Here is a 67,608-nt window from a genome sequence, read left to right as displayed (position 1 = left end):
TCTTGCCCTCTCTCCCTCTCTCCCTCTCCCTCTCTCCCACTCTAGCCATCTAGCCCTCTCTCCCTCTCCCGCCCTTTTCCCTGTTGTTCTCTCTCCCTCTCTCGCCCTCTCTCCCTCTCTCGCCCTCTCATCCTCTCTCACCGTCTCTCACCCTCACTCCCTCTCTCTCGCCCTCTCTCTCCCTCTCACCCTCACTCCCTCTCTTGCCCTCTCTCCCTCTCTCCTCCTCTCTCAATCTTTCGCACTCTCGCCCTCTGTCCCTCTCTCACCGTCTCTCACAATCTCTCCCTCTTTCGCACTCTCTCCCTAATCCGCCCTCTCTCCCTCTCTCGCCCTCTCTCCCTCTCTCACCCTCTCTCTCTATTGCCCTCTCTCCCTCTTCACCCTCTTGCCCTGTCTCACCCTCTCTCGCCCTATCTCCCTCTCTCGCACTCTATCCCTCTCTCCCTCTCTCGCCCTCACAGCCTCCTTCGCCCTCTCTCCCCCTTACACCCTCTCTCCCTCGCTTGCTTTCTCTCCGTCTTTCGTACTCTCTCCCTCTCCCCCTCTCTTGCTCTCTCTCGCTCTCCCACTCTTTCTCCCTCTCTCTCCCTTTCTCCCTCACTCACCCTCTCTCCCTCTCTCGCGCTCTCTCCCCCTCTCTCCCTCTCTCTCACACTCTCGGCCTCTCTCCCTCTCTCGCCCTCTCTCCCTCTTTTGCCCTCTCTCACTCTATCACCCTCTCTCCCTCTCTGACCCACACCCACTCTCTCGCTCTCACTCGCTCCCTCTCTCTCCCTCTCTCTCCCTCTCTCCCTCATTCACCCTCTCTCCCTCTTTTGCCCTCTCTCCCTCTATCACCCTCTCTCCCTCTCTGACCCACCCACACTCTCTCGCTCTCACTCTCTCCCACACTCGCCCAACCCCTTTCTCTCGCCCTCTCTCCCTCTTTTGCCCTCTCTCCCTCTATTACCCTCTCTCCCTCTCTGACCCACTCCCACTCTCTCGCTCTCACTCTCTGCATCTCTCGCCCTACCCCTTTCTCTCACCCTCTCTCCCACTCTCCCCCTCTCTCCCTCTCTCCCTCTCTCACCCTCTCTCGCCCTCTCTCCCTCTCTCCCTCTCTCACCCTATCTCGCCCTCTTGCCTTCTCTCCCTCTCTCGCCCACGCCCCGTCTCTCGCCCTCTATTCCTCTCTCACCCTATCGCACTCACTCTCCCTCTCTCACCCGCACTCCCTCTCTCTCTCATCCTCTCGCACTCTCTCCCTCTCCCGCCCTCTCTCCCTCTCTCTCCCTCTCATCCTCTCTCGCCCTCTCTCACCCTCTCTCTCCCTCTTTCGCCTACTCTCCCTCTCTCATTCTCTTGCCCTCTCTTGCCGTCTCTCACCCTTTCTCTCCCTCTTTTCCGCTCTTGCCCTCTCTCCCTCTCTCGCCCTCATGCCCTCTCTCGCCCACTCTCCCTCTCACCCTCTCTCTGACTCCCTCACCATCTCAACCACTCTCGGCCTTTCGTTATCTCTCGCGCTCATGGCCTCTCTCACCTTCTCTCTCTCTCGCCCTCATTAACTCTCTCTCTCGTCCTCTCTCCTTCTCGCCCTCTCTCCCTCTCTTGCCCTCTCTTCCTCTCTCGACATCTCTCACCCTATCGCACTCACTCTCCCTCTCTCGCCCTCACTCCCTCTCTCTCTTGCCCTCTCTCCCTCTCTCCCTCTCCCTCTCTCCCACTCTAGCCATCTAGCCCTCTCTCCCTCTCCCGCCCTTTTCCCTGTTGTTCTCTCTCCCTCTCTCGCCCTCTCTCCCTCTCTCGCCCTCTCATCCTCTCTCACCGTCTCTCACCCTCACTCCCCCTCTCTCGCCCTCTCTCTCCCTCTCACCCTCACTCCCTCTCTTGACCTCTCTCCCTCTCTCCTCCTCTCTCAATCTTTCGCACTCTCGCCCTCTGTCCCTCTCTCACCGTCTCTCACAATCTCTCCCTCTTTCGCACTCTCTCCCTAATCCGCCCTCTCTCCCTCTCTCGCCCTCTCTCCCTCTCTCACCCTCTCTCTCTATTGCCCTCTCTCCCTCTTCACCCTCTTGCCCTGTCTCACCCTCTCTCGCCCTATCTCCCTCTCTCGCACTCTATCCCTCTCTCCCTCTCTCGCCCTCACAGCCTCCTTCGCCCTCTCTCCCCCTTACACCCTCTCTCCCTCGCTTGCTTTCTCTCCGTCTTTCGTACTCTCTCCCTCTCCCCCTCTCTTGCTCTCTCTCGCTCTCCCACTCTTTCTCCCTCTCTCTCCCTTTCTACCTCACTCACCCTCTCTCCCTCTCTCGCGCTCTCTCCCCCTCTCTCCCTCTCTCTCACACTCTCGGCCTCTCTCCCTCTCTCGCCCTCTCTCCCTCTTTTGCCCTCTCTCACTCTATCACCCTCTCTCCCTCTCTGACCCACACCCACTCTCTCGCTCTCACTCGCTCCCTCTCTCTCCCTCTCTCTCCCTCTCTCCCTCATTCACCCTCTCTCCCTCTTTTGCCCTCTCTCCCTCTATCACCCTCTCTCCCTCTCTGACCCACCCACACTCTCTCGCTCTCACTCTCTCCCACACTCGCCCAACCCCTTTCTCTCGCCCTCTCTCCCTCTTTTGCCCTCTCTCCCTCTATTACCCTCTCTCCCTCTCTGACCCACTCCCACTCTCTCGCTCTCACTCTCTGCATCTCTCGCCCTACCCCTTTCTCTCACCCTCTCTCACACTCTCCCCCTCTCTCCCTCTCTCCCTCTCTCACCCTCTCTCGCCCTCTTGCCTTCTCTCCCTCTCTCACCCTCGCCTCCTCTCTCACCCTCTCTTCCTCTGTCACCCTCTCTCGCCTCACGCCTGCTCGCCCTCGCTCCCTCCCTCGCCCTGTCTCTCCCTCTCTCACCCTCTCTTCCGCTCTCACCCTCTCTAACTTTCACTCTCGCCTTCTCTCCCTCTCTCGTCCTCTCTCCCTCTCTCACCCTCTCTCCCTCTCTGACCCACCCACACTCTCTCGCTCTCACTCTCTCCCACACTCGCCCAACCCCTTTCTCTCGCCCTCTCTCCCTCTTTTGCCCTCTCTCCCTCTATTACCCTCTCTCCCTCTCTGACCCACTCCCACTCTCTCGCTCTCACTCTCTGCATCTCTCGCCCTACCCCTTTCTCTCACCCTCTCTCCCACTCTCCCCCTCTCACCCTCTCTTCCTCTGTCACCCTCTCTCGCCTCACGCCTGCTCGCCCTCGCTCCCTCCCTCGCCCTGTCTCTCCCTCTCTCACCCTCTCTTCCGCTCTCACCCTCTCTAACTTTCACTCTCGCCTTCTCTCCCTCTCTCGTCCTCTCTCCCTCTCTCGCCCTCTCTCCCTCTCTCACCCTATCGCACTCACTCTCCCTCTCTCAACCTCACTCCCTCTCTGTCTTGCGCTCTCGCACTCTTTCCCTCTCCCGCCCTCTCTCCATCTCGCCCCCTCTCTCCGTCTCTCGCACTCTCTCCCGTTCTCACCCTCATTCGCCCTCTCTCCCTCGCTTGTCCTCTTGCACTCTCTCGCCGTCTCTCGCTCTTTCTTCCCTTCTCTTCCTCTCTCGCCCTCTCTCCCTCTCTCACCCTCTTGCTTTCTCTTGCCCTCTCTCCCTCTTTCGCTTTCTCAGCCTCTCACCCTCTCTCATCCTCTCTCCCTCTCTCTCCTTCTCTCCCCCTCTCTCTCTCGCCCTCTCTCCCTCTCTTTCACCCTCTCTCCCTCTCCCTCTCTCTCGCACTTGCTCGCCCTCTCTCTCTCTCGCCCTCTTGTCCTCGCCCTCTTTCTTTCTCTCTCCCTCACTCCCTCTTTCGCTTTATCAGCCTCCCACCCTCTCTCACCCTCTCTCCCTCTCTCGCCTTCTCATGCCCTCTCTCTCTCTCTCACACCCTCTCTCCCACTCTTTCACCCTCACTCCCTCTCTCGCCCTCGCTCCCTTTCTCTTGTCACTTCTCCCTCTTTTGCACTCTCGCCCTCTCTTGCCCTCTCTCCCTCTCTCGCCCTGTCTCGCCCTCTCACCCTCTTTCGTACTCTCTCCCTTTAGCATCGTCTCTCCCTCTCTCGTCCTCGCTTCCTCTCTTGCCCTCTCTCAAACTCTCTGACTCTTTCGCCCTCTTTCCCTCCTACGCCCTCTCTCCCCCTCTCACCCTCTCTCCCAGTCTTGCCCTCTCACCCTCTCGCCCTTTTTCGCCTCTCTCATTCTCTCGCCCTCTCTCCTTCTCTTTCACCCTCTCTCCCTCTATCGGCCTCTCTCCCTCTCGCCCTCTCTCGCACTTGCTCGCCCTCTCTCCCTCTCTCACCCTCTCTCCCTCTCTTGCCCTCTGTCACTCTCTCTCGCCCTCTCTCCCACTTTAGCCCTCTCTCGCCCCCCTCTCCCGCTCTCGCCCTCTCTTCCTCTCTCGTCCTCTCTCACCCTCTCTCCCTCTTTTGCACTCTCGCCCACTTTCGCCCTCTCTCCCTTCTTGCCCTGTCTCGCCCTCTCTCCCTCTCTCGCCCTGTCTCGCCCTATTTCCCTCTCTCGCCCTCTGTCGCACTCTCGCCCACTCTCGCTCTCTCGCCATCTCTCCCTCTCTTGACCTCTCTCCCTCTCAAGCCCTCATTTCCTCCTTTGCCCTCTCTCCCCTTCATGCCCTCACTCCCTCTCTCGCTTTCTCTCCCTCTTTCGTACTCTCCCCCTTTCTCTTGTCACTTCTCCCTCTCTCCCTGTCTCGCTCTCTCTCGCTGTCTCTCCCTCTCTTGCCCACACTTCCTCTTTCACCTTCTCTCCCTCTCTCGCTCTCTTGCCCTCTCTCCCTCTCTCTCCTTCTCTCCCTCTCTCGACCTCTTTCCCGCTCTCGCCCTCTCTCCCTCTCTCACCCTCTCTCCCCCCTCGTCCTCTCTCCCTCTCTCCCTATTTTGCCCTCATTCCCTCTCTTGCCGACCCCCACTCTCTCGCTCTCACTCTCTCCCTCTCTTGCCCAACCCCTTTCTCTTGCTTTCTCTCTCCCTCTCTACCCCTCTCTCCCTCTCTTCCTCTCTCACCCTCTCTTGCCCTCTTGCCTTCTCTCCAATCTCGCCCATGCCCCCTCTCTCACCAACTCTTCCACTATCACCCTCTCTCGCCCTCTCGCCTGCTCTCCCTCTCTCCCTCTCCCTCCCTCTCGCCCTCTCTCCCTTTCGCCCCTTCTCCCTCTCTCACCCTCTCTCTCTACCCCACTTTCTCTCTCTCTCTCACACCCAGTCTCGCCCTTTCGCCCTCTCTCCCTCTCTCGCCCTCTCTCGCTAACTAGCTCTCTCTCGCTCTCTCGCCCTCTCTCACACTCTCTGCCTCTTTCCCCCTCTCTCCCTCCAACGCCCTCTCTCCCTCGCTCGCCCTCACTCCCTCTTTTGCCCGCTCTCCCCCTCTCACCCTCTCTCACTCTCTCGCCCTCTCTCCTTCTTTCGTACTCTCTCCCTCTCACGCCCGCTCACCCTCTCTCCCTCTCCTGCTCTCTCTTGCCATCTCCCCCTCTCTCGCTCCCTCCCTCTCGCGCCCTCTTTTCCGCTCTCCCTCTATCACCCTCTCTCCATCTCTGGCCTACCCCCACTCACTCGCTCTCACTCTCTCTCTCTCTCGTCCAACCCCTTTCTCTCGCCCTGTCTCCCTATCTCACCCTCTCTCCCTCTCTCCCTCTCTCACCCTATCTCGCCCTCTTGCCTTCTCTCCCTCTCTCGCCCACGCCCCGTCTCTCGCCCTCTATTCCTCTCTTACCCTATCGCACTCACTCTCCCTCTCTCACCCTCACTCCCTCTCTCTCATCCTCTCGCACTCTCTCCCTCTCCCACCCTCTCTCCCTCTCTCTCCCTCTCATCCTCTCTCGTCCTCTCTCTCCCTCTTTCGCCTACTCTCCCTCTCTCATCCTCTTGCCCTCTCTTGCCGTCTCTCACCCTTTCCCTCCCTCTCTTCCTCTCTTGCCCTCTCTCCCTCTCTCGCCCTCACGCCCTCTTTCACCCTCTCGCCCTCTTTCGTCCTCTCTCCATCTCTCGCCCTCTCTGGCCCTCTCTCCCTCTTTTGCCTTCTCTCCCTCTCTCGCCCTCACTTCCTCCTTCGCCCTCTCTCCCCCATCTCCCTCTCTCCCTCTCTCGCACTCTCTCCCTCTCTCGCACTCTCTCTCCCTCTCACGCCCTCTATACCTCTCTCCCTCTCTTGCCCTTTCCCGTCCACTCTCCCTCTGTTGCCCTCTCTCCCTCATTCGCCCTCTCGCCCTCTCTCTCCCTCTCTTGCTCTCTCTTGCCCTCTCTCCCTCTCTCATCCACTCTCCCTCTCTCGCCCTCTCTTCCTCTCTAACTCTCTCTTGCTCTCTCTCTCTCGCCCGCTCTCCCACTCTCGCCCTCTCTCCCTCTCTCGCCCTCTCACCCTCATTCGCTCTCTATCCCTCTCTACCTCTCTTGCCCTTTTTCGTCCACTCTCCCTCTCTTGCCCTCTCTCCCTCATTTGCCCTCTATCCCTCTCTCCCTCTCTTGACCTTTCTCGTCCACTCTCCCTCTGTTGCCCTCTCTCCCTCATTCGCCCTCTCGCCCTCTCTCACACTCTCTGCCTCTTTCACCCTCTCAACTACTTTCGCCCTCTCTCCCTCTCTCTCTCCCTCTCTCATCCACTCTCCCTCTCTCGCCCTCTCTCCCTCTCTCGCCCTCTTTCTCTCTGGCCCTCTCGCCCACACTCCCTCTCTCGCCCTCGCTCCATCACTCGCCCTCTCGCCCTCCTTCGCCATCTATCCCTCTCTACCTCTCTTGCCCTTTCTCATCCACTCTCCCTCTCTTGCCCTCTCGCCCTCATTCGCCCTCTGTCCCTCTCTCCCTCTCTTGCCATTTCTCGTCCACTCTCCCTCTCTTGCCCTCTCTCCCTCATTCGCCATCTCTCCCTCTCTCACGCTCTCTCTTGCCCTCACTCCCTCTCTCGCCCACTCTCGCTCTCTCGCCCTCTCTCCCTCTCTCTCACTCTCTTTTGCCCTCTCTCCCTCTCCTGCCCACTCTAGCTCTCTCGCCCTCTCTCCCTCTCTCGCATTCTCGCACTCTCTCACACTCTTGCCTCTTTCGCCTTCTCTCCAACTCTCGCCCTCTCTCGCCCTCTCTCCCTCTTTTGCCCTCTCTCCCTCTCTCGCCCTCTCGCCCTCTTTCGCCTTCTCTCCCTCTTTTGCCCTCTCTCCCACTCTCGCCCTCACTCCCTCCTTTGACCTCTCTCCCCCATCGCCCTCTCTCCCTCTCTCGCTCTCAGTTCCTCTCTCCCCCTCTCTCCCTCTCTCGCACTCTCTCTCCCGTTATCGCACTCTCTTCTCCTCTATCCCTCTCTCCCTCTCTCTCCATCTCTCGCCCTCTCTCCCGCTCTCGCCCTCTCTCATCCTCTCTCCCTCCTTCGCCCTCTCTCCCTCACTTGCCCTCACTCCCTCATTTGCCCTGTCTCCCCCTCCTACCCTCTCTCACTCTCTCGCCCTCTCTCCCTCTCTCACTCTCTCCCTCTCACCCCCGCTCTCCCTCTCTCCTTCTGTACCACTCTCCCTCTCTCGCCCTCTCATCCTCTCTCACACTCTCTGCCTCTTTCACCCTCTCAAACACTTTCGCCCTCTCTCCCTCTCTCTCCATTTCTCACTCTCTCTTCACCTCTCTCCCTCTCTCGCCCTCTCTCCCTCTTTCGCCCTCTCTCCCTCTCTCACCCTCTCTCCCTCTCTCGCCCTCTCTCCCTCTCTCGCACTCTCTCTCCCGCTATCGCACTCTCTTCTCCTCTGCCCTGTCTCCCTCTCTCGCTCTCTATCCCTCTCTCCCTTTCTCTCCATCTCTTGCCCTCTCTCCCGCTCTCGCCCTCTCTCATCCTCTCTCCCTCCTTCGCCCTCACTTGCCCTCACTCCCTCATTTGCCCTCTCTCCCCCTCTCACCCTCTCTCACTCTCTCGCCCTCTCTCCCTCTCACCCCCGCTCTTCCTCTCTCCCTCTGTCCCACTCTCCCTCTCTCGTCCTCTCTCCCTCTCTCACCCTCTCTGCCCCTTTCACCCTCTCTCCCACTTTCACCCTCTCTCTCGCTCTCTCTTGCCCTCACTCCCTCTCTAGCCCACGCTCGCTCTCTCGCCCTCTCTCCCTCTCTCTCGCTCTCTCTTGTCCTCTCTCCCTCTCTCGCCCACTCTAGCTCTCTCGCCCTCTCGCATTCTCGCCCTCTCTCACACTCTCTGCCTCTTTCGCCTTCTCTCCAACTCTCGCCCTCTTTCGCCCTCTCTCCCTCTTTTGCACTCTCTCCCTCTCTCGCCCTTACTCCCTCCTTCGACCTCTCTCTCCCTATCCCACTCTCTCCCACCCTCTATGTCTTGCCCACTCTCCCTCTCTCGCACTCTCTCTCCCTCTCTCGCCCTCTCGCCCTCTCTCACACTCTCTGCCTATTTCACCCTCTCTCCAACTTTCGCCTTCACTCCCTCTCTCTATCCTCTCTCGCTCTCTCTCGCCCACTCTCCTCCTCTCGCCCTCTCTCCCTCTCTCCCTCTCACTCTCTGTCGCCCTCTCTCTCTCGCCCACTCGCCCTCTCTCCCTCTCTCCCTCTCTCACTCTCTGTCTCAATTTCTCTCTCGCCCACTCGCCCTTTCTCGCCCTCTCTCCCTCTCTCACCCTCTCGCCCTCTTTCGCCTTCTCTCCCTCTTTTGCCATCTCTCCCACTCTCGCCCTCACTTCCTCCTTCGCCCTCTCTTCCCCATCGCCCTCTCTCCCTCTCTCGCCCTCGGTCCCTCTCTCACCCTCTCTCCCTCTCTCGCACTCTCTCTCCCGCTATCGCTCTCTCTTCTCCTCTGCCCTGTCTCCCTCTCTCGCCCTCTATCCCTCTCTCCCTCTCTCTCCATCTCTCGCCCTCTCTCCCTCTCTCACTCTCTCCCTCTCACGCCCGCTCTCCCTCTCTCACTCTGTCCCACTCTCTCTCTCTCGCCCTCTCGTCCTCTCTCACACTCTCTGCCTCTTTCACCCTCTCACCCACTTTCGCACTCTCTCCCTCTCTCTCCCTCTCTCACTCTCTCTTGACCTCTCTCCCTCTCTCGCACACTCTCCCTCTCTCGCCCTCTCTCCCTCTCTCACACTCTCTGCCTCGTTCACCCTCTCTCCCTCTCTCCCTCTCTCTCTCTCTTGCCCTCTCTCCCTGTCTCGCCCACTCTCGCTCTCTCGCCCTGTCTCCCTCTTTTGCCTTCTCGCCCTCTCTCACACTCTCTGCCTCTTTCGCCTTCTCTCCATCTCTCTCCCTCTCTCGCCCTTTCTCCCTCCTTTGACCTCTCTCTCCCTATCGCCCTCTCTCACTCTCTCTCGCCCTCTCTCTCTTGCCCACTCTCCCTCTCCCTCGCTCTCTCTCCCTCTCCCTCTCTCACTCTCTCTCGCCCTCTCTCTCTTGCCCACTCTCCCTCTCTCGCCCTCTCTCCCTCTCTCGCCCTTTCGTCCACTCTCACACTCTCTGCCTCTTTCACACTCACTCCCACTTTTGCCCCTCTCCCTTTCTCTCCCTCTCTCGCTCTCTCTCTTGCCCTCTCTCCCTCTCTCGCCCTCTCTCCCTCTCTTGCCCTCTTTCCCTCTCTCTCCCCCTCTCAACCTCTCTCACTCTCTCGCCCTCTCTCCCTCTTTCGTACTCTCTCCCTCTCACGCCCGCTCTCCCTCTCTCCCTCTCTCCCTCACTCGCGCTCTCACCCACTCTCTGTCTCTCGCCCTCTCTCCCTCTCTCCCCCACTCTCGCTCTCTCCCTGTCTTGCCCTATTTCCCTCTCTCCCCCTCTCTCCCTCTCTAACCCTCTCTCACCCTCTTGTCCTCTCTCCCTCTCTCTCCCTCTCTCCCTCTTTTGACCTCACTCCCACTATCATGCTCTCTCCCTCTCTGGCCCACACCCACTCATTCGCTCTCACTCTCATCCTCTCTCGCCCAACCGCTTTCCCTCGCCCTCTCTCTCTCTCACTCACCCTCTGTCGCCCTCTTGCCTTTCGCCTTCTCTCTATCTCTCGCCCTCTCTCCCTCTTTTGCCCTCTCTCCCTCTCTCGCCCTCACTCCCACCTTCGACCTCTCTCTCCCTATTGCCCTCTCTCACTCTCTCTCGCCATCTCTCTTGCCCACTCTCCCTCTTCCTCGCTTTCTCTCCCCCTCTCCCTCTCTCACTCTCTCTCGCCTCTCACTCTTGCCCACTCTCCCTCTCTCGCCCTCTCTCCCTCTCTCGCCCTCTCGCCCACTCTCACACTCTCTGCCTCTTTCACCCTCACTCCCACTTTTGTCCCTCTCCCTCTCTCTCCCTCTCTCTCCCCGCTCACCCTCTCTCACTCTCTCGCCCTCTCTTGCCCTCTCACCCACTCTAGCCCTCTCACCCTCTCTCGTCCTCTCTCCCTCTCTCACCCCCTTGACCTCTCTTGCCCTCTCTCCATCTCTCGCCCTCTCTCGCCCTCACTTACTCCTTCACCCTCTCTGCCCTATCACCCTCTCTCCCTCTCTTGCCCTCTATCCCTCTCACCCTCTCTCCCTCTCTCGCCCTCTATCCCTCTCTCACCCTCTCTCTCGCCCTCTCTCGCCCTATCTCCCTCTTTCGCCCTCTCCCACCCTCTCTCGTCCACTCTCCCTCTCACCCTCTCTTGCCCTCGCTCCCTCTCTAGCCCTCTCACCCTCTCTCGCCCTCTCTCCCTCTCTCCCTCTCTCACCCTCTAGACCTCTCTTGCCCTCTCTCCCTCACTCGCCCTCTTTCTCTCTGGCCCTCTCGCCCACACTCTCTCTCTCGCCCTCGCTCCATCTCTCTCCCTCTCACCCACTCTCACCCTCTCTCCCTCTCTCTTCCTCACTCCCTCTCTCTCCCTCTCTCCTTGTCTCTCCCTCTCCCTCTCTCACTCTCTCTCGCCCTCTCTCTCTTGCCCACTCTCCCTCTCTCGCCCTCTCTCCCTCTCTCTTCCTCACTCCCTCTCTCTCTCTCCTTGTCACCCCCACTCGCCCTCTCTCCCTCTGTCGCACTCTTGCCCTCTCTCACCATCTCTTGCCCTCTTTCTTCCTCTCTCCCTCTCTCACCCTCTCTCCCTCTCTCTTCCTCACTCCCTCTCTCTCCCTCTCTCGTTGTCTCACCCTCTCGTTCTCACTCACCCTCTCGCTCTCTCTTGCCCTCTCTCCCTCTGTCGCACTCTTGCCCTCTCTCACTGTCTCTTGCTCTCGCTCTGCCTCTCTCCCTTTCTCACCCTCTCTCCCTCTCTCGCCCTCTCTCACCCTTCATCCCTCTTTCGTTCTCTCTCCCTCTTTCACCCTCACGCCCTCTCTTGCCCTCTCTCCCTCTCTCTCCGTCTCTCGCCCTCTCTCCCTCTCTTGCACTCTCTCTCCCGCTCTCGCACTCTCTCCTCCTCCGCCCTCTCTCCCTCTCTCGCCCTTTCTCCTTGTCTCACACTCTCTCTCTCTTTCTCGCCCTCTCACCCTCTCTTTCCCTCTCTCCCTGTCTCGCCCTCTCACCCTCTCTGGCCCGCTCTCCCTCTCTCGCATTCTCTCTTTCTCCCACCCTCTCTCCCTTTCTCGCCTTCTCTCCCCCTCTCTGTCTCTTGTCCTCTGTAGCTCTGTTTCACCCTCTCTTCCTCTCTCTCCCTCACTCCCTCTCGCACTTTCTCACCCTCTCTCCCTCTCTCTCTCTCCCTCTCTTCGTCTCTTTCCCTTTCTCCCTCTCTCGCCCTCTCTCGTCCTCACTCCCTATTTCGCCATCTCTCCCTCTCTCGTCCTCTCTCCCTCTTTCGTACTCTCTCCCTCCCTCCATCTCTCCCTCTCTCGCCCTCGCGCCCTCTCTCGCACTCTCTCCCTCTCTCACCCTCTCTCCATCTCTCGCCCTCTCTCGCCCTCACTCCCTCCTTCACCCTCTCTGCCCTATCACCCTCTCTCCCTCTCTTGCCCTCTCTGCCTCTCTCGCACTCTCTCTCCCGCTATCGCACTCTCTTCTCCTCTCACCCTGTCTCCCTCTCTCAACCTCTATCCCTCTCACCCTCTCTCCCTCTCTCGCCCTCTCGCCCTCTCTCACACTCTCTGCCTTTTTCACCCTCTCTCCCACTTTCGCCTTCACTCCCTCTCTCTATCCTCTCTCGCTCTCTCTCGCCCTCTCCCCCTCTCTCGCCCACTCTCCCCCTGTCGCCCTCTCTCCCTCTCTCCCTCTCTTCCTCTCACTCTCTGTCGCCCTCTCTCTCTCGCCCATTCGCCCTTTCTCACCCTCTCTCCCTCTCTCGCCCTCTCGCCCTCTTTCGCCTTCTCTCCCTCTTTTGCCCTCTCTCCCACTCTCGCCCTCACTCCCTCCTTTGACCTCTCTCCCCCATCGCCCTCTCTCCCTCTCTCGCTCTCTGTTCCTCTCTCCCCCTCTCTCCCTCTCTCGCACTCTCTCTCCCGTTATCGCACTCTCTTCTCCTCTATCCCTCTCTCCCTCTCTCTCCATCTCTCGCCCTCTCTCCCGCTCTCGCCCTCTCTCATCCTCTCTCCCTCCTTCGCCCTCTCTCCCTCACTTGCCCTCACTCCCTCATTTGCCCTGTCTCCCCCTCCTACCCTCTCTCACTCTCTCGCCCTCTCTCCCTCTCTCACTCTCTCCCTCTCACCCCCGCTCTCCCTCTCTCCTTCTGTACCACTCTCCCTCTCTCGCCCTCTCATCCTCTCTCACACTCTCTGCCTCTTTCACCCTCTCAAACACTTTCGCCCTCTCTCCCTCTCTCTCCATTTCTCACTCTCTCTTGACCTCTCTCCCTCTCTCGCCCAATCTCGCTCTCTCGCCCTCTCTCCCTCTTTCGCCCTCTCTCCCTCTCTCACCCTCTCTCCCTCTCTCGCCCTCTCTCCCTCTCTCGCACTCTCTCTCCCGCTATCGCACTCTCTTCTCCTCTGCCCTGTCTCCCTCTCTCGCTCTCTATCCCTCTCTCCCTTTCTCTCCATCTCTTGCCCTCTCTCCCGCTCTCGCCCTCTCTCATCCTCTCTCCCTCCTTCGCCCTCACTTGCCCTCACTCCCTCATTTGCCCTCTCTCCCTCTCTCACCCTCTCTCACTCTCTCGCCCTCTCTCCCTCTCACCCCCGCTCTTCCTCTCTCCCTCTGTCCCACTCTCCCTCTCTCGTCCTCTCTCCCTCTCTCACCCTCTCTGCCCCTTTCACCCTCTCTCCCACTTTCACCCTCTCTCTCGCTCTCTCTTGCCCTCACTCCCTCTCTAGCCCACGCTCGCTCTCTCGCCCTCTCTCCCTCTCTCTCGCTCTCTCTTGTCCTCTCTCCCTCTCTCGCCCACTCTAGCTCTCTCGCCCTCTCGCATTCTCGCCCTCTCTCACACTCTCTGCCTCTTTCGCCTTCTCTCCAACTCTCGCCCTCTTTCGCCCTCTCTCCCTCTTTTGCACTCTCTCCCTCTCTCGCCCTTACTCCCTCCTTCGACCTCTCTCTCCCTATCTCACTCTCTCCCACCCTCTATGTCTTGCCCACTCTCCCTCTCTCGCACTCTCTCTCCCTCTCTCGCCCTCTCGCCCTCTCTCACGCTCTCTGCCTATTTCACCCTCTCTCCAACTTTCGCCTTCACTCCCTCTCTCTATCCTCTCTCGCTCTCTCTCGCCCACTCTCCTCCTCTCGCCCTCTCTCCCTCTCTCCCTCTCACTCTCTGTCGCCCTCTCTCTCTCGCCCACTCGCCCTCTCTCCCTCTCTCCCTCTCTCACTCTCTGTCTCAATTTCTCTCTCGCCCACTCGCCCTTTCTCGCCCTCTCTCCCTCTCTCACCCTCTCGCCCTCTTTCGCCTTCTCTCCCTCTTTTGCCATCTCTCCCACTCTCGCCCTCACTTCCTCCTTCGCCCTCTCTTCCCCATCGCCCTCTCTCCCTCTCTCGCCCTCGGTCCCTCTCTCACCCTCTCTCCCTCTCTCGCACTCTCTCTCCCGCTATCGCTCTCTCTTCTCCTCTGCCCTGTCTCCCTCTCTCGCCCTCTATCCCTCTCTCCCTCTCTCTCCATCTCTCGCCCTCTCTCCCTCTCTCACTCTCTCCCTCTCACGCCCGCTCTCCCTCTCTCACTCTGTCCCACTCTCTCTCTCTCGCCCTCTCGTCCTCTCTCACACTCTCTGCCTCTTTCACCCTCTCACCCACTTTCGCACTCTCTCCCTCTCTCTCCCTCTCTCACTCTCTCTTGACCTCTCTCCCTCTCTCGCACACTCTCCCTCTCTCGCCCTCTCTCCTTCTCTCACACTCTCTGCCTCGTTCACCCTCTCTCCCTCTCTCCCTCTCTCTCTCTCTTGCCCTCTCTCCCTGTCTCGCCCACTCTCGCTCTCTCGCCCTGTCTCCCTCTTTTGCCTTCTCGCCCTCTCTCACACTCTCTGCCTCTTTCGCCTTCTCTCCATCTCTCTCCCTCTCTCGCCCTTTCTCCCTCCTTTGACCTCTCTCTCCCTATCGCCCTCTCTCACTCTCTCTCGCCCTCTCTCTCTTGCCCACTCTCCCTCTCCCTCGCTCTCTCTCCCTCTCCCTCTCTCACTCTCTCTCGCCCTCTCTCTCTTGCCCACTCTCCCTCTCTCGCCCTCTCTCCCTCTCTCGCCCTTTCGTCCACTCTCACACTCTCTGCCTCTTTCACACTCACTCCCACTTTTGCCCCTCTCCCTTTCTCTCCCTCTCTCGCTCTCTCTCTTGCCCTCTCTCCCTCTCTCGCCCTCTCTCCCTCTCTTGCCCTCTTTCCCTCTCTCTCCCCCTCTCAACCTCTCTCACTCTCTCGCCCTCTCTCCCTCTCTCGCCCTTTCGTCCACTCTCACACTCTCTGCCTCTTTCACACTCACTCCCACTTTTGCCCCTCTCCCTTTCTCTCCCTCTCTCGCTCTCTCTCTTGCCCTCTCTCCCTCTCTCGCCCTCTCTCCCTCTCTTGCCCTCTTTCCCTCTCTCTCCCCCTCTCAACCTCTCTCACTCTCTCGCCCTCTCTCCCTCTTTCGTACTCTCTCCCTCTCACGCCCGCTCTCCCTCTCTCCCTCTCTCCCTCACTCGCGCTCTCACCCACTCTCTGTCTCTCGCCCTCTCTCCCTCTCTCGCCCTCTCTCCCCCACTCTCGCTCTCTCCCTGTCTTGCCCTATTTCCCTCTCTCCCCCTCTCTCCCTCTCTAACCCTCTCTCCCCCTCTTGTCCTCTCTCCCTCTCTCTCCCTCTCTCCCTCTTTTGACCTCACTCCCACTATCATGCTCTCTCCCTCTCTGGCCCACACCCACTCACTCGCTCTCACTCTCTTCCTCTCTCGCCCAACCGCTTTCCCTCGCCCTCTCTCTCTCTCACTCACCCTCTGTCGCCCTCTTGCCTTTCGCCTTCTCTCTATCTCTCGCCCTCTCTCCCTCTTTTGCCCTCTCTCCCTCTCTCGCCCTCACTCCCACCTTCGACCTCTCTCTCCCTATTGCCCTCTCTCACTCTCTCTCGCCATCTCTCTTGCCCACTCTCCCTCTTCCTCGCTTTCTCTCCCCCTCTCCCTCTCTCACTCTCTCTCGCCTCTCACTCTTGCCCACTCTCCCTCTCTCGCCCTCTCTCCCTCTTTTGCCATCTCTCCCACTCTCGCCCTCACTTCCTCCTTCGCCCTCTCTTCCCCATCGCCCTCTCTCCCTCTCTCGCCCTCGGTCCCTCTCTCACCCTCTCTCCCTCTCTCGCACTCTCTCTCCCGCTATCGCTCTCTCTTCTCCTCTGCCCTGTCTCCCTCTCTCGCCCTCTATCCCTCTCTCCCTCTCTCTCCATCTCTCGCCCTCTCTCCCTCTCTCACTCTCTCCCTCTCACGCCCGCTCTCCCTCTCTCACTCTGTCCCACTCTCTCTCTCTCGCCCTCTCGTCCTCTCTCACACTCTCTGCCTCTTTCACCCTCTCACCCACTTTCGCACTCTCTCCCTCTCTCTCCCTCTCTCACTCTCTCTTGACCTCTCTCCCTCTCTCGCACACTCTCCCTCTCTCGCCCTCTCTCCCTCTCTCACACTCTCTGCCTCGTTCACCCTCTCTCCCTCTCTCCCTCTCTCTCTCTCTTGCCCTCTCTCCCTGTCTCGCCCACTCTCGCTCTCTCGCCCTGTCTCCCTCTTTTGCCTTCTCGCCCTCTCTCACACTCTCTGCCTCTTTCGCCTTCTCTCCATCTCTCTCCCTCTCTCGCCCTTTCTCCCTCCTTTGACCTCTCTCTCCCTATCGCCCTCTCTCACTCTCTCTCGCCCTCTCTCTCTTGCCCACTCTCCCTCTCCCTCGCTCTCTCTCCCTCTCCCTCTCTCACTCTCTCTCGCCCTCTCTCTCTTGCCCACTCTCCCTCTCTCGCCCTCTCTCCCTCTCTCGCCCTTTCGTCCACTCTCACACTCTCTGCCTCTTTCACCCTCTCACCCACTTTCGCACTCTCTCCCTCTCTCTCCCTCTCTCACTCTCTCTTGACCTCTCTCCCTCTCTCGCACACTCTCCCTCTCTCGCCCTCTCTCCCTCTCTCACACTCTCTGCCTCGTTCACCCTCTCTCCCTCTCTCCCTCTCTCTCTCTCTTGCCCTCTCTCCCTGTCTCGCCCACTCTCGCTCTCTCGCCCTGTCTCCCTCTTTTGCCTTCTCGCCCTCTCTCACACTCTCTGCCTCTTTCGCCTTCTCTCCATCTCTCTCCCTCTCTCGCCCTTTCTCCCTCCTTTGACCTCTCTCTCCCTATCGCCCTCTCTCACTCTCTCTCGCCCTCTCTCTCTTGCCCACTCTCCCTCTCCCTCGCTCTCTCTCCCTCTCCCTCTCTCACTCTCTCTCGCCCTCTCTCTCTTGCCCACTCTCCCTCTCTCGCCCTCTCTCCCTCTCTCGCCCTTTCGTCCACTCTCACACTCTCTGCCTCTTTCACACTCACTCCCACTTTTGCCCCTCTCCCTCTCTCTCCCTCTCTCGCTCTCTCTCTTGCCCTCTCTCCCTCTCTCGCCCTCTCTCCCTCTCTTGCCCTCTTTCCCTCTCTCTCCCCCTCTCAACCTCTCTCACTCTCTCGCCCTCTCTCCCTCTTTCGTACTCTCTCCCTCTCACGCCCGCTCTCCCTCTCTCCCTCTCTCCCTCACTCGCGCTCTCACCCACTCTCTGTCTCTCGCCCTCTCTCCCTCTCTCGCCCTCTCTCCCCCACTCTCGCTCTCTCCCTGTCTTGCCCTATTTCCCTCTCTCCCCCTCTCTCCCTCTCTAACCCTCTCTCCCCCTCTTGTCCTCTCTCCCTCTCTCTCCCTCTCTCCCTCTTTTGACCTCACTCCCACTATCATGCTCTCTCCCTCTCTGGCCCACACCCACTCACTCACTCTCACTCTCTTCCTCTCTCGCCCAACCGCTTTCCCTCGCCCTCTCTCTCTCTCACTCACCCTCTGTCGCCCTCTTGCCTTTCGCCTTCTCTCTATCTCTCGCCCTCTCTCCCTCTTTTGCCCTCTCTCCCTCTCTCGCCCTCACTCCCACCTTCGACCTCTCTCTCCCTATTGCCCTCTCTCACTCTCTCTCGCCATCTCTCTTGCCCACTCTCCCTCTTCCTCGCTTTCTCTCCCCCTCTCCCTCTCTCACTCTCTCTCGCCTCTCACTCTTGCCCACTCTCCCTCTCTCGCCCTCTCTCCCTCTCTCGCCCTCTCGCCCACTCTCACACTCTCTGCCTCTTTCACCCTCACTCCCACTTTTGTCCCTCTCCCTCTCTCTCCCTCTCTCTCCCCGCTCACCCTCTCTCACTCTCTCGCCCTCTCTTGCCCTCTCACCCACTCTAGCCCTCTCACCCTCTCTCGTCCTCTCTCCCTCTCTCACCCTCTTGACCTCTCTTGCCCTCTCTCCATCTCTCGCCCTCTCTCGCCCTCACTTACTCCTTCACCCTCTCTGCCCTATCACCCTCTCTCCCTCTCTTGCCCTCTATCCCTCTCACCCTCTCTCCCTCTCTCGCCCTCTATCCCTCTCTCACCCTCTCTCTCGCACTCTCTCGCCCTATCTCCCTCTTTCGCCCTCTCCCACCCTCTCTCGTCCACTCTCCCTCTCACCCTCTCTTGCCCTCGCTCCCTCTCTAGCCCTCTCACCCTCTCTCGCCCTCTCTCCCTCTCTCCCTCTCTCACCCTCTAGACCTCTCTTGCCCTCTCTCCCTCACTCGCCCTCTTTCTCTCTGGCCCTCTCGCCCACACTCTCTCTCTCGCCCTCGCTCCATCTCTCTCCCTCTCACCCACTCTCACCCTCTCTCCCTCTCTCTTCCTCACTCCCTCTCTCTCCCTCTCTCCTTGTCTCTCCCTCTCCCTCTCTCACTCTCTCTCGCCCTCTCTCTCTTGCCCACTCTCCCTCTCTCGCCCTCTATCCCTCTCTCCCTCTCTCTCCATCTCTCGCCCTCTCTCCCTCTCTCACTCTCTCCCTCTCACGCCCGCTCTCCCTCTCTCACTCTGTCCCACTCTCTCTCTCTCGCCCTCTCGTCCTCTCTCACACTCTCTGCCTCTTTCACCCTCTCACCCACTTTCGCACTCTCTCCCTCTCTCTCCCTCTCTCACTCTCTCTTGACCTCTCTCCCTCTCTCGCACACTCTCCCTCTCTCGCCCTCTCTCCTTCTCTCACACTCTCTGCCTCGTTCACCCTCTCTCCCTCTCTCTCTCTCTTGCCCTCTCTCCCTGTCTCGCCCACTCTCGCTCTCTCGCCCTGTCTCCCTCTTTTGCCTTCTCGCCCTCTCTCACACTCTCTGCCTCTTTCGCCTTCTCTCCATCTCTCTCCCTCTCTCGCCCTTTCTCCCTCCTTTGACCTCTCTCTCCCTATCGCCCTCTCTCACTCTCTCTCGCCCTCTCTCTCTTGCCCACTCTCCCTCTCCCTCGCTCTCTCTCCCTCTCTCGCCCTTTCGTCCACTCTCACACTCTCTGCCTCTTTCACACTCACTCCCACTTTTGCCCCTCTCCCTTTCTCTCCCTCTCTCGCTCTCTCTCTTGCCCTCTCTCCCTCTCTCGCCCTCTCTCCCTCTCTTGCCCTCTTTCCCTCTCTCTCCCCCTCTCAACCTCTCTCACTCTCTCGCCCTCTCTCCCTCTTTCGTACTCTCTCCCTCTCACGCCCGCTCTCCCTCTCTCCCTCTCTCCCTCACTCGCGCTCTCACCCACTCTCTGTCTCTCGCCCTCTCTCCCTCTCTCGCCCTCTCTCCCCCACTCTCGCTCTCTCCCTGTCTTGCCCTATTTCCCTCTCTCCCCCTCTCTCCCTCTCTAACCCTCTCTCCCCCTCTTGTCCTCTCTCCCTCTCTCTCCCTCTCTCCCTCTTTTGACCTCACTCCCACTATCATGCTCTCTCCCTCTCTGGCCCACACCCACTCACTCGCTCTCACTCTCTTCCTCTCTCGCCCAACCGCTTTCCCTCGCCCTCTCTCTCTCTCACTCACCCTCTGTCGCCCTCTTGCCTTTCGCCTTCTCTCTATCTCTCGCCCTCTCTCCCTCTTTTGCCCTCTCTCCCTCTCTCGCCCTCACTCCCACCTTCGACCTCTCTCTCCCTATTGCCCTCTCTCACTCTCTCTCGCCATCTCTCTTGCCCACTCTCCCTCTTCCTCGCTTTCTCTCCCCCTCTCTCTCTCTCACTCTCTCTCGCCTCTCACTCTTGCCCACTCTCCCTCTCTCGCCCTCTCTCCCTCTTTTGCCATCTCTCCCACTCTCGCCCTCACTTCCTCCTTCGCCCTCTCTTCCCCATCGCCCTCTCTCCCTCTCTCGCCCACGGTCCCTCTCTCACCCTCTCTCCCTCTCTCGCGCTCTCTCTCCCGCTATCGCTCTCTCTTCTCCTCTGCCCTGTCTCCCTCTCTCGCCCTCTATCCCTCTCTCCCTCTCTCTCCATCTCTCGCCCTCTCTCCCTCTCTCACTCTCTCCCTCTCACGCCCGCTCTCCCTCTCTCACTCTGTCCCACTCTCTCTCTCTCGCCCTCTCGTCCTCTCTCACACTCTCTGCCTCTTTCACCCTCTCACCCACTTTCGCACTCTCTCCCTCTCTCTCCCTCTCTCACTCTCTCTTGACCTCTCTCCCTCTCTCGCACACTCTCCCTCTCTCGCCCTCTCTCCCTCTCTCACACTCTCTGCCTCGTTCACCCTCTCTCCCTCTCTCCCTCTCTCTCTCTCTTGCCCTCTCTCCCTGTCTCGCCCACTCTCGCTCTCTCGCCCTGTCTCCCTCTTTTGCCTTCTCGCCCTCTCTCACACTCTCTGCCTCTTTCGCCTTCTCTCCATCTCTCTCCCTCTCTCGCCCTTTCTCCCTCCTTTGACCTCTCTCTCCCTATCGCCCTCTCTCACTCTCTCTCGCCCTCTCTCTCTTGCCCACTCTCCCTCTCCCTCGCTCTCTCTCCCTCTCCCTCTCTCACTCTCTCTCGCCCTCTCTCTCTTGCCCACTCTCCCTCTCTCGCCCTCTCTCCCTCTCTCGCCCTTTCGTCCACTCTCACACTCTCTGCCTCTTTCACCCTCTCACCCACTTTCGCACTCTCTCCCTCTCTCTCCCTCTCTCACTCTCTCTTGACCTCTCTCCCTCTCTCGCACACTCTCCCTCTCTCGCCCTCTCTCCCTCTCTCACACTCTCTGCCTCGTTCACCCTCTCTCCCTCTCTCCCTCTCTCTCTCTCTTGCCCTCTCTCCCTGTCTCGCCCACTCTCGCTCTCTCGCCCTGTCTCCCTCTTTTGCCTTCTCGCCCTCTCTCACACTCTCTGCCTCTTTCGCCTTCTCTCCATCTCTCTCCCTCTCTCGCCCTTTCTCCCTCCTTTGACCTCTCTCTCCCTATCGCCCTCTCTCACTCTCTCTCGCCCTCTCTCTCTTGCCCACTCTCCCTCTCCCTCGCTCTCTCTCCCTCTCCCTCTCTCACTCTCTCTCGCCCTCTCTCTCTTGCCCACTCTCCCTCTCTCGCCCTCTCTCCCTCTCTCGCCCTTTCGTCCACTCTCACACTCTCTGCCTCTTTCACACTCACTCCCACTTTTGCCCCTCTCCCTCTCTCTCCCTCTCTCGCTCTCTCTCTTGCCCTCTCTCCCTCTCTCGCCCTCTCTCCCTCTCTTGCCCTCTTTCCCTCTCTCTCCCCCTCTCAACCTCTCTCACTCTCTCGCCCTCTCTCCCTCTTTCGTACTCTCTCCCTCTCACGCCCGCTCTCCCTCTCTCCCTCTCTCCCTCACTCGCGCTCTCACCCACTCTCTGTCTCTCGCCCTCTCTCCCTCTCTCGCCCTCTCTCCCCCACTCTCGCTCTCTCCCTGTCTTGCCCTATTTCCCTCTCTCCCCCTCTCTCCCTCTCTAACCCTCTCTCCCCCTCTTGTCCTCTCTCCCTCTCTCTCCCTCTCTCCCTCTTTTGACCTCACTCCCACTATCATGCTCTCTCCCTCTCTGGCCCACACCCACTCACTCACTCTCACTCTCTTCCTCTCTCGCCCAACCGCTTTCCCTCGCCCTCTCTCTCTCTCACTCACCCTCTGTCGCCCTCTTGCCTTTCGCCTTCTCTCTATCTCTCGCCCTCTCTCCCTCTTTTGCCCTCTCTCCCTCTCTCGCCCTCACTCCCACCTTCGACCTCTCTCTCCCTATTGCCCTCTCTCACTCTCTCTCGCCATCTCTCTTGCCCACTCTCCCTCTTCCTCGCTTTCTCTCCCCCTCTCCCTCTCTCACTCTCTCTCGCCTCTCACTCTTGCCCACTCTCCCTCTCTCGCCCTCTCTCCCTCTCTCGCCCTCTCGCCCACTCTCACACTCTCTGCCTCTTTCACCCTCACTCCCACTTTTGTCCCTCTCCCTCTCTCTCCCTCTCTCTCCCCGCTCACCCTCTCTCACTCTCTCGCCCTCTCTTGCCCTCTCACCCACTCTAGCCCTCTCACCCTCTCTCGTCCTCTCTCCCTCTCTCACCCTCTTGACCTCTCTTGCCCTCTCTCCATCTCTCGCCCTCTCTCGCCCTCACTTACTCCTTCACCCTCTCTGCCCTATCACCCTCTCTCCCTCTCTTGCCCTCTATCCCTCTCACCCTCTCTCCCTCTCTCGCCCTCTATCCCTCTCTCACCCTCTCTCTCGCCCTCTCTCGCCCTATCTCCCTCTTTCGCCCTCTCCCACCCTCTCTCGTCCACTCTCCCTCTCACCCTCTCTTGCCCTCGCTCCCTCTCTAGCCCTCTCACCCTCTCTCGCCCTCTCTCCCTCTCTCCCTCTCTCACCCTCTAGACCTCTCTTGCCCTCTCTCCCTCACTCGCCCTCTTTCTCTCTGGCCCTCTCGCCCACACTCTCTCTCTCGCCCTCGCTCCATCTCTCTCCCTCTCACCCACTCTCACCCTCTCTCCCTCTCTCTTCCTCACTCCCTCTCTCTCCCTCTCTCCTTGTCTCTCCCTCTCCCTCTCTCACTCTCTCTCGCCCTCTCTCTCTTGCCCACTCTCCCTCTCTCGCCCTCTCTCCCTCTCTCTTCCTCACTCCCTCTCTCTCTCTCCTTGTCACCCCCACTCGCCCTCTCTCCCTCTGTCGCACTCTTGCCCTCTCTCACCATCTCTTGCCCTCTTTCTTCCTCTCTCCCTCTCTCACCCTCTCTCCCTCTCTCTTCCTCACTCCCTCTCTCTCCCTCTCTCGTTGTCTCACCCTCTCGTTCTCACTCACCCTCTCGCTCTCTCTTGCCCTCTCTCCCTCTGTCGCACTCTTGCCCTCTCTCACTGTCTCTTGCTCTCGCTCTGCCTCTCTCCCTTTCTCACCCTCTCTCCCTCTCTCGCCCTCTCTCACCCTTCATCCCTCTTTCGTTCTCTCTCCCTCTTTCACCCTCACGCCCTCTCTTGCCCTCTCTCCCTCTCTCTCCGTCTCTCGCCCTCTCTCCCTCTCTTGCACTCTCTCTCCCGCTCTCGCACTCTCTCCTCCTCCGCCCTCTCTCCCTCTCTCGCCCTTTCTCCTTGTCTCATACTCTCTCTCTCTTTCTCGCCCTCTCACCCTCTCTTTCCCTCTCTCCCTGTCTCGCCCTCTCACCCTCTCTGGCCCGCTCTCCCTCTCTCGCATTCTCTCTTTCTCCCACCCTCTCTCCCTTTCTCGCCTTCTCTCCCCCTCTCTGTCTCTTGTCCTCTGTAGCTCTGTTTCACCCTCTCTTCCTCTCTCTCCCTCACTCCCTCTCGCACTTTCTCACCCTCTCTCCCTCTCTCTCTCTCCCTCTCTTCGTCTCTTTCCCTTTCTCCCTCTCTCGCCCTCTCTCGTCCTCACTCCCTATTTCGCCATCTCTCCCTCTCTCGTCCTCTCTCCCTCTTTCGTACTCTCTCCCTCCCTCCATCTCTCCCTCTCTCGCCCTCGCGCCCTCTCTCGCACTCTCTCCCTCTCTCACCCTCTCTCCATCTCTCGCCCTCTCTCGCCCTCACTCCCTCCTTCACCCTCTCTGCCCTATCACCCTTTCTCCCTCTCTTGCCCTCTCTGCCTCTCTCGCACTCTCTCTCCCGCTATCGCACTCTCTTCTCCTCTCACCCTGTCTCCCTCTCTCACCCTCTATCCCTCTCACCCTCTCTCCCTCTCTCGCCCTCTATCCCTCTCTCACCCTCTCTCTCTCGTGCCCTCTCTCCCTCTTTCGCCCTCTCTCACCCACTCTCGCCCTCTCTCCCTCTCTCCCTCTCTCGTCCTCTCTCCCTCTTTCACCCTCTTGACCTCTCTTGCCTTCTCTCCCTCTCTCGCCCTCTCTCCCTCTCTCGCCCTCTCTCTCTCTCTGGCCCTCTCGCCCACTCTCCCTCTCTCGCCCTCTCGCCATCTCTCTCCCTCTCTCTCCCTCTCTCCCTCTCTCCCTCTCTCACCCTCTTGCCCTCTCTCCCTCTGTCGCCCTCTCTCACTCTTCATTACTCTTTTACCCTCTCTCCCTCTCTCTCCCTCTATCGCCATCTCTCCCACTCCCGCACTCTCTCCTCCTCTCGCCCTTTATCCCTCTCTCGCGCTCTATCCCTCTCTCCCTTTCTCGCCCTTTCTCACCATCTCCCCCTCTCTCGCCCTCTCTCCCTATCTCGCACTCACTCTCGCGCTCTCGCAATCTCTCCTCCTCTCGCTCTCTCTCCCTCTCTCGCCCTCTATCCATCTCTCCCTCTCTCGCCCTTTCTCGCCCTCTCTCCGTCTCTCGGCCTTTCTCCCTCTCTCGCCCTCTCTCCTTGTCTCACCCTCTCTCTCTCTCTCTCTCTTTCGCGCCCTCTCTCCCACTCTCGCCCTCTCTCTCTCTCGCCTTCTCTCCCTCTCTCCCTCTCTCGCCCTCTCATCCTCTCTCACCATCTCTCACCCTCTCACTCGCTCTCGCCCTCATTCCCTCTCTCGGCCTCTTTCACCCTCTACCCCTCTTACACCCTCTCTTCCTCCTTTTCCCTCTCTCCCTCTCTTGCCCACTCTCTCTCTCCCACCCTCTCTCCCTCACTCGCCCTCTCTCCCTCTCCCGCCCTCTCATCCTCTCTCACCATCTCTCGCCCTCTTTCACCCTCTCTTCCTCTTTCACACTCTCTCCCTCTTTTGCCGTCTCTCCCTCTCTCGCCGTCTCTCGCCCTCTCTCCCTCTCTCACCCTCTCTCTCTCTCCATCTTTCGCCCGCCCACGCACTCTCCCTCTCTCGCCTGCCCACGCTCTCCCTCTCTCGCCCACTCTCCCTCTTTCGGCCACTCTCCTTCTCTCTCCATCTCTCCCTCTCTCGCCCTCTCTCCCTCTCTCACCCTCTCTCCCTCTCTCTTCCTCACTCCCTCTCTCTCCCTCTCTCCTTGTCTCACCCACTCTTCCTCTCTTGCATTTTCTCCCTCTCTCGCCCGCACACACTCTTTCGCCATCACTCCCTCTCTCATCTTCTCTTCCTCTTTCGTACTCTCTCTCTTTCTCGCCCTCTCTCACTGTCTCCATCTCTCCACCTCTCGCTCTCTCTCGCCCTCTCTCGCCCACACTCCCTCTCTCGTCCTCACTCCCTCTTTCGCACTCTCGCTTTCTCTCACTCTCTCTGCCTCTTTCGTCCTCTCTCCTTCTTTCGCCCTCTCTCTCTCTCCTTCCCTCTCTCCCTCTTTCGCCCTCTCTCCCTCTCTCACCCTCACTCTCTTGCGCCCTCTCACCCTCTCTCACCCTCTCTCCATCTCTCTCCCACTCTCCCTCTCTATCCCTCTCTCGACCTTTCTCGCCACTCTCCCTCTCTCACCGTTTTTCCCTCTCTCGTCCTCTCTCCCTCTTTAGATTTCTCTCCCTCTCGTCCTCTCCCCCTCTCTCTCCGTCTCTCCCTCTCTCGCCCTTTCACCCACTCTCGCCCTCTCTCCCTCACTCACCATCTCTCCCTCTCTTGCCCTCTCGCTTTCTGGCCCTCTCTTCACTCTTCCTCTCTCGCTCTCGCTCCATCTCTCTCCCCCTCTCTTCCTCACTACCTCTCTCTCTCTCCTTGTCACACTCACTCGCCCTCTTTCCCACTGTCGCACTCTTGCCCTCTCTCGCCGTCTCTTGCCCTCTTTCTTCCTCTCTCCCTCTCTCACTCTCTCTCCCTCTCTCTTCCTCACTCCCTCTCTCCCCCTCTCTGCTTGTCTCGCCCTCTCGCTCTCACTCGCCCTCTCGCTCTCTCTTGCCTTCTCTCCCTCTGTCGCACTCTTGCCCTCTCTCACTGTCTCTTGCTCTCACTCTGCCTCTCTCCCTTTCTCACCCTCTCTCCCTCTCTCGCCCTCTCTCACCCTTCATCCCTCTTTCATTCTCTCTCACTCTTTCACCCTCACTCCCTCTCTTGCCCTCTCTCCCTCTCTCTCCGTCTCTCGCCCTCTCTCCCTCTCTTGCACTCTCTCTCCCTCTCTCGCCCTTTCTCCTTGTCTCACACACTCTCTCTCTTTCTCGCCCTCTTGCCCTCTCTAGCCCTCTCTCCATCTCTCTCCCTCTCTCCCTCTCTCGCCCTCTCACCCTCTCTTTCCCTCTCTCCCTGTCTCGCCCTCTCACCCTCTCTGGCCCGCTCTCCCTCTCTCGCATTCTCTCTTTCTCCCACCCTCTCTCCCTTTCTCGCCTTCTCTCGCCCTCTCTGTCTCTCGTCCTCTGTAGCTCTGTTTCACCCTCTCTTCCTCTCTCTCCCTCACTCCCTCTCGCACTTTCTCACCCTCTCTCCCTCTCTCTCTCCCTCTGTTCGTCTCTTTCCCTTTCTGCCTCTCTCGCCCTCTCTCGTCCTCACTCCCTATCTCGCCATCTCTCCCTCTCTCGTTCTCTCTCCCGCTTTCGTACTCTCTCCCTTCCTCCATCTCTCCCTTTCTCGCCCTCTCGCCCTCTTTCGCCCTCTCTCACTCTCTCTGCCTCTTTCGCCCTCTCTACTTCTTTCACTCTCTCTCCCTCTCCTTCCCTCTCTCCCTCTCTCGCCCTCTCTCCCTCTCTCGCCCTCTCTCCCGCTCTCGCCCTCTCTCCCTCTTTCGCCCTCTCTCCCTCTCTCGCCCTCTCTCCCTCGCGCCCTCTCTCAGCCTCTCTCGCCCTCTCTTTATCTCTCTCCCACTCTCCCTCTCTAATCCTCTCTCGACCTTTCTCTCCCTCTCTCCCACTCTCTCTCTCTTCCTCTCTTCCCCTTTCTCCGTCTCTCGCCCTCTCTTGCCCTCACTCCCTCCTTTGCCCTCTCTCTCTCCCCTCGCCATCTCTCTCTCTCTTTCATCCTCTCTCCCGCTTTCGTACTCTCTCCCTCTCTCGCTCTCTCCTTCACTCCATCTCTCCCTCTCTCCCTCTCTCGCTCTCTCTCGCCCTCTCTCCCTCTCTCGCCCACAATCCCTCTCTCGCCCTCTCTCCCTCTTTCGCACTCGACCTCTCTCTCGTCCTCTATCCCTCGCGCCCTCTCTCCATCACTCTTCCACTCTCCCTCTCTATCTCTCTCTCTCGACCTTTCTCGCCCACTCTCCCTCTCTCCCTCTCTCATGCTTCCTTGCCCTCTCTCCCTCTCTCGCCGCTTCTCCCTCTCTCGCACTCCCCTCACTCTCGCCCTCTCTCCGTGTCTTGCCCTCTCTCTGCCGCTCTCGCCCTCTCTCCCTGTCTCGCCCTCTCTCTCTCTTCATCTCTCGTCCTCTTTGCGGCTCTCGCCCGCTCTCCCTCTCTTGCCCTCTCTTCCCCCTAGCCCTCTCACCCTCTCTCGCCCTCAGTCTTTCTCTCGCCCGCTCTCCCTTTCTCGCACTTTCTCGACCTCTCTCACCATTTCACCGTCTCTCGCACTCTCTCCCTCTCTCTCACACCCTCTCTCTATTTTGCCCTCTATCCCACTATCACCCTCTCTCCCTCTCTGGCCCACCCCCACCCTCTCACTCTCACTCTCTCCCTCTCTCGCCCAACTCATTTCTCTCGCTGTCTCTCCCTCTCTCCCCATCTTTCCGTCTCTCCCTCTCCCATCCTCTCTCACCCTCTCGCCCTCTCTGCCTCTCTCGCCCTCTCTCCTTGTCTGACCCTGTCTTTCTCTTTCTCGCCCTCGCACACTCTCTCACACTCTCTCCCTCTCTCCCCCCTCTCCCTCTCTCCCCCTCTCGCCCTCTTTCGCACTCTCTCTCTCTCACGCCCTCTCTCCGCCTCTCGCCCTCTCTGCCTCTCTCGCCCACTCTCCTTGTCTGACCCTCTCTTTCTCTTTCTCGCCCTCTCGCCCTCTCTCGCACTCTCTCCCTCTCTCGCTCTGTCTCCCTCTTTCACCCTCTCGCCCTCTCTCACTCTCTCTGCCTCTTTCGCACTCTCTCCTTATTTTGCCCTCTCTCCCTTTCCTTTCCTCGCTCCCTCTCTCGCCCTCTCTCCCACTCTCGCTCTCTTTCCCGCTCTCGCCCTCTCTCCCTCTTTCGCCCTCTCTCCCTATCTCGCCCTCTCTCCCTCTCTCGCCCTCTCTCCCTCGCGCCCTCTCTCAGCCTCTTTCGCACTCTCTCTATCTCTCTCCCACTCTCCCTCTCTATCCCTCTCTCGACCTTTCTCTCCCTCTCTCTCCATCTCTTCCTCTCTTGCCCTTCCTTCCTCTCTCGCCCTCTCTCGCCCTCACTCCCTCTTTCGCTCTCTCTCTTCCCTCGCCATCTCTCTCTCTCTCACCCTCTCTCCCGCTTTCGTACTCTCTCCCTCTCTCGCCTCTCTCCCTCACTCCATCTCTCCCTCTCTCGCTCTCTCTCGCCCTCACTCACCCTCTCTCGCCCTCTCTCCCTCTTTCGCTCTCTCTCTTCCCTCGCCATAGCTCCCTCTCTCACCCTCTCTCCCGCTTTCGCACTCTCTCCCTCTCTCGCCTCTCTCCCTCACTCCATCTCTCCCTCTCTCGCTCTCTCTCGCCCTCTCTCCCTCTCTCGTCCACACTCCCTCTCTCGCCCTCTCACCCTCTTTCGCATTCGAACTCTCTCACTCTGTCTGCCTCTTTCGCCTTCTCTCCCTCTCTTTCCCTCTCTCAGTCTGTCACCCTCCCTTGCCTTCTTGCCCTCTCTCATTCTCTCTGCCTCTTTCGCCCTCTCTCCCTCTTTCGCCCTCTCACCCTCTCCATTCCTCTCTACCTCTCTCGCCCTCTCACCCTCTCTCGCCCTCGCTCCCGCTCTCGCCCTCTATCCCTCTTTTGCCCTCTCTCTCTCTCGCACTCTCTCCCTCTCGCCATCTCTCCATCTGTCTTCCACTCTTCCTATCTCTCTCCCTCTCGACCTTTCTCGCCCACTCTCCCTCTCTCGCTCTTTCTTGCCCTCTCTCCCTCTCTCGCCGCTTCTCCCTCTCTCGCACTCTCCCCTCACTCTCTCCCTCTCGCCCTCTCTCGCCCTCTCTCCGTGTCTTGCCCTCTCTCTCCCTCTCTCGCCCTCGCTCCCTTTCTTGCCCTTTCTCAACCTCTCTCGCCGTTTCTCCCTCTCTCACCCTCTCTCCCTCTTTCGTCCTCTCGCCCTTTTTCGCCTTCTCTTCCTGTCTCGCCCTCTCTCTCTCTCTTCATCTCTTGTCCCCTTTGCGGCTCTCGCCCGCTCTCCGTCTCATGCCCTCTCGTCCTCCTCGCCCTCTCACCCTCTCTCGCCCTCAGTCTTTCTCTCGCCCTCTCTCCCTTTCTCGCACTTTCTCGACCTCTCTCACTGTTTCACCGTCTCTCGCACTCTCTCCCTCTCTCTCACACCCTCTCTCTCTTTTGCCCTCTATCGCACTATCACCCTCTCTCCCTCTCTGGCCCACCCCCACTCTCTCGCTCTCACTCTCTCCCTCTCTCGCCCAACTCCTTTCTCTCGCTGTCTCTCCCTCTCTCCCCATCTTTCCATCTCTCCCTCTCCCACCCTCTCTCACCCTCTCGCTCTCTCTGCCACTATCGCCCTCTCTGCCTCTCTCGCCCTCTCTCCTTGTCTGACCCTGTCTTTCTCTTTCTCGCCCTCGCACACTCTCACACTCTCTCCCTCTCTCCCCCTCTCTCCCTCTCTCCCCCTCTCGCCCTCTTTCGCACTCTCTCTCTCACGCCCTCTCTCCGCCTCTCGCCCTCTCTGCCTCTCTCGCCCTCTCTCCTTGTCTGACCCTCTCTTTCTCTTTCTCCCCCTCTCGCCCTCTCTCGCACTCTCTCCCTCTCTCGCCCTGTCTCCCTCTTTCACCCTCTCGCCCTCTCTCACTCTCTCTGCCTATTTCGCACTCTCTCCTTATTTCGCCCTCTCTCCCTTTCCTTCCCTCGCTCCCTCTCTCGCCCTCTCTCCCACTCTCGCTCTCTTTCCCGCTCTCGCCCTCTCTCCCTCTTTCGCCCTCTCTCCGTATCTCGCCCTCTCTCCCTCGCGCCCTCTCTCAGCCTCTTTCTCCCTCTCTCTATCTCTCACCCACTCTCCCTCTCTATCCCTCTCTCGACCTTTCTCTCCCTCCGACCCTCTCTCTCGCCCTCTCTCCCTCTCTCGCCCACACTCCCTCTCTCGCCCTCTCTTGCCCTCACTCCCTCTTTTGCTCTCTCTCTTCCCTCGCCATCGCTCCCTCTCTCACCCTCTCTCCCGCTTTCGTACTCTCTCCCTCTCTCGCCTCTCTCCCTCACTCCATCTCTCCCTCTCTCACTCTCTCTCGCCATCTCTACCTCTCTCGCCCACACTCCCTCTCTCGCCCTCTCACTTTCTTTCGCACCCGAACTCTCTCACTCTGTCTGCCTCTTTCGCCTTCTCTCCCTCTCTTTCCCTCTCTCACTCTCTCACCCTCCCTTGCCTTCTTGCCCTCTCTCATTCTCTCTGCCTCTTTCGCCCTCTCTCCCTCTTTCGCCCTCTCACCCTCTCCTTTCCTCTCTACCTCTCTCGCCCTCTCTCCCTCTCTCGCCCTCGCTCCTGCTCTCGCCCTCTATCCCTCTTTTGCCCTCTCTCTCTCGCACTCTCTCCCTCTCGCCATCTCTCCATCTGTCTTCCACTCTTCCTATCTATCTCTCTCTCGACCTTTCTCGCCCTCTCTCCCTCTCTCGCCGCTTCTCCCTCTCTCGCACTCTCCCCTCACTCTCTCCCTCTCTCCCGCTGTCGCCCTCTCTCCCACTTTCGCCCTCTCTCCCTCTCTCGCCCTCTCTCCCTCGTGCACTCTCTCAGCCTCACTCTCTTTATCTCTCTACCACTCTCCCTCTCTATCCCTCTCTCGACCTTTCTCTCCCTCTCTCCCTCTCTCTCTCTCTTCCTCTCTTGCCCTTTCTCCCTCTCGCGCCCTCTCTCACCCTCACTCCCTCTTTTGCCCTCTCTCTCCCCTCGCCATCTCTCCCTCTCTCATCCTCTCTCCCGCTTTCGTACTCTCTCCCTCTCTCGCCTCTCTCCTTCACTCCATCTCTCCCTCTCTCGCTCTCTCTCGCCCTCTCTCCCTCTCTCGCCCACACTCCCTCTCTCGCGCTCTCACCGTCTTTCGCACTCGAACTCTCTCTCGTCCTCTATCCCTCGCGCCCTCTCTCCATCTCTCTTCCACTCTCCCTCTCTATCTCTCTCTCGACCTTTCTCGCCCACTCTCCCTCTCTCCGTCTCTCGTGCTTTCTTGCCCTCTCTCCCTCTCTCGCCGCTTCTCCCTCTCTCGCACTCCCCTCACTCTCGCCCTCTCGCCCTCTCTCCGTGTCTTGCCCTCTCTCTGCCTCTCTCACCCTCTCTCCTTTTCTCGCCCTTTCTTGACCTCTCTCGCCGTTTCACCCTCTCTCACCCTCTCTCCGTCTTTCGTCCTCTCGCCCTTTTTTGCCTTCTCTCCCTGTCTCGCCCTCTCTCTCTCTCTTCATCTCTCGTCCTCTTTGTGGCTCTCGCCCGCTCTCCCTCTCTTGCTCTCTCTCCCCCCTCGCCCTCTCACCCTTTCTCGCCCTCAGTCTTTCTCTCGCCCTCTCTCCCTTTCTCGCCCTTTCTCGACCTCTCTCACTGTTTCACCCTCTCTCGCACTCTCTCCCTCACTCTCACACGCTCTCACTCTTTTGCCCTCTATCCCACTATCACCCTCTCTCCATCTCTGGCCCACTCTCACTCTCTCCCTTTCTCGCCCAACACCTTTCTCTCGCCGACTCTCACTCTCTCCCCATCTTTCCGTCTCTCCCTCTCCCACCCTCTCTCACCCTCTCGCCTTCTCTCCCTCTCTCGCCCACACCCTCTCTCCGCCTATCGCCCTCTCTGCCTCTCTCGCCCTCTCCCCTTGTCTGACCCTCTCTTTCTCTTTCTCGCCCTCTCACACTCTCTCGCACTCTCTCCCTCTCTCCCCCTCTCTCCTTCTCTCCCCCCTCTCCCTCTTTCGCCCTCTCTCCCTCTCTCTCTCTCTCATGCCCTCTCTGCGCCTCTCGCCCTCTTTGCCTCTCTCGCCCTCTCTCCTTGTCTGGCCCTCTCTTTCTCTTTCTCGCCCTCTCGCCCTCTCTCACTCTCTCTGCCTCTTTCGCACTCTCTCCTTATTTCGCCCTCTCTCCCTTTCCTTCCCTCTCTCCCTCTTTCACCCTCTCTCCCTCTTTCGCCCTCTCTCCCTCTCTCGCCCTCTCTCCCTCTCTCTCGCCCTCTCTCCCTCGCGCCCTCTCTCAGCCTCTTTTGCCCTCTCTCTATCTCTCTCCCACTCTCCCTCTCTATCTCTCTCTCGACCTTTCTCTCCCTCTCTCCCTCTCTCTCCATCTCTTCCTCTCTTGCCCTTTCTCCCTCTCTCGCCCTCTCTCGCCCTCACTCCCTCTTTCGCCCTCTCTCTTCCCTCGCCATCGCTCCCTCTCTCACCCTCTCTCCCGCTTTCGTACTCTCTCCCTCTCTCGCCTCTCTCCCTCACTCCATCTCTCCCTCTCTTGCTCTCTCTCGCCCTCTCTCCCTCTCTCGCCCACACTCCCTCTCTCACCCTCTCACCCTCTTTCGCACTCGAACAATCTCACTCTCTCTGCCTCTTTCGCCTTCTCTCCCTCTCTTTCCCTCTCTCACTCTCTCACCCTCCCTTGCCTTATTGCCCTCTCTCATTCTCTCTGCCTCTTTTGCCCTCTCTCCCTCTTTCGCCCTCTCACCCTCTCCTTTCCTCTCTGCCTCTCTCGCCCTTTCTCCCTCTCTCGCTCTCGCTCCCGCTCTCGCCCTCTCTCCCTCTTTTGCCCTCTCTCTCTCTCTCGCCCTCTTGCCCTCTCGCCACCTCTCCATCTCACTTCCACTCTCCCTCTCTATCTCTCTCTCGACCTTTCTCGCCCACTCTTCCTCTCTCCCGCTTTCTTGCTCTCTCTCCCTCTCTCGCCGCTTCTCCCTCTCTCGCACTCTCCCCTCACTCTCGCCCTCTCGCCCTCTCTCGCCCTCTCTCCGTGTCTTGCCCTCTCCCTCCCTCTCTCGCCCTCGCTCCCTTTCTTGCCCTTTCTCAACCTCTCTCGCCGTTTCTCCCTCTCTCACCCTCTCTTCCTCTCTCCCCCCTCTCCCTCTCTCCCCCTCTCGCCCTCTTTCGCACTCTCTCTCTCTCACGCCCTCTCTCCGCCTCTCGCCCTCTCTGCCTCTCTCGCCCACTCTCCTTGTCTGACCCTCTCTTTCTCTTTCTCGCCCTCTCGCCCTCTCTCGCACTCTCTCCCTCTCTCGCTCTGTCTCCCTCTTTCACCCTCTCGCCCTCTCTCACTCTCTCTGCCTCTTTCGCACTCTCTCCTTATTTTGCCCTCTCTCCCTTTCCTTCCCTCGCTCCCTCTCTCGCCCTCTCTCCCACTCTCGCTCTCTTTCCCGCTCTCGCCCTCTCTCCCTCTTTCGCCCTCTCTCCCTATCTCGCCCTCTCTCCCTCTCTCGCCCTCTCTCCCTCGCGCCCTCTCTCAGCCTCTTTCGCACTCTCTCTATCTCTCTCCCACTCTCCCTCTCTATCCCTCTCTCGACCTTTCTCTCCCTCTCTCTCCATCTCTTCCTCTCTTGCCCTTTCTTCCTCTCTCGCCCTCTCTCGCCCTCACTCCCTCTTTCGCTCTCTCTCTTCCCTCGCCATCTCTCTCTCTCTCACCCTCTCTCCCGCTTTCGTACTCTCTCCCTCTCTCGCCTCTCTCCCTCACTCCATCTCTCCCTCTCTCGCTCTCTCTCGCCCTCACTCACCCTCTCTCGCCCTCTCTCCCTCTTTCGCTCTCTCTCTTCCCTCGCCATAGCTCCCTCTCTCACCCTCTCTCCCGCTTTCGTACTCTCTCCCTGTCTCGCCTCTCTCCCTCACTCCATCTCTCCCTCTCTCGCTCTCTCTCGCCCTCTCTCCCTCTCTCGTCCACACTCCCTCTCTCGCCCTCTCACCCTCTTTCGCATTCGAACTCTCTCACTCTGTCTGCCTCTTTCGCCTTCTCTCCCTCTCTTTCCCTCTCTCAGTCTGTCACCCTCCCTTGCCTTCTTGCCCTCTCTCATTCTCTCTGCCTCTTTCGCCCTCTCTCCCTCTTTCGCCCTCTCACCCTCTCCATTCCTCTCCACCTCTCTCGCCCTCTCACCCTCTCTCGCCCTCGCTCCCGCTCTCGCCCTCTATCCCTCTTTTGCCCTCTCTCTCTCTCGCACTCTCTCCCTCTCGCCATCTCTCCATCTGTCTTCCACTCTTCCTATCTCTCTCCCTCTCGACCTTTCTCGCCCACTCTCCCTCTCTCGCTCTTTCTTGCCCTCTCTCCCTCTCTCGCCGCTTCTCCCTCTCTCGCACTCTCCCCTCACTCTCTCCCTCTCGCCCTCTCTCGCCCTCTCTCCGTGTCTTGCCCTCTCTCTCCCTCTCTCGCCCTCGCTCCCTTTCTTGCCCTTTCTCAACCTCTCTCGCCGTTTCTCCCTCTCTCACCCTCTCTCCCTCTTTCGTCCTCTCGCCCTTTTTCGCCTTCTCTTCCTGTCTCGCCCTCTCTCTCTCTCTTCATCTCTTGTCCCCTTTGCGGCTCTCGCCCGCTCTCCGTCTCATGCCCTCTCGTCCCCCTCGCCCTCTCACCCTCTCTCGCCCTCAGTCTTTCTCTCGCCCTCTCTCCCTTTCTCGCACTTTCTCGACCTCTCTCACTGTTTCACCGTCTCTCGCACTCTCTCCCTCTCTCTCACACCCTCTCTCTCTTTTTCCCTCTATCCCACTATCACCCTCTCTCCCTCTCTGGCCCACCCCCACTCTCTCGCTCTCACTCTCTCCCTCTCTCGCCCAACTCCTTTCTCTCGCTGTCTCTCCCTCTCTCCCCATCTTTCCATCTCTCCCTCTCCCACCCTCTCTCACCCTCTCGCTCTCTCTCCCACTATCGCCCTCTCTGCCTCTCTCGCCCTCTCTCCTTGTCTGACCCTGTCTTTCTCTTTCTCGCCCTCGCACACTCTCACACTCTCTCCCTCTCTCCCCCTCTCTCCCTCTCTCCCCCTCTCGCCCTCTTTCGCACTCTCTCTCTCACGCCCTCTCTCCGCCTCTCGCCCTCTCTGCCTCTCTCGCCCTCTCTCCTTGTCTGACCCTCTCTTTCTCTTTCTCCCCCTCTCGCCCTCTCTCGCACTCTCTCCCTCTCTCGCCCTGTCTCCCTCTTTCACCCTCTCGCCCTCTCTCACTCTCTCTGCCTATTTCGCACTCTCTCCTTATTTCGCCCTCTCTCCCTTTCCTTCCCTCGCTCCCTCTCTCGCCCTCTCTCCCACTCTCGCTCTCTTTCCCGCTCTCGCCCTCTCTCCCTCTTTCGCCCTCTCTCCGTATCTCGCCCTCTCTCCCTCGCGCCCTCTCTCAGCCTCTTTCTCCCTCTCTCTATCTCTCACCCACTCTCCCTCTCTATCCCTCTCTCGACCTTTCTCTCCCTCCGACCCTCTCTCTCGCCCTCTCTCCCTCTCTCGCCCACACTCCCTCTCTCGCCCTCTCTTGCCCTCACTCCCTCTTTTGCTCTCTCTCTTCCCTCGCCATCGCTCCCTCTCTCACCCTCTCTCCCGCTTTCGTACTCTCTCCCTCTCTCGCCTCTCTCCCTCACTCCATCTCTCCCTCTCTCACTCTCTCTCGCCCTCTCTACCTCTCTCGCCCACACTCCCTCTCTCGCCCTCTCACTTTCTTTCGCACTCGAACTCTCTCACTCTGTCTGCCTCTTTCGCCTTCTCTCCCTCTCTTTCCCTCTCTCACTCTCTCACCCTCCCTTGCCTTCTTGTTCTCTCTGCCTCTTTCGCCCTCTCTCCCTCTTTCGCCCTCTCACCCTCTCCTTTCCTCTCTACCTCTCTCGCCCTCTCTCCCTCTCTCGCCCTCGCTCCTGCTCTCGCCCTCTATCCCTCTTTTGCCCTCTCTCTCTCGCACTCTCTCCCTCTCGCCATCTCTCCATCTGTCTTCCACTCTTCCTATCTATCTCTCTCTCGACCTTTCTCGCCCTCTCTCCCTCTCTCGCCGCTTCTCCCTCTCTCGCACTCTCCCCTCACTCTCTCCCTCTCTCCCGCTGTCGCCCTCTCTCCCACTTTCGCCCTCTCTCCCTCTCTCGCCCTCTCTCCCTCGTGCACTCTCTCAGCCTCACTCTCTTTATCTCTCTACCACTCTCCCTCTCTATCCCTCTCTCGACCTTTCTCTCCCTCTCTCCCTCTCTCTCTCTCTTCCTCTCTTGCCCTTTCTCCCTCTCGCGCCCTCTCTCACCCTCACTCCCTCTTTTGCCCTCTCTCTCCCCTCGCCATCTCTCCCTCTCTCATCCTCTCTCCCGCTTTCGTACTCTCTCCCTCTCTCGCCTCTCTCCTTCAGTCCATCTCTCCCTCTCTCGCTCTCTCTCTCCCTCTCTCCCTCTCTCGCCTTCTCTCCCTCTATCACCCTCTCTCCATCTCTGGCCTATCCCCACTCACTCGCTCTCACTCTCTCTCTCTCTCGCCCAACCCCTTTCTCTCGCCCTCTCTCCCTATCTCACCCTCTCTCCCTCTCTCCCTCTCTCACCCTATCTCGCCCTCTTGCCTTCTCTCCCTCTCTCGCCCACGCCCCGTCTCTCGCCCTCTATTCCTCTCTCACCCTATCGCACTCACTCTCCCTCTCTCACCCGCACTCCCTCTCTCTCTCATCCTCTCGCACTCTCTCCCTCTCCCGCCCTCTCTCCCTCTCTCTCCCTCTCATCCTCTCTCGCCCTCTCTCACCCTCTCTCTCCCTCTTTCGCCTACTCTCCCTCTCTCATTCTCTTGCCCTCTCTTGCCGTCTCTCACCCTTTCTCTCCCTCTTTTCCGCTCTTGCCCTCTCTCCCTCTCTCGCCCTCATGCCCTCTCTCGCCCACTCTCCCTCTCACCCTCTCTCTGACTCCCACACCATCTCAACCACTCTCGGCCTTTCGTTATCTCTCGCGCTCATGGCCTCTCTCACCTTCTCTCTCTCTCGCCCTCATTAACTCTCTCTCTCGTCCTCTCTCCTTCTCGCCCTCTCTCCCTCTCTTGCCCTCTCTTCCTCTCTCGACATCTCTCACCCTATCGCACTCACTCTCCCTCTCTCGCCCTCACTCCCTCTCTCTCTTGCCCTCTCTCCCTCTCTCCCTCTCCCTCTCTCCCACTCTAGCCATCTAGCCCTCTCTCCCTCTCCCGCCCTTTTCCCTGTTGTTCTCTCTCCCTCTCTCGCCCTCTCTCCCTCTCTCGCCCTCTCATCCTCTCTCACCGTCTCTCACCCTCACTCCCCCTCTCTCGCCCTCTCTCTCCCTCTCACCCTCACTCCCTCTCTTGCCCTCTCTCCCTCTCTCCTCCTCTCTCAATCTTTCGCACTCTCGCCCTCTGTCCCTCTCTCACCGTCTCTCACAATCTCTCCCTCTTTCGCACTCTCTCCCTAATCCGCCCTCTCTCCCTCTCTCGCCCTCTCTCCCTCTCTCACCCTCTCTCTCTATTGCCCTCTCTCCCTCTTCACCCTCTTGCCCTGTCTCACCCTCTCTCGCCCTATCTCCCTCTCTCGCACTCTATCCCTCTCTCCCTCTCTCGCCCTCACAGCCTCCTTCGCCCTCTCTCCCCCTTACACCCTCTCTCCCTCGCTTGCTTTATCTCCGTCTTTCGTACTCTCTCCCTCTCTCCCTCTCTTGCTCTCTCTCGCTCTCCCACTCTTTCTCCCTCTCTCTCCCTTTCTCCCTCACTCACCCTCTCTCCCTCTCTCGCGCTCTCTCCCCCTCTCTCCCTCTCTCTCACACTCTCGGCCTCTCTCCCTCTCTCGCCCTCTCTCCCTCTTTTGCCCTCTCTCACTCTATCACCCTCTCTCCCTCTCTGACCCACACCCACTCTCTCGCTCTCACTCGCTCCCTCTCTCTCCCTCTCTCTCCCTCTCTCCCTCATTCACCCTCTCTCCCCCTTTTGCCCTCTCTCCCTCTATCACCCTCTCTCCCTCTCTGACCCACCCACACTCTCTCGCTCTCACTCTCTCCCACACTCGCCCAACCCCTTTCTCTCGCCCTCTCTCCCTCTTTTGCCCTCTCTCCCTCTATTACCCTCTCTCCCTCTCTGACCCACTCCCACTCTCTCGCTCTCACTCTCTGCATCTCTCGCCCTACCCCTTTCTCTCACCCTCTCTCCCACTCTCCCCCTCTCTCCCTCTCTCCCTCTCTCACCCTCTCTCGCCCTCTTGCCTTCTCTCCCTCTCTCACCCTCGCCTCCTCTCTCACCCTCTCTTCCTCTGTCACCCTCTCTCGCCTCACGCCTGCTCGCCCTCGCTCCCTCCCTCGCCCTGTCTCTCCCTCTCTCACCCTCTCTTCCGCTCTCACCCTCTCTAACTTTCACTCTCGCCTTCTCTCCCTCTCTCGTCCTCTCTCCCTCTCTCGCCCTCTCTCCGTCTCTCACCCTATCGCACTCACTCTCCCTCTCTCAACCTCACTCCCTCTCTGTCTTGCGCTCTCGCACTCTTTCCCTCTCCCGCCCTCTCTCCATCTCGCCCCCTCTCTCCGTCTCTCGCACTCTCTCCCGTTCTCACCCTCATTCGCCCTCTCTCCCTCGCTTGTCCTCTTGCACTCTCTCGCCGTCTCTCGCTCTTTCTTCCCCTCTCTTCCTCTCTCGCCCTCTCTCCCTCTCTCACCCTCTTGCTTTCTCTTGCCCTCTCTCCCTCTTTCGCTTTCTCAGCCTCTCACCCTCTCTCATCCTCTCTCCCTCTCTCTCCTTCTCTCCCCCTCTCTCTCTCGCCCTCTCTCCCTCTCTTTCACCCTCTCTCCCTCTCCCTCTCTCTCGCACTTGCTCGCCCTCTCTCTCTCTCGCCCTCTTGTCCTCGCCCTCTTTCTTTCTCTCTCCCTCACTCCCTCTTTCGCTTTATCAGCCTCCCACCCTCTCTCACCCTCTCTCCCTCTCTCGCCTTCTCATGCCCTCTCTCTCTCTCACACCCTCTCTCCCACTCTTTCACCCTCACTCCCTCTCTCGCCCTCGCTCCCTTTCTCTTGTCACTTCTCCCTCTTTTGCACTCTCGCCCTCTCTTGCCCTCTCTCCCTCTCTCGCCCTGTCTCGCCCTCTCACCCTCTTTCGTACTCTCTCCCTTTAGCATCGTCTCTCCCTCTCTCGTCCTCGCTTCCTCTCTTGCCCTCTCTCAAACTCTCTGACTCTTTCGCCCTCTTTCCCTCCTACGCCCTCTCTCCCCCTCTCACCCTCTCTCCCAGTCTTGCCCTCTCACCCTCTCGCCCTTTTTCGCCTCTCTCATTCTCTCGCCCTCTCTCCTTCTCTTTCACCCTCTCTCCCTCTATCGGCCTCTCTCCCTCTCGCCCTCTCTCGCACTTGCTCGCCCTCTCTCCCTCTCTCACCCTCTCTCCCTCTCTTGCCCTCTGTCACTCTCTCTCGCCCTCTCTCCCACTTTAGCCCTCTCTCGCCCCCCTCTCCCGCTCTCGCCCTCTCTTCCTCTCTCGTCCTCTCTCACCCTCTCTCCCTCTTTTGCACTCTCGCCCACTTTCGCCCTCTCTCCCTTCTTGCCCTGTCTCGCCCTCTCTCCCTCTCTCGCCCTGTCTCGCCCTATTTCCCTCTCTCGCCCTCTGTCGCACTCTCGCCCACTCTCGCTCTCTCGCCATCTCTCCCTCTCTTGACCTCTCTCCCTCTCAAGCCCTCATTTCCTCCTTTGCCCTCTCTCCCCTTCATGCCCTCACTCCCTCTCTCGCTTTCTCTCCCTCTTTCGTACTCTCCCCCTTTCTCTTGTCACTTCTCCCTCTCTCCCTGTCTCGCTCTCTCTCGCTGTCTCTCCCTCTCTTGCCCACACTTCCTCTTTCACCTTCTCTCCCTCTCTCGCTCTCTTGCCCTCTCTCCCTCTCTCTCCTTCTCTCCCTCTCTCGACCTCTTTCCCGCTCTCGCCCTCTCTCCCTCTCTCACCCTCTCTCCCCCCTCGTCCTCTCTCCCTCTCTCCCTATTTTGCCCTCATTCCCTCTCTTGCCGACCCCCACTCTCTCGCTCTCACTCTCTCCCTCTCTTGCCCAACCCCTTTCTCTTGCTTTCTCTCTCCCTCTCTACCCCTCTCTTCCTCTCTCACCCTCTCTTGCCCTCTTGCCTTCTCTCCAATCTCGCCCATGCCCCCTCTCTCACCAACTCTTCCACTATCACCCTCTCTCGCCCTCTCGCCTGCTCTCCCTCTCTCCCTCTCCCTCCCTCTCGCCCTCTCTCCCTTTCGCCCCTTCTCCCTCTCTCACCCTCTCTCTCTACCCCACTTTCTCTCTCTCTCTCACACCCAGTCTCGCCCTTTCGCCCTCTCTCCCTCTCTCGCCCTCTCTCGCTAACTAGCTCTCTCTCGCTCTCTCGCCCTCTCTCACACTCTCTGCCTCTTTCCCCCTCTCTCCCTCCAACGCCCTCTCTCCCTCGCTCGCCCTCACTCCCTCTTTTGCCCGCTCTCCCCCTCTCACCCTCTCTCACTCTCTCGCCCTCTCTCCTTCTTTCGTACTCTCTCCCTCTCACGCCCGCTCACCCTCTCTCCCTCTCCTGCTCTCTCTTGCCATCTCCCCCTCTCTCGCTCCCTCCCTCTCGCGCCCTCTTTTCCGCTCTCCCTCTATCACCCTCTCTCCATCTCTGGCCTACCCCCACTCACTCGCTCTCACTCTCTCTCTCTCTCGTCCAACCCCTTTCTCTCGCCCTGTCTCCCTATCTCACCCTCTCTCCCTCTCTCCCTCTCTCACCCTATCTCGCCCTCTTGCCTTCTCTCCCTCTCTCGCCCACGCCCCGTCTCTCGCCCTCTATTCCTCTCTCACCCTATCGCACTCACTCTCCCTCTCTCACCCTCACTCCCTCTCTCTCATCCTCTCGCACTCTCTCCCTCTCCCACCCTCTCTCCCTCTCTCTCCCTCTCATCCTCTCTCGTCCTCTCTCTCCCTCTTTCGCCTACTCTCCCTCTCTCATCCTCTTGCCCTCTCTTGCCGTCTCTCACCCTTTCCCTCCCTCTCTTCCTCTCTTGCCCTCTCTCCCTCTCTCGCCCTCACGCCCTCTTTCACCCTCTCGCCCTCTTTCGTCCTCTCTCCATCTCTCGCCCTCTCTGGCCCTCTCTCCCTCTTTTGCCTTCTCTCCCTCTCTCGCCCTCACTTCCTCCTTCGCCCTCTCTCCCCCATCTCCCTCTCTCCCTCTCTCGCACTCTCTCCCTCTCTCGCACTCTCTCTCCCTCTCACGCCCTCTATACCTCTCTCCCTCTCTTGCCCTTTCCCGTCCACTCTCCCTCTGTTGCCCTCTCTCCCTCATTCGCCCTCTCGCCCTCTCTCTCCCTCTCTTGCTCTCTCTTGCCCTCTCTCCCTCTCTCATCCACTCTCCCTCTCTCGCCCTCTCTTCCTCTCTAACTCTCTCTTGCTCTCTCTCTCTCGCCCGCTCTCCCACTCTCGCCCTCTCTCCCTCTCTCGCCCTCTCACCCTCATTCGCTCTCTATCCCTCTCTACCTCTCTTGCCCTTTTTCGTCCACTCTCCCTCTCTTGCCCTCTCTCCCTCATTTGCCCTCTATCCCTCTCTCCCTCTCTTGACCTTTCTCGTCCACTCTCCCTCTGTTGCCCTCTCTCCCTCATTCGCCCTCTCGCCCTCTCTCACACTCTCTGCCTCTTTCACCCTCTCAACTACTTTCGCCCTCTCTCCCTCTCTCTCTCCCTCTCTCATCCACTCTCCCTCTCTCGCCCTCTCTCCCTCTCTCGCCCTCTTTCTCTCTGGCCCTCTCGCCCACACTCCCTCTCTCGCCCTCGCTCCATCACTCGCCCTCTCGCCCTCCTTCGCCATCTATCCCTCTCTACCTCTCTTGCCCTTTCTCATCCACTCTCCCTCTCTTGCCCTCTCGCCCTCATTCGCCCTCTGTCCCTCTCTCCCTCTCTTGCCATTTCTCGTCCACTCTCCCTCTCTTGCCCTCTCTCCCTCATTCGCCATCTCTCCCTCTCTCACGCTCTCTCTTGCCCTCACTCCCTCTCTCGCCCACTCTCGCTCTCTCGCCCTCTCTCCCTCTCTCTCACTCTCTTTTGCCCTCTCTCCCTCTCCTGCCCACTCTAGCTCTCTCGCCCTCTCTCCCTCTCTCGCATTCTCGCACTCTCTCACACTCTTGCCTCTTTCGCCTTCTCTCCAACTCTCGCCCTCTCTCGCCCTCTCTCCCTCTTTTGCCCTCTCTCCCTCTCTCGCCCTCTCGCCCTCTTTCGCCTTCTCTCCCTCTTTTGCCCTCTCTCCCACTCTCGCCCTCACTCCCTCCTTTGACCTCTCTCCCCCATCGCCCTCTCTCCCTCTCTCGCTCTCTGTTCCTCTCTCCCCCTCTCTCCCTCTCTCGCACTCTCTCTCCCGTTATCGCACTCTCTTCTCCTCTATCCCTCTCTCCCTCTCTCTCCATCTCTCGCCCTCTCTCCCGCTCTCGCCCTCTCTCATCCTCTCTCCCTCCTTCGCCCTCTCTCCCTCACTTGCCCTCACTCCCTCATTTGCCCTGTCTCCCCCTCCTACCCTCTCTCACTCTCTCGCCCTCTCTCCCTCTCTCACTCTCTCCCTCTCACCCCCGCTCTCCCTCTCTCCTTCTGTACCACTCTCCCTCTCTCGCCCTCTCATCCTCTCTCACACTCTCTGCCTCTTTCACCCTCTCAACCACTTTCGCCCTCTCTCCCTCTCTCTCCATTTCTCACTCTCTCTTGACCTCTCTCCCTCTCTCGCCCAATCTCGCTCTCTCGCCCTCTCTCCCTCTTTCGCCCTCTCTCCCTCTCTCACCCTCTCTCCCTCTCTCGCCCTCTCTCCCTCTCTCGCACTCTCTCTCCCGCTATCGCACTCTCTTCTCCTCTGCCCTGTCTCCCTCTCTCGCTCTCTATCCCTCTCTCCCTTTCTCTCCATCTCTTGCCCTCTCTCCCGCTCTCGCCCTCTCTCATCCTCTCTCCCTCCTTCGCCCTCACTTGCCCTCACTCCCTCATTTGCCCTCTCTCCCCCTCTCACCCTCTCTCACTCTCTCGCCCTCTCTCCCTCTCACCCCCGCTCTTCCTCTCTCCCTCTGTCCCACTCTCCCTCTCTCGTCCTCTCTCCCTCTCTCACCCTCTCTGCCCCTTTCACCCTCTCTCCCACTTTCACCCTCTCTCTCGCTCTCTCTTGCCCTCACTCCCTCTCTAGCCCACGCTCGCTCTCTCGCCCTCTCTCCCTCTCTCTCGCTCTCTCTTGTCCTCTCTCCCTCTCTCGCCCACTCTAGCTCTCTCGCCCTCTCGCATTCTCGCCCTCTCTCACACTCTCTGCCTCTTTCGCCTTCTCTCCAACTCTCGCCCTCTTTCGCCCTCTCTCCCTCTTTTGCACTCTCTCCCTCTCTCGCCCTTACTCCCTCCTTCGACCTCTCTCTCCCTATCTCACTCTCTCCCACCCTCTATGTCTTGCCCACTCTCCCTCTCTCGCACTCTCTCTCCCTCTCTCGCCCTCTCGCCCTCTCTCACGCTCTCTGCCTATTTCACCCTCTCTCCAACTTTCGCCTTCACTCCCTCTCTCTATCCTCTCTCGCTCTCTCTCGCCCACTCTCCTCCTCTCGCCCTCTCTCCCTCTCTCCCTCTCACTCACTGTTGCCCTCTCTCTCTCGCCCACTCGCCCTCTCTCCCTCTCTCCCTCTCTCACTCTCTGTCTCAATTTCTCTCTCGCCCACTCGCCCTTTCTCGCCCTCTCTCCCTCTCTCACCCTCTCGCCCTCTTTCGCCTTCTCTCCCTCTTTTGCCATCTCTCCCACTCTCGCCCTCACTTCCTCCTTCGCCCTCTCTTCCCCATCGCCCTCTCTCCCTCTCTCGCCCTCGGTCCCTCTCTCACCCTCTCTCCCTCTCTCGCACTCTCTCTCCCGCTATCGCTCTCTCTTCTCCTCTGCCCTGTCTCCCTCTCTCGCCCTCTATCCCTCTCTCCCTCTCTCTCCATCTCTCGCCCTCTCTCCCTCTCTCACTCTCTCCCTCTCACGCCCGCTCTCCCTCTCTCACTCTGTCCCACTCTCTCTCTCTCGCCCTCTCGTCCTCTCTCACACTCTCTGCCTCTTTCACCCTCTCACCCACTTTCGCACTCTCTCCCTCTCTCTCCCTCTCTCACTCTCTCTTGACCTCTCTCCCTCTCTCGCACACTCTCCCTCTCTCGCCCTCTCTCCCTCTCTCACACTCTCTGCCTCGTTCACCCTCTCTCCCTCTCTCTCTCTCTTGCCCTCTCTCCCTGTCTCGCCCACTCTCGCTCTCTCGCCCTGTCTCCCTCTTTTGCCTTCTCGCCCTCTCTCACACTCTCTGCCTCTTTCGCCTTCTCTCCATCTCTCTCCCTCTCTCGCCCTTTCTCCCTCCTTTGACCTCTCTCTCCCTATCGCCCTCTCTCACTCTCTCTCGCCCTCTCTCTCTTGCCCACTCTCCCTCTCCCTCGCTCTCTCTCCCTCTCCCTCTCTCACTCTCTCTCGCCCTCTCTCTCTTGCCCACTCTCCCTCTCTCGCCCTCTCTCCCTCTCTCGCCCTTTCGTCCACTCTCACACTCTCTGCCTCTTTCACACTCACTCCCACTTTTGCCCCTCTCCCTCTCTCTCCCTCTCTCGCTCTCTCTCTTGCCCTCTCTCCCTCTCTCGCCCTCTCTCCCTCTCTTGCCCTCTTTCCCTCTCTCTCCCCCTCTCAACCTCTCTCACTCTCTCGCCCTCTCTCCCTCTTTCGTACTCTCTCCCTCTCACGCCCGCTCTCCCTCTCTCCCTCTCTCCCTCACTCGCGCTCTCACCCACTCTCTGTCTCTCGCCCTCTCTCCCTCTCTCGCCCTCTCTCCCCCACTCTCGCTCTCTCCCTGTCTTGCCCTATTTCCCTCTCTCCCCCTCTCTCCCTCTCTAACCCTCTCTCCCCCTCTTGTCCTCTCTCCCTCTCTCTCCCTCTCTCCCTCTTTTGACCTCACTCCCACTATCATGCTCTCTCCCTCTCTGGCCCACACCCACTCACTCGCTCTCACTCTCTTCCTCTCTCGCCCAACCGCTTTCCCTCGCCCTCTCTCTCTCTCACTCACCCTCTGTCGCCCTCTTGCCTTTCGCCTTCTCTCTATCTCTCGCCCTCTCTCCCTCTTTTGCCCTCTCTCCCTCTCTCGCCCTCACTCCCACCTTCGACCTCTCTCTCCCTATTGCCCTCTCTCACTCTCTCTCGCCATCTCTCTTGCCCACTCTCCCTCTTCCTCGCTTTCTCTCCCCCTCTCCCTCTCTCACTCTCTCTCGCCTCTCACTCTTGCCCACTCTCCCTCTCTCGCCCTCTCTCCCTCTCTCGCCCTCTCGCCCACTCTCACACTCTCTGCCTCTTTCACCCTCACTCCCACTTTTGTCCCTCTCCCTCTCTCTCCCTCTCTCTCCCCGCTCACCCTCTCTCACTCTCTCGCCCTCTCTTGCCCTCTCACCCACTCTAGCCCTCTCACCCTCTCTCGTCCTCTCTCCCTCTCTCACCCTCTTGACCTCTCTTGCCCTCTCTCCATCTCTCGCCCTCTCTCGCCCTCACTTACTCCTTCACCCTCTCTGCCCTATCACCCTCTCTCCCTCTCTTGCCCTCTATCCCTCTCACCCTCTCTCCCTCTCTCGCCCTCTATCCCTCTCTCACCCTCTCTCTCGCCCTCTCTCGCCCTATCTCCCTCTTTCGCCCTCTCCCACCCTCTCTCGTCCACTCTCCCTCTCACCCTCTCTTGCCCTCGCTCCCTCTCTAGCCCTCTCACCCTCTCTCGCCCTCTCTCCCTCTCTCCCTCTCTCACCCTCTAGACCTCTCTTGCCCTCTCTCCCTCACTCGCCCTCTTTCTCTCTGGCCCTCTCGCCCACACTCTCTCTCTCGCCCTCGCTCCATCTCTCTCCCTCTCACCCACTCTCACCCTCTCTCCCTCTCTCTTCCTCACTCCCTCTCTCTCCCTCTCTCCTTGTCTCTCCCTCTCCCTCTCTCACTCTCTCTCGCCCTCTCTCTCTTGCCCACTCACCCTCTCTCGCCCTCTCTCCCTCTCTCTTCCTCACTCCCTCTCTCTCTCTCCTTGTCACCCCCACTCGCCCTCTCTCCCTCTGTCGCACTCTTGCCCTCTCTCACCATCTCTTGCCCTCTTTCTTCCTCTCTCCCTCTCTCACCCTCTCTCCCTCTCTCTTCCTCACTCCCTCTCTCTCCCTCTCTCGTTGTCTCACCCTCTCGTTCTCACTCACCCTCTCGCTCTCTCTTGCCCTCTCTCCCTCTGTCGCACTCTTGCCCTCTCTCACTGTCTCTTGCTCTCGCTCTGCCTCTCTCCCTTTCTCACCCTCTCTCCCTCTCTCGCCCTCTCTCACCCTTCATCCCTCTTTCGTTCTCTCTCCCTCTTTCACCCTCACGCCCTCTCTTGCCCTCTCTCCCTCTCTCTCCGTCTCTCGCCCTCTCTCCCTCTCTTGCACTCTCTCTCCCGCTCTCGCACTCTCTCCTCCTCCGCCCTCTCTCCCTCTCTCGCCCTTTCTCCTTGTCTCACACTCTCTCTCTCTTTCTCGCCCTCTCACCCTCTCTTTCCCTCTCTCCCTGTCTCGCCCTCTCACCCTCTTTGGCCCGCTCTCCCTCTCTCACATTCTCTCTTTCTCCCACCCTCTCTCCCTTTCTCGCCTTCTCTCCCCCTCTCTGTCTCTTGTCCTCTGTAGCTCTGTTTCACCCTCTCTTCCTCTTTCTCCCTCACTCCCTCTCGCACTTTCTCACCCTCTCTCCCTCTCTCTCTCTCCCTCTCTTCGTCTCTTTCCCTTTCTCCCTCTCTCGCCCTCTCTCGTCCTCACTCCCTATTTCGCCATCTCTCCCTCTCTCGTCCTCTCTCCCTCTTTCGTACTCTCTCCCTCCCTCCATCTCTCCCTCTCTCGCCCTCGCGCCCTCTCTCGCACTCTCTCCCTCTCTCACCCTCTCTCCATCTCTCGCCCTCTCTCGCCCTCACTCCCTCCTTCACCCTCTCTGCCCTATCACCCTCTCTCCCTCTCTTGCCCTCTCTGCCTCTCTCGCACTCTCTCTCCCGCTATCGCACTCTCTTCTCCTCTCACCCTGTCTCCCTCTCTCAACCTCTATCCCTCTCACCCTCTCTCCCTCTCTCGCCCTCTCGCCCTCTCTCACACTCTCTGCCTTTTTCACCCTCTCTCCCACTTTCGCCTTCACTCCCTCTCTCTATCCTCTCTCGCTCTCTCTCGCCCTCTCCCCCTCTCTCGCCCACTCTCCCCCTGTCGCCCTCTCTCCCTCTCTCCCTCTCTTCCTCTCACTCTCTGTCGCCCTCTCTCTCTCGCCCATTCGCCCTTTCTCACCCTCTCTCCCTCTCTCGCCCTCTCGCCCTCTTTCGCCTTCTCTCCCTCTTTTGCCCTCTCTCCCACTCTCGCCCTCACTCCCTCCTTTGACCTCTCTCCCCCATCGCCCTCTCTCCCTCTCTCGCTCTCTGTTCCTCTCTCCCCCTCTCTCCCTCTCTCGCACTCTCTCTCCCGTTATCGCACTCTCTTCTCCTCTATCCCTCTCTCCCTCTCTCTCCATCTCTCGCCCTCTCTCCCGCTCTCGCCCTCTCTCATCCTCTCTCCCTCCTTCGCCCTCTCTCCCTCACTTGCCCTCACTCCCTCATTTGCCCTGTCTCCCCCTCCTACCCTCTCTCACTCTCTCGCCCTCTCTCCCTCTCTCACTCTCTCCCTCTCACCCCCGCTCTCCCTCTCTCCTTCTGTACCACTCTCCCTCTCTCGCCCTCTCATCCTCTCTCACACTCTCTGCCTCTTTCACCCTCTCAACCACTTTCGCCCTCTCTCCCTCTCTCTCCATTTCTCACTCTCTCTTGACCTCTCTCCCTCTCTCGCCCAATCTCGCTCTCTCGCCCTCTCTCCCTCTTTCGCCCTCTCTCCCTCTCTCACCCTCTCTCCCTCTCTCGCCCTCTCTCCCTCTCTCGCACTCTCTCTCCCGCTATCGCACTCTCTTCTCCTCTGCCCTGTCTCCCTCTCTCGCTCTCTATCCCTCTCTCCCTTTCTCTCCATCTCTTGCCCTCTCTCCCGCTCTCGCCCTCTCTCATCCTCTCTCCCTCCTTCGCCCTCACTTGCCCTCACTCCCTCATTTGCCCTCTCTCCCCCTCTCACCCTCTCTCACTCTCTCGCCCTCTCTCCCTCTCACCCCCGCTCTTCCTCTCTCCCTCTGTCCCACTCTCCCTCTCTCGTCCTCTCTCCCTCTCTCACCCTCTCTGCCCCTTTCACCCTCTCTCCCACTTTCACCCTCTCTCTCGCTCTCTCTTGCCCTCACTCCCTCTCTAGCCCACGCTCGCTCTCTCGCCCTCTCTCCCTCTCTCTCGCTCTCTCTTGTCCTCTCTCCCTCTCTCGCCCACTCTAGCTCTCTCGCCCTCTCGCATTCTCGCCCTCTCTCACACTCTCTGCCTCTTTCGCCTTCTCTCCAACTCTCGCCCTCTTTCGCCCTCTCTCCCTCTTTTGCACTCTCTCCCTCTCTCGCCCTTACTCCCTCCTTCGACCTCTCTCTCCCTATCTCACTCTCTCCCACCCTCTATGTCTTGCCCACTCTCCCTCTCTCGCACTCTCTCTCCCTCTCTCGCCCTCTCGCCCTCTCTCACACTCTCTGCCTATTTCACCCTCTCTCCAACTTTCGCCTTCACTCCCTCTCTCTATCCTCTCTCGCTCTCTCTCGCCCACTCTCCTCCTCTCGCCCTCTCTCCCTCTCTCCCTCTCACTCTCTGTCGCCCTCTCTCTCTCGCCCACTCGCCCTCTCTCCCTCTCTCCCTCTCTCACTCTCTGTCTCAATTTCTCTCTCGCCCACTCGCCCTTTCTCGCCCTCTCTCCCTCTCTCACCCTCTCGCCCTCTTTCGCCTTCTCTCCCTCTTTTGCCATCTCTCCCACTCTTGCCCTCACTTCCTCCTTCGCCCTCTCTTCCCCATCGCCCTCTCTCCCTCTCTCGCCCTCGGTCCCTCTCTCACCCTCTCTCCCTCTCTCGCACTCTCTCTCCCGCTATCGCTCTCTCTTCTCCTCTGCCCTGTCTCCCTCTCTCGCCCTCTATCCCTCTCTCCCTCTCTCTCCATCTCTCGCCCTCTCTCCCTCTCTCACTCTCTCCCTCTCACGCCCGCTCTCCCTCTCTCACTCTGTCCCACTCTCTCTCTCTCGCCCTCTCGTCCTCTCTCACACTCTCTGCCTCTTTCACCCTCTCACCCACTTTCGCACTCTCTCCCTCTCTCTCCCTCTCTCACTCTCTCTTGACCTCTCTCCCTCTCTCGCACACGGTCCCTCTCTCACCCTCTCTCCCTCTCTCGCACTCTCTCTCCCGCTATCGCTCTCTCTTCTCCTCTGCCCTGTCTCCCTCTCTCGCCCTCTATCCCTCTCTCCCTCTCTCTCCATCTCTCGCCCTCTCTCCCTCTCTCACTCTCTCCCTCTCACGCCCGCTCTCCCTCTCTCACTCTGTCCCACTCTCTCTCTCTCGCCCTCTCGTCCTCTCTCACACTCTCTGCCTCTTTCACCCTCTCACCCACTTTCGCACTCTCTCCCTCTCTCTCCCTCTCTCACTCTCTCTTGACCTCTCTCCCTCTCTCGCACACTCTCCCTCTCTCGCCCTCTCTCCTTCTCTCACACTCTCTGCCTCGTTCACCCTCTCTCCCTCTCTCCCTCTCTCTTGCCCTCTCTCCCTGTCTCGCCCACTCTCGCTCTCTCGCCCTGTCTCCCTCTTTTGCCTTCTCGCCCTCTCTCACACTCTCTGCCTCTTTCGCCTTCTCTCCATCTCTCTCCCTCTCTCGCCCTTTCTCCCTCCTTTGACCTCTCTCTCCCTATCGCCCTCTCTCACTCTCTCTCGCCCTCTCTCTCTTGCCCACTCTCCCTCTCCCTCGCTCTCTCTCCCTCTCCCTCTCTCACTCTCTCTCGCCCTCTCTCTCTTGCCCACTCTCCCTCTCTCGCCCTCTCTCCCTCTCTCGCCCTTTCGTCCACTCTCACACTCTCTGCCTCTTTCACACTCACTCCCACTTTTGCCCCTCTCCCTTTCTCTCCCTCTCTCGCTCTCTCTCTTGCCCTCTCTCCCTCTCTCGCCCTCTCTCCCTCTCTTGCCCTCTTTCCCTCTCTCTCCCCCTCTCAACCTCTCTCACTCTCTCGCCCTCTCTCCCTCTTTCGTACTCTCTCCCTCTCACGCCCGCTCTCCCTCTCTCCCTCTCTCCCTCACTCGCGCTCTCACCCACTCTCTGTCTCTCGCCCTCTCTCCCTCTCTCCCCCACTCTCGCTCTCTCCCTGTCTTGCCCTATTTCCCTCTCTCCCCCTCTCTCCCTCTCTAACCCTCTCTCCCCCTCTTGTCCTCTCTCCCTCTCTCTCCCTCTCTCCCTCTTTTGACCTCACTCCCACTATCATGCTCTCTCCCTCTCTGGCCCACACCCACTCACTCGCTCTCACTCTCATCCTCTCTCGCCCAACCGCTTTCCCTCGCCCTCTCTCTCTCTCACTCACCCTCTGTCGCCCTCTTGCCTTTCGCCTTCTCTCTATCTCTCGCCCTCTCTCCCTCTTTTGCCCTCTCTCCCTCTCTCGCCCTCACTCCCACCTTCGACCTCTCTCTCCCTATTGCCCTCTCTCACTCTCTCTCGCCATCTCTCTTGCCCACTCTCCCTCTTCCTCGCTTTCTCTCCCCCTCTCCCTCTCTCACTCTCTCCCGCCTCTCACTCTTGCCCACTCTCCCTCTCTCGCCCTCTCTCCCTCTTTTGCCATCTCTCCCACTCTCGCCCTCACTTCCTCCTTCGCCCTCTCTTCCCCATCGCCCTCTCTCCCTCTCTCGCCCTCGGTCCCTCTCTCACCCTCTCTCCCTCTCTCACACTCTCTCTCCCGCTATCGCTCTCTCTTCTCCTCTGCCCTGTCTCCCTCTCTCGCCCTCTATCCCTCTCTCCCTCTCTCTCCATCTCTCGCCCTCTCTCCCTCTCTCACTCTCTCCCTCTCACGCCCGCTCTCCCTCTCTCACTCTGTCCCACTCTCTCTCTCTCGCCCTCTCGTCCTCTCTCACACTCTCTGCCTCTTTCACCCTCTCACCCACTTTCGCACTCTCTCCCTCTCTCTCCCTCTCTCACTCTCTCTTGACCTCTCTCCCTCTCTCGCACACTCTCCCTCTCTCGCCCTCTCTCCCTCTCTCACACTCTATGCCTCGTTCACCCTCTCTCCCTCTCTCCCTCTCTCTCTCTCTTGCCCTCTCTCCCTGTCTCGCCCACTCTCGCTCTCTCGCCCTGTCTCCCTCTTTTGCCTTCTCGCCCTCTCTCACACTCTCTGCCTCTTTCGCCTTCTCTCCATCTCTCTCCCTCTCTCGCCCTTTCTCCCTCCTTTGACCTCTCTCTCCCTATCGCCCTCTCTCACTCTCTCTCGCCCTCTCTCTCTTGCCCACTCTCCCTCTCCCTCGCTCTCTCTCCCTCTCCCTCTCTCACTCTCTCTCGCCCTCTCTCTCTTGCCCACTCTCCCTCTCTCGCCCTCTCTCCCTCTCTCGCCCTTTCGTCCACTCTCACACTCTCTGCCTCTTTCACACTCACTCCCACTTTTGCCCCTCTCCCTCTCTCTCCCTCTCTCGCTCTCTCTCTCTTGCCCTCTCTCCCTCTCTCACTCTCTCCCTCTCACGCCCGCTCTCCCTCTCTCACTCTGTCCCACTCTTTCTCTCTCGCCCTCTCGTCCTCTCTCACACTCTCTGCCTCTTTCACCCTCTCACCCACTTTCGCACTCTCTCCCTCTCTCTCCCTCTCTCACTCTCTCTTGACCTCTCTCCCTCTCTCGCACACTCTCCCTCTCTCGCTCTCTCTCCCTCTCTCACACTCTCTGCCTCGTTCACCCTCTCTCCCTCTCTCCCTCTCTCTCTCTCTTGCCCTCTCTCCCTGTCTCGCCCACTCTCGCTCTCTCGCCCTGTCTCCCTCTTTTGCCTTCTCGCCCTCTCTCACACTCTCTGCCTCTTTCGCCTTCTCTCCATCTCTCTCCCTCTCTCGCCCTTTCTCCCTCCTTTGACCTCTCTCTCCCTATCGCCCTCTCTCACTCTCTCTCGCCCTCTCTCTCTTGCCCACTCTCCCTCTCCCTCGCTCTCTCTCCCTCTCCCTCTATCACTCTCTCTCGCCCTCTCTCTCTTGCCCACTCTCCCTCTCTCGCCCTCTCTCCCTCTCTCGCCCTTTCGTCCACTCTCACACTCTCTGCCTCTTTCACCCTCTCACCCACTTTCGCACTCTCTCCCTCTCTCTCCCTCTCTCACTCTCTCTTGACCTCTCTCCCTCTCTCGCACACTCTCCCTCTCTCGCCCTCTCTCCCTCTCTCACACTCTCTGCCTCGTTCACCCTCTCTCCCTCTCTCCCTCTCTCTCTCTCTTGCCCTCTCTCCCTGTCTCGCCCACTCTCGCTCTCTCGCCCTGTCTCCCTCTTTTGCCTTCTCGCCCTCTCTCACACTCTCTGCCTCTTTCGCCTTCTCTCCATCTCTCTCCCTCTCTCGCCCTTTCTCCCTCCTTTGACCTCTCTCTCCCTATCGCCCTCTCTCACTCTCTCTCGCCCTCTCTCTCTTGCCCACTCTCCCTCTCCCTCGCTCTCTCTCCCTCTCCCTCTCTCACTCTCTCTCGCCCTCTCTCTCTTGCCCACTCTCCCTCTCTCGCCCTCTCTCCCTCTCTCGCCCTTTCGTCCACTCTCACACTCTCTGCCTCTTTCACACTCACTCCCACTTTTGCCCCTCTCCCTCTCTCTCCCTCTCTCGCTCTCTCTCTTGCCCTCTCTCCCTCTCTCGCCCTCTCTCCCTCTCTTGCCCTCTTTCCCTCTCTCTCCCCCTCTCAACCTCTCTCACTCTCTCGCCCTCTCTCCCTCTTTCGTACTCTCTCCCTCTCACGCCCGCTCTCCCTCTCTCCCTCTCTCCCTCACTCGCGCTCTCACCCACTCTCTGTCTCTCGCCCTTTCTCCCTCTCTCGCCCTCTCTCCCCCACTCTCGCTCTCTCCCTGTCTTGCCCTATTTCCCTCTCTCCCCCTCTCTCCCTCTCTAACCCTCTCTCCCCCTCTTGTCCTCTCTCCCTCTCTCTCCCTCTCTCCCTCTTTTGACCTCACTCCCACTATCATGCTCTCTCCCTCTCTGGCCCACACCCACTCACTCACTCTCACTCTCTTCCTCTCTCGCCCAACCGCTTTCCCTCGCCCTCTCTCTCTCTCACTCACCCTCTGTCGCCCTCTTGCCTTTCGCCTTCTCTCTATCTCTCGCCCTCTCTCCCTCTTTTGCCCTCTCTCCCTCTCTCGCCCTCACTCCCACCTTCGACCTCTCTCTCCCTATTGCCCTCTCTCACTCTCTCTCGCCATCTCTCTTGCCCACTCTCGCTCTTCCTCGCTTTCTCTCCCCCTCTCCCTCTCTCACTCTCTCTCGCCTCTCACTCTTGCCCACTCTCCCTCTCTCGCCCTCTCTCCCTCTCTCGCCCTCTCGCCCACTCTCACACTCTCTGCCTCTTTCACCCTCACTCCCACTTTTGTCCCTCTCCCTCTCTCTCCCTCTCTCTCCCCGCTCACCCTCTCTCACTCTCTCGCCCTCTCTTGCCCTCTCACCCACTCTAGCCCTCTCACCCTCTCTCGTCCTCTCTCCCTCTCTCACCCTCTTGACCTCTCTTGCCCTCTCTCCATCTCTCGCCCTCTCTCGCCCTCACTTACTCCTTCACCCTCTCTGCCCTATCACCCTCTCTCCCTCTCTTGCCCTCTATCCCTCTCACCCTCTCTCCCTCTCTCGCCCTCTATCCCACTCTCACCCTCTCTCTCGCCCTCTCTCGCCCTATCTCCCTCTTTCGCCCTCTCCCACCCTCTCTCGTCCACTCTCCCTCTCACCCTCTCTTGCCCTCGCTCCCTCTCTAGCCCTCTCACCCTCTCTCGCCCTCTCTCCCTCTCTCCCTCTCTCACCCTCTAGACCTCTCTTGCCCTCTCTCCCTCACTCGCCCTCTTTCTCTCTGGCCCTCTCGCCCACACTCTCTCTCTCGCCCTCGCTCCATCTCTCTCCCTCTCACCCACTCTCACCCTCTCTCCCTCTCTCTTCCTCACTCCCTCTCTCTCCCTCTCTCCTTGTCTCTCCCTCTCCCTCTCTCACTCTCTCTCGCCCTCTCTCTCTTGCCCACTCTCCCTCTCTCGCCCTCTCTCCCTCTCTCTTCCTCACTCCCTCTCTCTCTCTCCTTGTCACCCCCACTCGCCCTCTCTCCCTCTGTCGCACTCTTGCCCTCTCTCACCATCTCTTGCCCTCTTTCTTCCTCTCTCCCTCTCTCACCCTCTCTCCCTCTCTCTTCCTCACTCCCTCTCTCTCCCTCTCTCGTTGTCTCACCCTCTCGTTCTCACTCACCCTCTCGCTCTCTCTTGCCCTCTCTCCCTCTGTCGCACTCTTGCCCTCTCTCACTGTCTCTTGCTCTCGCTCTGCCTCTCTCCCTTTCTCACCCTCTCTCCCTCTCTCGCCCTCTCTCACCCTTCATCCCTCTTTCGTTCTCTCTCCCTCTTTCACCCTCACGCCCTCTCTTGCCCTCTCTCCCTCTCTCTCCGTCTCTCGCCCTCTCTCCCTCTCTTGCACTCTCTCTCCCGCTCTCGCACTCTCTCCTCCTCCGCCCTCTCTCCCTCTCTCGCCCTTTCTCCTTGTCTCATACTCTCTCTCTCTTTCTCGCCCTCTCACCCTCTCTTTCCCTCTCTCCCTGTCTCGCCCTCTCACCCTCTCTGGCCCGCTCTCCCTCTCTCGCATTCTCTCTTTCTCCCACCCTCTCTCCCTTTCTCGCCTTCTCTCCCCCTCTCTGTCTCTTGTCCTCTGTAGCTCTGTTTCACCCTCTCTTCCTCTCTCTCCCTCACTCCCTCTCGCACTTTCTCACCCTCTCTCCCTCTCTCTCTCTCCCTCTCTTCGTCTCTTTCCCTTTCTCCCTCTCTCGCCCTCTCTCGTCCTCACTCCCTATTTCGCCATCTCTCCCTCTCTCGTCCTCTCTCCCTCTTTCGTACTCTCTCCCTCCCTCCATCTCTCCCTCTCTCACCCTCTCTCCATCTCTCGCCCTCTCTCGCCCTCACTCCCTCCTTCACCCTCTCTGCCCTATCACCCTCTCTCCCTCTCTTGCCCTCTCTGCCTCTCTCGCACTCTCTCTCCCGCTATCGCACTCTCTTCTCCTCTCACCCTGTCTCCCTCTCTCACCCTCTATCCCTCTCACCCTCTCTCCCTCTCTCGCCCTCTATCCCTCTCTCACCCTCTCTCTCTCGTGCCCTCTCTCCCTCTTTCGCCCTCTCTCACCCACTCTCGCCCTCTCTCCCTCTCTCCCTCTCTCGTCCTCTCTCCCTCTTTCACCCTCTTGACCTCTCTTGCCTTCTCTCCCTCTCTCGCCCTCTCTCCCTCTCTCGCCCTCTCTCTCTCTCTGGCCCTCTCGCCCACTCTCCCTCTCTCGCCCTCTCGCCATCTCTCTCCCTCTCTCTCCCTCTCTCCCTCTCTCCCTCTCTCACCCTCTTGCCCTCTCTCCCTCTGTCGCCCTCTCTCACTCTTCATTACTCTTTTACCCTCTCTCCCTCTCTCTCCCTCTATCGCCATCTCTCCCACTCCCGCACTCTCTCCTCCTCTCGCCCTTTATCCCTCTCTCGCGCTCTATCCCTCTCTCCCTTTCTCGCCCTTTCTCACCATCTCCCCCTCTCTCGCCCTCTCTCCCTCTCTCGCACTCACTCTCGCGCTCTCGCAATCTCTCCTCCTCTCGCTCTCTCTCCCTCTCTCGCCCTCTATCCATCTCTCCCTCTCTCGCCCTTTCTCGCCCTCTCTCCGTCTCTCGGCCTTTCTCCCTCTCTCGCCCTCTCTCCTTGTCTCACCCTCTCTCTCTCTCTCTCTCTTTCGCGCCCTCTCTCCCACTCTCGCCCTCTCTCTCTCTCGCCTTCTCTCCCTCTCTCCCTCTCTCGCCCTCTCATCCTCTCTCACCATCTCTCACCCTCTCACTCGCTCTCGCCCTCATTCCCTCTCTCGGCCTCTTTCACCCTCTACCCCTCTTACACCCTCTCTTCCTCCTTTTCCCTCTCTCCCTCTCTTGCCCACTCTCTCTCTCCCACCCTCTCTCCCTCACTCGCCCTCTCTCCCTCTCCCGCCCTCTCATCCTCTCTCACCATCTCTCGCCCTCTTTCACCCTCTCTTCCTCTTTCACACTCTCTCCCTCTTTTGCCGTCTCTCCCTCTCTCGCCGTCTCTCGCCCTCTCTCCCTCTCTCACCCTCTCTCTCTCTCCATCTTTCGCCCGCCCACGCACTCTCCCTCTCTCGCCTGCCCACGCTCTCCCTCTCTCGCCCACTCTCCCTCTTTCGGCCACTCTCCTTCTCTCTCCATCTCTCCCTCTCTCGCCCTCTCTCCCTCTCTCACCCTCTCTCCCTCTCTCTTCCTCACTCCCTCTCTCTCCCTCTCTCCTTGTCTCACCCACTCTTCCTCTCTTGCATTTTCTCCCTCTCTCGCCCGCACACACTCTTTCGCCATCACTCCCTCTCTCATCTTCTCTTCCTCTTTCGTACTCTCTCTCTTTCTCGCCCTCTCTCACTGTCTCCATCTCTCCACCTCTCGCTCTCTCTCGCCCTCTCTCGCCCACACTCCCTCTCTCGTCCTCACTCCCTCTTTCGCACTCTCGCTTTCTCTCACTCTCTCTGCCTCTTTCGCCCTCTCTCCTTCTTTCGCCCTCTCTCTCTCTCCTTCCCTCTCTCCCTCTTTCGCCCTCTCTCCCTCTCTCACCCTCACTCTCTTGCGCCCTCTCACTCTCTCTCACCCTCTCTCCATCTCTCTCCCACTCTCCCTCTCTATCCCTCTCTCGACCTTTCTCGCCACTCTCCCTCTCTCACCGTTTTTCCTTCTCTCGTCCTCTCTCCCTCTTTAGATTTCTCTCCCTCTCGTCCTCTCCCCCTCTCTCTCCGTCTCTCCCTCTCTCGCCCTTTCACCCACTCTCGCCCTCTCTCCCTCACTCACCATCTCTCCCTCTCTTGCCCTCTCGCTTTCTGGCCCTCTCTTCACTCTCCCTCTCTCGCTCTCGCTCCATCTCTCTCCCCCTCTCTTCCTCACTACCTCTCTCTCTCTCCTTGTCACACTCACTCGCCCTCTTTCCCACTGTCGCACTCTTGCCCTCTCTCGCCGTCTCTTGCCCTCTTTCTTCCTCTCTCCCTCTCTCACTCTCTCTCCCTCTCTCTTCCTCACTCCCTCTCTCCCCCTCTCTGCTTGTCTCGCCCTCTCGCTCTCACTCGCCCTCTCGCTCTCTCTTGCCTTCTCTCCCTCTGTCGCACTCTTGCCCTCTCTCACTGTCTCTTGCTCTCACTCTGCCTCTCTCCCTTTCTCACCCTCTCTCCCTCTCTCGCCCTCTCTCACCCTTCATCCCTCTTTCATTCTCTCTCACTCTTTCACCCTCACTCCCTCTCTTGCCCTCTCTCCCTCTCTCTCCGTCTCTCGCCCTCTCTCCCTCTCTTGCACTCTCTCTCCCTCTCTCGCCCTTTCTCCTTGTCTCACACACTCTCTCTCTTTCTCGCCCTCTTGCCCTCTCTAGCCCTCTCTCCATCTCTCTCCCTCTCTCCCTCTCTCGCCCTCTCACCCTCTCTTTCCCTCTCTCCCTGTCTCGCCCTCTCACCCTCTCTGGCCCGCTCTCCCTCTCTCGCATTCTCTCTTTCTCCCACCCTCTCTCCCTTTCTCGCCTTCTCTCGCCCTCTCTGTCTCTCGTCCTCTGTAGCTCTGTTTCACCCTCTCTTCCTCTCTCTCCCTCACTCCCTCTCGCACTTTCTCACCCTCTCTCCCTCTCTCTCTCCCTCTGTTCGTCTCTTTCCCTTTCTGCCTCTCTCGCCCTCTCTCGTCCTCACTCCCTATCTCGCCATCTCTCCCTCTCTCGTTCTCTCTCCCGCTTTCGTACTCTCTCCCTTCCTCCATCTCTCCCTTTCTCGCCCTCTCGCCCTCTTTCGCCCTCTCTCACTCTCTCTGCCTCTTTCGCCCTCTCTACTTCTTTCACTCTCTCTCCCTCTCCTTCCCTCTCTCCCTCTCTCGCCCTCTCTCCCTCTCTCGCCCTCTCTCCCGCTCTCGCCCTCTCTCCCTCTTTCGCCCTCTCTCCCTCTCTCGCCCTCTCTCCCTCGCGCCCTCTCTCAGCCTCTCTCGCCCTCTCTTTATCTCTCTCCCACTCTCCCTCTCTAATCCTCTCTCGACCTTTCTCTCCCTCTCTCCCACTCTCTCTCTCTTCCTCTCTTCCCCTTTCTCCGTCTCTCGCCCTCTCTTGCCCTCACTCCCTCCTTTGCCCTCTCTCTCTCCCCTCGCCATCTCTCTCTCTCTCTCATCCTCTCTCCCGCTTTCGTACTCTCTCCCTCTCTCGCTCTCTCCTTCACTCCATCTCTCCCTCTCTCCCTCTCTCGCTCTCTCTCGCCCTCTCTCCCTCTCTCGCCCACACTCCCTCTCTCGCCCTCTCTCCCTCTTTCGCACTCGACCTCTCTCTCGTCCTCTATCCCTCGCGCCCTCTCTCCATCACTCTTCCACTCTCCCTCTCTATCTCTCTCTCTCGACCTTTCTCGCCCACTCTCCCTCTCTCCCTCTCTCATGCTTCCTTGCCCTCTCTCCCTCTCTCGCCGCTTCTCCCTCTCTCGCACTCCCCTCACTCTCGCCCTCTCTCCGTGTCTTGCCCTCTCTCTGCCGCTCTCGCCCTCTCTCCCTGTCTCGCCCTCTCTCTCTCTTCATCTCTCGTCCTCTTTGCGGCTCTCGCCCGCTCTCCCTCTCTTGCCCTCTCTTCCCCCTAGCCCTCTCACCCTCTCTCGCCCTCAGTCTTTCTCTCGCCCGCTCTCCCTTTCTCGCACTTTCTCGACCTCTCTCACCATTTCACCGTCTCTCGCACTCTCTCCCTCTCTCTCACACCCTCTCTCTATTTTGCCCTCTATCCCACTATCACCCTCTCTCCCTCTCTGGCCCACCCCCACCCTCTCACTCTCACTCTCTCCCTCTCTCGCCCAACTCATTTCTCTCGCTGTCTCTCCCTCTCTCCCCATCTTTCCGTCTCTCCCTCTCCCATCCTCTCTCACCCTCTCGCCCTCTCTGCCTCTCTCGCCCTCTCTCCTTGTCTGACCCTGTCTTTCTCTTTCTCGCCCTCGCACACTCTCTCACACTCTCTCCCTCTCTCCCCCTCTCCCTCTCTCCCCCTCTCGCCCTCTTTCGCACTCTCTCTCTCTCACGCCCTCTCTCCGCCTCTCGCCCTCTCTGCCTCTCTCGCCCACTCTCCTTGTCTGACCCTCTCTTTCTCTTTCTCGCCCTCTCGCCCTCTCTCGCACTCTCTCCCTCTCTCGCTCTGTCTCCCTCTTTCACCCTCTCGCCCTCTCTCACTCTCTCTGCCTCTTTCGCACTCTCTCCTTATTTTGCCCTCTCTCCCTTTCCTTCCCTCGCTCCCTCTCTCGCCCTCTCTCCCACTCTCGCTCTCTTTCCCGCTCTCGCCCTCTCTCCCTCTTTCGCCCTCTCTCCCTATCTCGCCCTCTCTCCCTCTCTCGCCCTCTCTCCCTCGCGCCCTCTCTCAGCCTCTTTCGCACTCTCTCTATCTCTCTCCCACTCTCCCTCTCTATCCCTCTCTCGACCTTTCTCTCCCTCTCTCTCCATCTCTTCCTCTCTTGCCCTTCCTTCCTCTCTCGCCCTCTCTCGCCCTCACTCCCTCTTTCGCTCTCTCTCTTCCCTCACCATCTCTCTCTCTCTCACCCTCTCTCCCGCTTTCGTACTCTCTCCCTCTCTCGCCTCTCTCCCTCACTCCATCTCTCCCTCTCTCGCTCTCTCTCGCCCTCACTCACCCTCTCTCGCCCTCTCTCCCTCTTTCGCTCTCTCTCTTCCCTCGCCATAGCTCCCTCTCTCACCCTCTCTCCCGCTTTCGTACTCTCTCCCTCTCTCGCCTCTCTCCCTCACTCCATCTCTCCCTCTCTCGCTCTCTCTCGCCCTCTCTCCCTCTCTCGTCCACACTCCCTCTCTCGCCCTCTCACCCTCTTTCGCATTCGAACTCTCTCACTCTGTCTGCCTCTTTCGCCTTCTCTCCCTCTCTTTCCCTCTCTCAGTCTGTCACCCTCCCTTGCCTTCTTGCCCTCTCTCATTCTCTCTGCCTCTTTCGCCCTCTCTCCCTCTTTCGCCCTCTCACCCTCTCCATTCCTCTCTACCTCTCTCGCCCTCTCACCCTCTCTCGCCCTCGCTCCCGCTCTCGCCCTCTATCCCTCTTTTGCCCTCTCTCTCTCTCGCACTCTCTCCCTCTCGCCATCTCTCCATCTGTCTTCCACTCTTCCTATCTCTCTCCCTCTCGACCTTTCTCGCCCACTCTCCCTCTCTCGCTCTTTCTTGCCCTCTCTCCCTCTCTCGCCGCTTCTCCCTCTCTCGCACTCTCCCCTCACTCTCTCCCTCTCGCCCTCTCTCGCCCTCTCTCCGTGTCTTGCCCTCTCTCTCCCTCTCTCGCCCTCGCTCCCTTTCTTGCCCTTTCTCAACCTCTCTCGCCGTTTCTCCCTCTCTCACCCTCTCTCCCTCTTTCGTCCTCTCGCCCTTTTTCGCCTTCTCTTCCTGTCTCGCCCTCTCTCTCTCTCTTCATCTCTTGTCCCCTTTGCGGCTCTCGCCCGCTCTCCGTCTCATGCCCTCTCGTCCCCCTCGCCCTCTCACCCTCTCTCGCCCTCAGTCTTTCTCTCGCCCTCTCTCCCTTTCTCGCACTTTCTCGACCTCTCTCACTGTTTCACCGTCTCTCGCACTCTCTCCCTCTCTCTCACACCCTCTCTCTCTTTTGCCCTCTATCCCACTATCACCCTCTCTCCCTCTCTGGCCCACCCCCACTCTCTCGCTCTCACTCTCTCCCTCTCTCGCCCAACTCCTTTCTCTCGCTGTCTCTCCCTCTCTCCCCATCTTTCCATCTCTCCCTCTCCCACCCTCTCTCACCCTCTCGCTCTCTCTCCCACTATCGCCCTCTCTGCCTCTCTCGCCCTCTCTCCTTGTCTGACCCTGTCTTTCTCTTTCTCGCCCTCGCACACTCTCACACTCTCTCCCTCTCTCCCCCTCTCTCCCTCTCTCCCCCTCTCGCCCTCTTTCGCACTCTCTCTCTCACGCCCTCTCTCCGCCTCTCGCCCTCTCTGCCTCTCTCGCCCTCTCTCCTTGTCTGACCCTCTCTTTCTCTTTCTCCCCCTCTCGCCCTCTCTCGCACTCTCTCCCTCTCTCGCCCTGTCTCCCTCTTTCACCCTCTCGCCCTCTCTCACTCTCTCTGCCTATTTCGCACTCTCTCCTTATTTCGCCCTCTCTCCCTTTCCTTCCCTCGCTCCCTCTCTCGCCCTCTCTCCCACTCTCGCTCTCTTTCCCGCTCTCGCCCTCTCTCCCTCTTTCGCCCTCTCTCCGTATCTCGCCCTCTCTCCCTCGCGCCCTCTCTCAGCCTCTTTCTCCCTCTCTCTATCTCTCACCCACTCTCCCTCTCTATCCCTCTCTCGACCTTTCTCTCCCTCCGACCCTCTCTCTCGCCCTCTCTCCCTCTCTCGCCCACACTCCCTCTCTCGCCCTCTCTTGCCCTCACTCCCTCTTTTGCTCTCTCTCTTCCCTCGCCATCGCTCCCTCTCTCACCCTCTCTCCCGCTTTCGTACTCTCTCCCTCTCTCGCCTCTCTCCCTCACTCCATCTCTCCCTCTCTCACTCTCTCTCGCCCTCTCTACCTCTCTCGCCCACACTCCCTCTCTCGCCCTCTCACTTTCTTTCGCACTCGAACTCTCTCACTCTGTCTGCCTCTTTCGCCTTCTCTCCCTCTCTTTCCCTCTCTCACTCTCTCACCCTCCCTTGCCTTCTTGCCCTCTCTCATTCTCTCTGCCTCTTTCGCCCTCTCTCCCTCTTTCGCCCTCTCACCCTCTCCTTTCCTCTCTACCTCTCTCGCCCTCTCTCCCTCTCTCGCCCTCGCTCCTGCTCTCGCCCTCTATCCCTCTTTTGCCCTCTCTCTCTCGCACTCTCTCCCTCTCGCCATCTCTCCATCTGTCTTCCACTCTTCCTTTCTATCTCTCTCTCGACCTTTCTCGCCCTCTCTCCCTCTCTCGCCGCTTCTCCCTCTCTCGCACTCTCCCCTCACTCTCTCCCTCTCTCCCGCTGTCGCCCTCTCTCCCACTTTCGCCCTCTCTCCCTCTCTCGCCCTCTCTCCCTCGTGCACTCTCTCAGCCTCACTCTCTTTATCTCTCTACCACTCTCCCTCTCTATCCCTCTCTCGACCTTTCTCTCCCTCTCTCCCTCTCTCTCTCTCTTCCTCTCTTGCCCTTTCTCCCTCTCGCGCCCTCTCTCACCCTCACTCCCTCTTTTGCCCTCTCTCTCCCCTCGCCATCTCTCCCTCTCTCATCCTCTCTCCCGCTTTCGTACTCTCTCCCTCTCTCGCCTCTCTCCTTCACTCCATCTCTCCCTCTCTCGCTCTCTCTCGCCCTCTCTCCCTCTCTCGCCCACACTCCCTCTCTCGCGCTCTCACCGTCTTTCGCACTCGAACTCTCTCTCGTCCTCTATCCCTCGCGCCCTCTCTCCATCTCTCTTCCACTCTCCCTCTCTATCTCTCTCTCGACCTTTCTCGCCCACTCTCCCTCTCTCCGTCTCTCGTGCTTTCTTGCCCTCTCTCCCTCTCTCGCCGCTTCTCCCTCTCTCGCACTCCCCTCACTCTCGCCCTCTCGCCCTCTCTCCGTGTCTTGCCCTCTCTCTGCCTCTCTCACCCTCTCTCCTTTTCTCGCCCTTTCTTGACCTCTCTCGCCGTTTCACCCTCTCTCACCCTCTCTCCGTCTTTCGTCCTCTCGCCCTTTTTTGCCTTCTCTCCCTGTCTCGCCCTCTCTCTCTCTCTTCATCTCTCGTCCTCTTTGTGGCTCTCGCCCGCTCTCCCTCTCTTGCTCTCTCTCCCCCCTCGCCCTCTCACCCTTTCTCGCCCTCAGTCTTTCTCTCGCCCTCTCTCCCTTTCTCGCCCTTTCTCGACCTCTCTCACTGTTTCACCCTCTCTCGCACTCTCTCCCTCACTCTCACACGCTCTCACTCTTTTGCCCTCTATCCCACTATCACCCTCTCTCCATCTCTGGCCCATTCTCACTCTCTCCCTTTCTCGCCCAACACCTTTCTCTCGCCGACTCTCACTCTCTCCCCATCTTTCCGTCTCTCCCTCTCCCACCCTCTCTCACCCTCTCGCCTTCTCTCCCTCTCTCGCCCACACCCTCTCTCCGCCTCTCGCCTCTCTGCCTCTCTCGCCCTCTCCCCTTGTCTGACCCTCTCTTTCTCTTTCTCGCCCTCTCACACTCTCTCGCACTCTCTCCCTCTCTCCCCCTCTCTCCTTCTCTCCCCCCTCTCCCTCTTTCGCCCTCTCTCCCTCTCTCTCTCTCTCATGCCCTCTCTGCGCCTCTCGCCCTCTTTGCCTCTCTCGCCCTCTCTCCTTGTCTGGCCCTCTCTTTCTCTTTCTCGCCCTCTCGCCCTCTCTCACTCTCTCTGCCTCTTTCGCACTCTCTCCTTATTTCGCCCTCTCTCCCTTTCCTTCCCTCTCTCCCTCTTTCACCCTCTCTCCCTCTTTCGCCCTCTCTCCCTATCTCGCCCTCTCTCCCTCTCTCGCCCTCTCTCCCTCGCGCCCTCTCTCTGCCTCTTTCGCACTCTCTCCTTATTTCGCCCTCTCTCCCTTTCCTTCCCTCTCTCCCTCTTTCACCCTCTCTCCCTCTTTCGCCCTCTCTCCCTATCTCGCCCTCTCTCCCTCTCTCGCCCTCTCTCCCTCGCGCCCTCTCTCAGCCTCTTTCGCACTCTCTCTATCTCTCTCCCACTCTCCCTCTCTATCCCTCTCTCGACCTTTCTCTCCCTCTCTCTCCATCTCTTCCTCTCTTGCCCTTCCTTCCTCTCTCGCCCTCTCTCGCCCTCACTCCCTCTTTCGCTCTCTCTCTTCCCTCACCATCTCTCTCTCTCTCACCCTCTCTCCCGCTTTCGTACTCTCTCCCTCTCTCGCCTCTCTCCCTCACTCCATCTCTCCCTCTCTCGCTCTCTCTCGCCCTCACTCACCCTCTCTCGCCCTCTCTCCCTCTTTCGCTCTCTCTCTTCCCTCGCCATAGCTCCCTCTCTCACCCTCTCTCCCGCTTTCGTACTCTCTCCCTCTCTCGCCTCTCTCCCTCACTCCATCTCTCCCTCTCTCGCTCTCTCTCGCCCTCTCTCCCTCTCTCGTCCACACTCCCTCTCTCGCCCTCTCACCCTCTTTCGCATTCGAACTCTCTCACTCTGTCTGCCTCTTTCGCCTTCTCTCCCTCTCTTTCCCTCTCTCAGTCTGTCACCCTCCCTTGCCTTCTTGCCCTCTCTCATTCTCTCTGCCTCTTTCGCCCTCTCTCCCTCTTTCGCCCTCTCACCCTCTCCATTCCTCTCTACCTCTCTCGCCCTCTCACCCTCTCTCGCCCTCGCTCCCGCTCTCGCCCTCTATCCCTCTTTTGCCCTCTCTCTCTCTCGCACTCTCTCCCTCTCGCCATCTCTCCATCTGTCTTCCACTCTTCCTATCTCTCTCCCTCTCGACCTTTCTCGCCCACTCTCCCTCTCTCGCTCTTTCTTGCCCTCTCTCCCTCTCTCGCCGCTTCTCCCTCTCTCGCACTCTCCCCTCACTCTCTCCCTCTCGCCCTCTCTCGCCCTCTCTCCGTGTCTTGCCCTCTCTCTCCCTCTCTCGCCCTCGCTCCCTTTCTTGCCCTTTCTCAACCTCTCTCGCCGTTTCTCCCTCTCTCACCCTCTCTCCCTCTTTCGTCCTCTCGCCCTTTTTCGCCTTCTCTTCCTGTCTCGCCCTCTCTCTCTCTCTTCATCTCTTGTCCCCTTTGCGGCTCTCGCCCGCTCTCCGTCTCATGCCCTCTCGTCCCCCTCGCCCTCTCACCCTCTCTCGCCCTCAGTCTTTCTCTCGCCCTCTCTCCCTTTCTCGCACTTTCTCGACCTCTCTCACTGTTTCACCGTCTCTCGCACTCTCTCCCTCTCTCTCACACCCTCTCTCTCTTTTGCCCTCTATCCCACTATCACCCTCTCTCCCTCTCTGGCCCACCCCCACTCTCTCGCTCTCACTCTCTCCCTCTCTCGCCCAACTCCTTTCTCTCGCTGTCTCTCCCTCTCTCCCCATCTTTCCATCTCTCCCTCTCCCACCCTCTCTCACCCTCTCGCTCTCTCTCCCACTATCGCCCTCTCTGCCTCTCTCGCCCTCTCTCCTTGTCTGACCCTGTCTTTCTCTTTCTCGCCCTCGCACACTCTCACACTCTCTCCCTCTCTCCCCCTCTCTCCCTCTCTCCCCCTCTCGCCCTCTTTCGCACTCTCTCTCTCACGCCCTCTCTCCGCCTCTCGCCCTCTCTGCCTCTCTCGCCCTCTCTCCTTGTCTGACCCTCTCTTTCTCTTTCTCCCCCTCTCGCCCTCTCTCGCACTCTCTCCCTCTCTCGCCCTGTCTCCCTCTTTCACCCTCTCGCCCTCTCTCACTCTCTCTGCCTATTTCGCACTCTCTCCTTATTTCGCCCTCTCTCCCTTTCCTTCCCTCGCTCCCTCTCTCGCCCTCTCTCCCACTCTCGCTCTCTTTCCCGCTCTCGCCCTCTCTCCCTCTTTCGCCCTCTCTCCGTATCTCGCCCTCTCTCCCTCGCGCCCTCTCTCAGCCTCTTTCTCCCTCTCTCTATCTCTCACCCACTCTCCCTCTCTATCCCTCTCTCGACCTTTCTCTCCCTCCGACCCTCTCTCTCGCCCTCTCTCCCTCTCTCGCCCACACTCCCTCTCTCGCCCTCTCTTGCCCTCACTCCCTCTTTTGCTCTCTCTCTTCCCTCGCCATCGCTCCCTCTCTCACCCTCTCTCCCGCTTTCGTACTCTCTCCCTCTCTCGCCTCTCTCCCTCACTCCATCTCTCCCTCTCTCACTCTCTCTCGCCCTCTCTACCTCTCTCGCCCACACTCCCTCTCTCGCCCTCTCACTTTCTTTCGCACTCGAACTCTCTCACTCTGTCTGCCTCTTTCGCCTTCTCTCCCTCTCTTTCCCTCTCTCACTCTCTCACCCTCCCTTGCCTTCTTGCCCTCTCTCATTCTCTCTGCCTCTTTCGCCCTCTCTCCCTCTTTCGCCCTCTCACCCTCTCCTTTCCTCTCTACCTCTCTCGCCCTCTCTCCCTCTCTCGCCCTCGCTCCTGCTCTCGCCCTCTATCCCTCTTTTGCCCTCTCTCTCTCGCACTCTCTCCCTCTCGCCATCTCTCCATCTGTCTTCCACTCTTCCTATCTATCTCTCTCTCGACCTTTCTCGCCCTCTCTCCCTCTCTCGCCGCTTCTCCCTCTCTCGCACTCTCCCCTCACTCTCTCCCTCTCTCCCGCTGTCGCCCTCTCTCCCACTTTCGCCCTCTCTCCCTCTCTCGCCCTCTCTCCCTCGTGCACTCTCTCAGCCTCACTCTCTTTATCTCTCTACCACTCTCCCTCTCTATCCCTCTCTCGACCTTTCTCTCCCTCTCTCCCTCTCTCTCTCTCTTCCTCTCTTGCCCTTTCTCCCTCTCGCGCCCTCTCTCACCCTCACTCCCTCTTTTGCCCTCTCTCTCCCCTCGCCATCTCTCCCTCTCTCATCCTCTCTCCCGCTTTCGTACTCTCTCCCTCTCTCGCCTCTCTCCTTCACTCCATCTCTCCCTCTCTCGCTCTCTCTCGCCCTCTCTCCCTCTCTCGCCCACACTCCCTCTCTCGCGCTCTCACCGTCTTTCGCACTCGAACTCTCTCTCGTCCTCTATCCCTCGCGCCCTCTCTCCATCTCTCTTCCACTCTCCCTCTCTATCTCTCTCTCGACCTTTCTCGCCCACTCTCCCTCTCTCCGTCTCTCGTGCTTTCTTGCCCTCTCTCCCTCTCTCGCCGCTTCTCCCTCTCTCGCACTCCCCTCACTCTCGCCCTCTCGCCCTCTCTCCGTGTCTTGCCCTCTCTCTGCCTCTCTCACCCTCTCTCCTTTTCTCGCCCTTTCTTGACCTCTCTCGCCGTTTCACCCTCTCTCACCCTCTCTCCGTCTTTCGTCCTCTCGCCCTTTTTTGCCTTCTCTCCCTGTCTCGCCCTCTCTCTCTCTCTTCATCTCTCGTCCTCTTTGTGGCTCTCGCCCGCTCTCCCTCTCTTGCTCTCTCTCCCCCCTCGCCCTCTCACCCTTTCTCGCCCTCAGTCTTTCTCTCGCCCTCTCTCCCTTTCTCGCCCTTTCTCGACCTCTCTCACTGTTTCACCCTCTCTCGCACTCTCTCCCTCACTCTCACACGCTCTCACTCTTTTGCCCTCTATCCCACTATCACCCTCTCTCCATCTCTGGCCCATTCTCACTCTCTCCCTTTCTCGCCCAACACCTTTCTCTCGCCGACTCTCACTCTCTCCCCATCTTTCCGTCTCTCCCTCTCCCACCCTCTCTCACCCTCTCGCCTTCTCTCCCTCTCTCGCCCACACCCTCTCTCCGCCTCTCGCCTCTCTGCCTCTCTCGCCCTCTCCCCTTGTCTGACCCTCTCTTTCTCTTTCTCGCCCTCTCACACTCTCTCGCACTCTCTCCCTCTCTCCCCCTCTCTCCTTCTCTCCCCCCTCTCCCTCTTTCGCCCTCTCTCCCTCTCTCTCTCTCTCATGCCCTCTCTGCGCCTCTCGCCCTCTTTGCCTCTCTCGCCCTCTCTCCTTGTCTGGCCCTCTCTTTCTCTTTCTCGCCCTCTCGCCCTCTCTCACTCTCTCTGCCTCTTTCGCACTCTCTCCTTATTTCGCCCTCTCTCCCTTTCCTTCCCTCTCTCCCTCTTTCACCCTCTCTCCCTCTTTCGCCCTCTCTCCCTCTCTCGCCCTCTCTCCCTCTCTCTCGCCCTCTCTCCCTCGCGCCCTCTCTCAGCCTCTTTTGCCCTCTCTCTATCTCTCTCCCACTCTCCCTCTCTATCTCTCTCTCGACCTTTCTCTCCCTCTCTCCCTCTCTCTCCATCTCTTCCTCTTTCTCCCTCTCTCGCCCTCTCTCGCCCTCACTCCCTCTTTCGCCCTCTCTCTTCCCTCGCCATCGCTCCCTCTCTCACCCTCTCTCCCGCTTTCGTACTCTCTCCCTCTCTCGCCTCTCTCCCTCACTCCATCTCTCCCTCTCTTGCTCTCTCTCGCCCTCTCTCCCTCTCTCGCCCACACTCCCTCTCTCACCCTCTCACCCTCTTTCGCACTCGAACAATCTCACTCTCTCTGCCTCTTTCGCCTTCTCTCCCTCTCTTTCCCTCTCTCACTCTCTCACCCTCCCTTGCCTTATTGCCCTCTCTCATTCTCTCTGCCTCTTTTGCCCTCTCTCCCTCTTTCGCCCTCTCACCCTCTCCTTTCCTCTCTGCCTCTCTCGCCCTTTCTCCCTCTCTCGCTCTCGCTCCCGCTCTCGCCCTCTCTCCCGCTTTTGCCCTCTCTCTCTCTCTCGCCCTCTTGCC

Source organism: Chiloscyllium plagiosum, unplaced genomic scaffold (assembly GCF_037043375.1).
Source record: "Chiloscyllium plagiosum isolate Xiang-an unplaced genomic scaffold, Cpla_swu_hap1 HiC_scaffold_36, whole genome shotgun sequence".
NCBI lineage: Eukaryota > Metazoa > Chordata > Chondrichthyes > Orectolobiformes > Hemiscylliidae > Chiloscyllium > Chiloscyllium plagiosum.
The sequence above is the reverse complement of the archived record's forward strand: the minus strand, read 5'-3'. Positions refer to the sequence as shown.